At 46.1% G+C, this 71,799-nt stretch overlaps 4 protein-coding genes and 1 pseudogene across 4 annotated transcripts; 2 read left to right on the top strand and 3 right to left on the bottom strand.

Annotated features, from left to right (window-relative positions):
• Positions 1 to 17,272: 17,272 nt before the first annotated feature.
• Positions 17,273 to 18,032, bottom strand: LOC136461338 (tryptophan--tRNA ligase, chloroplastic/mitochondrial-like). The gene is made up of 5 exons (XM_066460677.1): positions 17,967 to 18,032; positions 17,739 to 17,851; positions 17,629 to 17,650; positions 17,469 to 17,534; positions 17,273 to 17,341 (listed from the first exon to the last, which is right to left on the bottom strand). The coding sequence occupies exons 1-5, from the start codon at positions 17,991 to 17,993 to the stop codon at positions 17,273 to 17,275; spliced, it is 297 nt and encodes a 98-aa protein (XP_066316774.1). The 5' UTR covers positions 17,994 to 18,032.
• A 5,213-nt stretch (positions 18,033 to 23,245) lies between these two features.
• On the bottom strand, positions 23,246 to 24,749 carry LOC136461331 (uncharacterized). Its single transcript, XM_066460673.1, has 2 exons — positions 23,829 to 24,749; positions 23,246 to 23,440 (listed from the first exon to the last, which is right to left on the bottom strand). The coding sequence occupies exons 1-2, from the start codon at positions 24,747 to 24,749 to the stop codon at positions 23,246 to 23,248; spliced, it is 1,116 nt and encodes a 371-aa protein (XP_066316770.1).
• Positions 24,750 to 31,414: 6,665 nt separating this feature from the next.
• LOC136461324 (uncharacterized) lies at positions 31,415 to 39,057 on the top strand (the record flags this gene model as incomplete). The annotated part of the gene is made up of 4 exons (XM_066460667.1): positions 31,415 to 31,428; positions 32,162 to 32,720; positions 32,796 to 32,987; positions 39,046 to 39,057. Coding segments are annotated over exons 1-4 (777 nt in total), but the record flags the coding sequence as incomplete, so codon positions are not given.
• LOC136490992 (uncharacterized) lies at positions 35,319 to 36,516 on the bottom strand. Its single transcript, XM_066487206.1, has one exon. It carries the CDS (start codon positions 36,504 to 36,506, stop codon positions 35,451 to 35,453), a length of 1,056 nt encoding a protein of 351 aa, XP_066343303.1. The 5' UTR covers positions 36,507 to 36,516; the 3' UTR covers positions 35,319 to 35,450.
• Positions 39,058 to 66,639: 27,582 nt separating the features above from the next.
• LOC136461315 (putative disease resistance protein RGA4) overlaps positions 66,640 to 71,799 on the top strand; it is an 18,072-nt pseudogene continuing 12,912 nt past the window's right edge.

Genomic DNA, 71,799 nt, shown 5'->3' with positions numbered 1-71,799 from the left:
CTGGGGAGATCAGAACCACTCCAGCCCCTGAGCCGGGCACCAGTACGGACCCATCGAAGTACATTGTCCAGTACTCATGGGTGACGTCTAGGGTCGGTAGCTGGACCTCCGTCCATTCAACAACAAAATCTATGAGAGCCTAAGACTTAATAGTGGTATGGGGATATACCTGATGTTGTGGCCCATGAGTTTGAGTGCCCACTTGGAGATCCATCCTGCAGCGTCACGGTTGTGGACGATGTCTCCGAGCGGGTATGAAGTGACGACCGCGACTTCGTGGTCGGTGAAGTAGTGCAGGAGCTTTCGGGTCACCATCAACACGGCGTATAGGAGTTTCTGCACCTGGGGGTACCGTACCTTGGGGTCGGTGAGTACCTCCCCGACGAAGTATATGGGTCGTTGGACCTTAAGGTTGTGTTCTGGCTCCTCCCTTTCGACGACTAGGGTGGCACTCACCACATGGTTGCTCGCTACGACGTAGAGGAGGAGGGGTTCTCTCCGTTCTAGAGCGACAAGAATTGGGGCCGATGTTAGCGACGCTTTGAGGCTCTCTAGAGCCTGCTGAGCCTCCTCAGTCCAGACAAAGGCGTTCGTCTTTGAGGAGCTTGTATAGTGGCATCCCCCGCTCACCGAGCCAGGAGATGAATCGGCTCAGGGTGGCTAGACAGCCGGTGAGCCTTTGTACGACCTTGACGTTGCGTATAGGGCCCATGTTGGAGATGGCCTTGATTTTTTTAGGGTTGGTCTCGATGTCGCGCTCGGACACGATGTATCCAAACAGCTTCCCCTTCGGAACCCTGAAAACACATTTTTTGGGATTTAGTTTGATGTTGAACCTTTGGAGGTTCACGAACATTGTGGCCAAGTTTGCGATTAGGTCGTAAGCTTGAGCCATTTTGACCACTATGTCATCAACATAGACGGCGATGGTTGGTTTTGGCCGGTCGACCTGATCAGGTTGGTCGAGCGGGTTGATTTGGTCGGCAAAGCATTGTTGCATGCACCGTTGATAGGTGGCACCAGCGTTCTTCAGACCAAAAGGCATGGTTACGTAGCAGTACGAACCATACGGGGTGATGAATGAGGTTGCGAGCTGATCAGATTCTTTCATCGCAATCTGGTGATAACCTGAGTAGGCATCCAGAAAGGAGAGGATCTCGCAACCTGAGGTGGAGTCGATTATCTGGTCTATGCGTGGTAAAGGAAAGTGATCCTTCGGACACACTTTGTTGAGTCCAATATAATCAACGCACGTTCTCCATTTCCCGGTCTTCTTTTTAACAAGAACATGATTGGCAAGCCTGTCAGAGTGGTATACCTCCCTAATGAATCCGGCTGCCAGGAGTTTGGTGATCTCTTCGCCTATGGCCCTACACCTCTCGTCGTTGAAGTGACGCAGGCGTTGCTTGGTGGGCTTCAAGCCCAGGATGAGGCGCAGTGCATGCTCGGCAACGTCCCGCGGTATGCCCGACATGTCAGATGGCTTCCATGTGAAGACATTGTGATTGGCGCGTAGGAAGTCGACGAGCTCGCATTCCTATTTGGCCGGGAGCTAGGTCCCGATCCGCACTGTCTTGGCTAGGTCAGTGGAGTCGATCCCCACTACCTTAGTTTCCTCGAGTGGGTGGAAGGCCATCGAGGAGGTCGGTTTGTTGTAGTCTGAGAGTGCTGGGGTCGATGACTCCCCAAGCCATGAGAGCTCGAACGAGTTGATGACCGCAATGGTGAGCTCGAAATGCTCACGGTCGCACATGAAGGCATGCGAGAAGGCGCTACCCACAGTGATGACGCCGTTCGGTCCCGGCATCTTTAGCTTGAGGTAGGTGTAGTTGGGGATAGCCATGAACTTGGTGTAGCATGGTCGCCCCAGGATGGCGTGGTAGGACCCTAGGAAGTCCACCACTTTGAAGGTGAGAACCTCCAAGCGGAAGTTGGCTCTGTTGCCAAAAGTGACGGGCAGGTCGATCTGCCCGAGCAGGTATGCCTGCGCTCCCAGGATCACACCGTGGAAGGGAGAGCCTGCTGGGTGGAGCTTCGACCAGGGGATGTGCATGGCGTCGAGGATGTTGAGGCCGCTGCCTCCGTCCATCAGCACCTTGGTGAGGTGCTTCTTGCGGACGATGGGGTCAACGACGAGCGGGTAGCACCCTGGTCTAGCGACATGGGAGGGGTGGTCCCTCTGATCGAAGGTGATCGGAGATTCCAACCAGCTAAGGAAGGAGGGGACGACCATCTCGGTGGCGCATGCCTCTCTGTAGCATACCTTGTGCTGGCTCTTGGAGTAGGTAGCGTCAGATCCCCCGAAGATCATGATGCATTCCTCGTGGTCGGGGAAGCTGTCCCTGTCCTTGTCCGCCGTGCCTCCTTTCTTGGCTGCCGTTTCCTTCTTTTGGCCCACCAGCCTGTCGCAGGAAATGTTTGAGGAGCTCATAGTCCTTGTAGAGGTGTTCAATGGGGTAGGCGTGGTTGGTGCATGGGCTATCCATGAGCTTGTTGAAGTGGTCAGGCAGGCCCTGCTGGGGCTGCTTGCCCACGCGATCAGCTACGATGACCAACACGGTGTTGGTCGGTCAACATCGATCCTTTTTGTTCTTCTTGCCCCTCTATGTGGAGGGGCCCTCATCTTGGTCCTCGCGCTTGGCCTTGCCTTTGTCCCAGCCTCCGTTGAAGACCACACCGATCACCTCCTCGCTGGAGGCATGGTTCGTGGCAACGTCGAGCAGGTCGTGGGTGGTACGGGGCTTTAGGCAGCCAAGCTTGTGGATCAGGGACTCATAGGTTGTCCTAGAGAGGAATGCGCTGATGACGTCCGTATCGACAACATCAGAGAGGGAGTTGCATCATTGGGAGAATGTACGGATGTAATCCCGTAGGGACTCACTGGGCTCCTGCTGGCAGCTCTTGAGGTCCTAGGAGTAACTAGGGCGGACATATGTCCCCTAGAAATTTCTAACAAAGATCCTCTTGAGGTCCGCCTAGTCGTGGATGCTGTGGGAACGACGCTCTTTGGCTTGGCAGGCGAGCCAAAAATCTTCGAGCCATATACCGGGGTTTGTCTCCCCGGTGTACTTGGCGATGTTGGGGGACAATTAGAAGCGCTGTGGGAATGATGCTCTCTAGATGCGTCAGCCAAAGGCCTATGGTCTTGGGCCATCCGTGCCAGGACTCCGGTCATTTGGCCGGCGACCATGCCTGGGGCACGTTTCACCACTCCCCTCGATGGTCTGGCTGGGGCCCATGTCGCCTACCCTCACCACCGCCCGATAGACGTCATCATTATGCCGGGCCTGATGCTGGTTGTTGATGACGCTGCGAGCGTTTTGGATTGGACCGAGCCGTTCGCGTATCGGCAGTCAGTGTGGAGCAGTCGCCGGGCTGGACAGCGGCGTAACTACGGCCTCCTGTGTCGCGCTTGGCGGCTGTAGCGGTGAGTGGATGGAGTGATCCGTCTGGTGCGTCCCCACTCCCTCGGTGGGGAGAGAGGCCATGAGTCGGAGTCACGATGCGGAGCTCTCCGCCTATTGAATGGTGGCGGCTTCCACTAGCGCCCAGAGGTTTGGGTGGACCGCCCGCTCCTGGGGGTTGATGGGCTCGGGAACACCATGTAGAAGCATTGCAGCAGCGGCGATGTTCTGGCTAGCCCGAGCAAACTATGGGGGATCATTCCCCTCATCCATAATGTCGCGCTAGACCTAGCGGGCGTGATCCCGGGCGCCGCTCGTCGGGTTACGCGCATGGGGCGCAACGTGCTGCACCGAGCACGCCGACGCAGGTAGCGGCTGGTTCTGCCGCCATCGTCGTAGCTCCTCGTCATGCTCTTGTGCGAGCACGAGGGCCCCCGCATGAGGGTCCGAAGGGGTGTGAGTCTACAAGGACTCTGCCACCACCGACGGCTATCCCAGAGTGTCCGCCATAGCACACTCCCGGGATAGACGGTGGCTAGGTGCCACGTCGCCGATGCTGGAGCCGTCGCTCTCAACCGCATCATCCAGGAGTTCGCGAAAAGTGGTGGGAGCATAGCTCGCCACTCCCACGAATTCAGATGTGAGAGGGGGCGACGCCAGCATCCTTCGGAGCCCCCAAGTGTATGCATCCGCAGGGGATGCGAGGCCGTAGGGGAACCAGTCGCATGGCAGTTGCGGTGCAGACAACGGGGTCCCCCCGGATAATTGGCGAAAGATAGCAAACAGCGAGTAAATAATAGCATGTACATTACTCACAACGGGGTTGATATGGCAGAGGCTGATCCTGATCTTTTGATGAGAGGATGGGGTAACTTCGATTTGGGGAAGGATTCGACGTTGGCTGTCCGACTACAACATCCAGCAGGGTTGCTGCGCCTTAGCAACAGGTACACCAACTCTGATTTGTTATTGTTCTTGCCGTGCCAAGAACAACCCTGAACTTGCAAGCAATCAAGAACAAGCACGAACAAGATAAACAAGAAACAACTCACAGATCTGAATCAGGACATGAATTTGGGGTTCTAAATCAAGTAAATCGGGTGGTCTAGCCGACACACGCGTTTACAAGGAAGTAGCTGAAGCTAAACTTGCATCTAAACAAAACCCACCCTCAAATGGCGGCTGCTACATGTCTTTTATAGTGGGAAACAGCTAGGAGGCATGGGAGGGTGGAAACCCTAAATTAGAATGGCCCCTAGTGGGCTTTACTTGATAAGTGGTTTTCAGCCCATGACTAGAGGTCCGAACGTCTTTTCGTTGATTATGCTCGTCTCCGGTGGAGTCTGGCCATGATGTTGGATCCATGTGAAAATAGACATCAAGATCTTTCCAATGAGTACTCATGGGCCTTCAACAACATCCGGAGTCGAGAGTTATGATCAAATCAATCTGGCGCTACTACGATGTCCAAACGTGCACTTCGAATGTTTAGTATGGTCTTGTTGTTTACATTAGCATCCGCTTGATGGTTATCTTGATGACCTTGCACCCAGGTAGTTCTTTCCATCTTCCTAAGCATAAGGAAATCATCACAAGGATTAGTAGTACCCCATCCGGAGAAGAAATTGTTTGGACAGCGAGGAACAACTTTACCTGATAATTAAGTTCTCGTGCTTTAGCTCAAGTCATTGGCCCTTGCTGTGCAATAGGTATGGTTGTATCCAAGGAAGAGATGTCCTCATCATCCTCCCCTTCTTGCATTTGAGTCATCCTCGACTCACATCCATTCTCTTCTCCCAAGTACGGCTTCAAATCTGCAATGTTAAATGTGGGGCTAACCCCAAAATCTGCAGGTAACTCAAGTTTGTATGCATTATCATTAATCCGTTCTAACACTTTGAAAGGTCCATCTGCTCTAGGAAGCAACTTAGACTTCCTCAAATTAGGGAACCTATCTTTTCTCAAATGTAACCAAACTAGATCACCAGGTTCAAAAGTGATATGTTTCTTTCCTTTACTACCAGCAAGTTTATATTTTGCATTCATGCACTCTATATTCTCCTTAGTGGTCTCATGTAGTTTTAAAATCAGTTCAACACGTTTATTTGCATCAACATTGACCCTCTCCGAGGTTGGAAGGGGTAAAAGATCAATAGAAGCACGAGGCAAAAACCCATAAACAATCTCAAAAGGGCATTTCTTAGTAGTAGAATGCTGTGAACGATTATAAGCAAACTCAACATGAGGTAAGCACTCTTCCAACAATTTTATGTTCTTCTTCAAAACAGCCCTAAGCATTGTTGATAAAGTTCTATTTACAACCCCAGTTTGCCCATCCGTTTGGGGGTGACAAGTGGTGGAAAATAAAAGCTTAGTCCCCAACTTAGCCCACAAAGTCCTCCAAAAATGGCTAAGAAACTTTGCATCTCAGAAACAATGGTGTTTGGTACACCATGCAAGTGGATGATCTCACGAAAGAACAAGTCAGCCATATGTGTAGCATCATCACTCTTATGGCATGGTATGAAATGAGCCATCTTAGAAAATCTATCCACCACAACAAAGACACTATCTCTCCCCTTCTTTGTTCTAGGCAGCCCTAAAACAAAGTCCATAGAAATATCCTCCCAAGGCGCACAAGGAACAGGTAGAGGCATATACAAACCATGAGGACTAAGGCATGACTTAGCTTTTTGGCATGTTGTGCAGCGAGCAATGAACCTTTCCACGTCTCTCCTCATCTTGGGCCAAAAGAAATGATCAGCAAGGATGTCCTCCGTTTTCTTCACACCAAAATGTCCCATCAGCCATCCTCCATGCGCTTCCTGCAACAATAACAAACGCACAGAGCTAGCTGGAATGCATAGCTTGTTAGCTCTAAAGACAAACCCATTAGTGAGGACAAATCTGTTCCATGTTTTCCCCTCTTGGCAATTCAGCAATACATCTTTGAAATCATTGTCATGTGCATATTGTTCCTTAATAGTTTCCAAACCAAAGATTTTAAAGTCAAGTTGTGAAAGCATGGTGTAACATCTAGACAAAGCATCAACAATTATATTTTCCTTCCCCTTTTTGTGTTTGATGACATAAGGAAAGGACTCAATGAATTCAACCCACTTAGCATGTCTACGGTTTAGTTTTGCTTGACTACGGATGTGTTTCAAAGATTCATGATCAGAATGTATGACAAACTCTTTGGGCCATAAATAATGCTGCCATGTTTCCAAAGTCCAAACTAGAGCAAGCAATTCCTTATCATAAGTAGAATAGTTCAAACTAGGGCCACTCAACTTTTCACTGAAATACGCCACAGGTTTTCCCTCTTGTAACAGCACACCACCCAACCCAATTCCACTAGCATCACATTCAAGCTCAAAGGTTTTATTGAAATCAGGAAGTTGGAGCAAAGGTGCGCGTGTTAACTTATCTTTTAGCATGTCGAATGCATTCCTGTGTGCTGTAGCCCAAGTGAATGCCACACCCTTCTTGGCGAGCTCTTGTAGCGGGGCTGCAATGGTGCCAAAGACCCTCACAAAGCGGCGATAGAACCCAGCAAGTCCTAGAAAACTTCTTATTTGTGTGATCGTAGTGGGAACTGGCCAACTATGAATTGCCTCGACCTTGGCTTGATAAACTTCAATACCATGCGGGGTCACAACATAGCCAAGGAAAGAGACTCGATTTGTGCAAAACGTGCACTTCTCAAGGTTACCAAATAATTGAGCATTACATAAAGCATAAAAAACAGCACATAAATGATCAAGATGTTCCTCCAAAGTTTTGCTATATATCAGAATGTCATCAAAGTATACCACCACAAATCTACCAATGAAAGCACGTAAAACTTCATTCATTAATCTCATGAAAGTGCTGGGTGCATTAGTGAGGCCAAAAGGCATGACTAACCACTCATATAGACCGAACATGGTTTTACATGTTGTTTCCATTCATCTCCTAACTTCATGCGAATCTGGTGGTAACCACTACGCAAAATCAATTTTAGAGAACACAATTGAGCCGCTCAATTCATCAAGCATATCATCTAGTCTAGGAATCAGATGACGATATCTAATTGTGATATTATTAATCGCTCTACAATCCACACACATGTGCTAGGATCCATCTTTCTTAGGAACTAAAAGTACAGGAACAGTGCATGGGCTAAGAGACTCATGCACATAACCTTTGTCAAGCAATTCTTGCACTTGGCGTTGTATCTCTTTAGTTTCCTCCGGGTTGGTCCTATAAGGAGCACGATTTGGCAAGGAGGCCCTAGGAATGAGGTCAATCTGGTGCTCAATTCCTCAAATTGGTGGCAGTCCCGGTGGTACCTCCTTTGGGAAAACATCGGCGTACTCCTGCAAAAGGTTAGTGATAGCAGGAGGCAAAGAAATAGGAATATCCTCAAGTGAAAACAAAGTTTCTTTGCAAACCAAAGCATAGCATATAGTAGTGCAAGTATCAATCTCTTCCAGATCAGATTTGGTAGCAAGAAAACAGGAACCCTTCAACTTAATCTCATTTTTCTTATCATGAACAGATTTAGTGTTTCTCTTTTTATGTTGCTCAAGTTCCTTAGCCACAATCTGATTTTCACTCTTAACATGCTCCTTAGTGTTCAACTTTCTAGCTCTAGCAATTTCATTCATAATATCCTGAGGAGACATAGGATGTAACACAAGCTTCTTTCCATTATGCACAAAAGAATATTGATTGGTTCTACCATGATGCATAGAGTCTGTATCAAACTGCCATGGTCTACCTAACAACATAGAACATGCTTGCATAGGTACAACATCGCAGTCAATGGAATCATGATAAGAGCCGATTGCAAAATTGACTCGTACCAACCGTGTTACCTTTACATTGCCGCTGTTGTTGAACCACTGAATGTTGTAAGGTTGGGGGTGCGGTCAGGTATCCAAAGCCAGCTTCTCCACCATCTCTAAGCTTGCCAAGTAGTTGTAGCTCCCTCCATCAATGATCACATGACATGAACGCTCCTGTACCACACACTTTGTTTGGAACAAGGTGTGGCGCTGATTCTGTTCAGCCTTCTCCATTTGTGCACTCAACACTCATTGCACAATGAGGCACTCATAACAATCTGCATGTTCAGCTCCAATGTGTTCTTCAACTGGATTCTCATCTCCACCTACATGGTCAGCGGCAAGCAAAGCATATGTTTCGTCATCCAAATCACTAGCAGAGGAATATTCACCATCATGTCGCACAATCAGAACACGCTTGCTTGGGCAGTCCCGTCTCACATGTCCATAACCCTTGCATTGCAAGCACTGAATATCTCTTGTTCTTCCCGTAGAAGCAATGGAAGAAGAACTCTTGGCTATTGGAGCTGCTGTTCCATTTGTTGGTTTAGCCAGGCACGCTGATGAATTTGATGGAGAAGGGCGTTGTTTGTTGTTTGAAGGAGATGGAGCAACTACTCGTGTCGACGGTGCAGTAGCAGGTTTTGGTGTCCAAGAGTTGGCACGACCTGCAGAAAAGTTAGTCCTCGTGCTAGCTCGACGTCCCTGCACTTCCCGCTCAGCCTTACAAGCAAGATGAAATAAATGATCGATTGAATTATATTCCTTGTAAGCTAAAATGTCCTAAATTTCTCGGTTCAAACCACCTACAAATCTAGCCATTGCTGCATCCTCGGTTTCTACCAAACCACAACGAAGCATACCAGTTTGCAATTCCTGATAATATTCCTCTATAGATTTATTCCCTTGCCTAAATTGCTGCAACCTATGTAACAAATCACGTGCATGATATGAAGGAACAGATCTTGCTCTCATGACCCTTTTCAAAGCATCCCAGGTCTGAGGAGTATTGTTTGGATTAGTGCAGCAATACTCACTCCACCAAATAGAAGCAAAATCAGTAAACTCACTAGTTGCAGCCCTAACCCATTTATTTCCAGGGAAATCATGACAAGCAAACTTCTATTCAGCAGCTAGTTCCCATGTAAGGTATGCATTAGGATCATATTTCCCATCAAAAGATGGCATGGTGAACTTAATTTTACCCAAAGAATCATCATTGTCACGTACCTCTCGGTGTGGCGGCCTAGCACCCATTCCACGGTGATTACGGTGCAGTTGACTACGGGGTTGAGCATCCACCTCATCATCATGCTCGGTGTCTCCTACATAGACATCATCATTCTCGGCTAAAACACTGCCCACACTACCATCATTGCGGTGGTGTTGATGTGCACGGTTACGTCCTCCGTCTTGCATTCTCTCAAGTCTGGCCAAAATAGCAGCAAGAGAAGTGTTCACTTCTCCAATGGAAACCTCCATCGCAGCAAGCCTTTGGTTGGTGCCAATTTGAGTTGCCTCTAATTGCCCAAGGCGCTCATTGGTAACACGAACATCCTCTTCGAGGCCTTCAGCGCGTAACCTCATACGGCGCTCGAAGTCATGTATGATGCCCCTTGTGCGTGGTGAGTGTGCATGTTGCCCCTGCTCATCCTCACCATTTTCTGACATGGTTAGTGAACAGCAGCAATAACACAAGAAGGTGCTCGAATAACAAAAGAAAACTAAGTAATGGCTGATTCCATTCCTCTCAAACTTGCTTAACCAAGTTCTTACTTGTTCTTACCACACTTGCAGGAGGTGTTGTCAGCGGGCAAGAACAACAACAATTGTGGCAGCGAATGTAAACCTGTGATGTTGTAGATAAATTTGTGGAGCTATAGGTGGCTGGAAACAAATTCAAGGGACAACTAGAACCACATTAGCCAAAACAAATTGAATAATCGTTCAATGATGATATTGTGCCGGTCCTAGGTTGAACCGTTCTAAAGACGCGAGCCTAGACACAAACATAGCCACCGGACACCAACAACACAACACAAGCGAAGTGGAAAATAATAACTGCTGAAACCCTTTCTTCTATCTTTCTTGCTTCATTTCTTTTTCTGATTCTTTTACCCCTTTTTCTATTTTTTCACCTGCAATACAACTCTTAAGTTTTGCAACCAGAAATTGAGAGCAAACAATTCACAACATATAATTTATTTTTTTGACTAGGGGTACAGAAATTGAACTTGCACAAGAGAACAAGCACACACACTCTTTTTCTTTGAATCGAGGAACTCAGATATGCTAATCAAATCACAACAGGGTTCTGCCGCCACCGTTGTCGTAGCTCCTCGCCGTGCTCTTGTGCGAGAGTGAGGGCCCCCGCACGAGGGTCCGGAGGGGTGTGAGTCTGCAAGGACTCTGCCACCACCGGTGGCTGTCCCGGAGCGTCCGCCATAGCGCACTCCCGGGACGGACAGTGGCTAGGTGCCATTCGCCGATGCTGGAGCTGTCGCTCTCAACCTCATCATCCAGGAGTTCGCGGAAAGTGGTGGGAGCATAGCTCGCCATTCCCACGAATTTGGTTGTGAGAGGGGGCGGCGCCAGCGTCCTTCAGAGCCCCCGAGCGTACGCGTCCGCAGGGGACGCGAGGCTATAGGGGAACTGGTCGCATGGCAGTTGCAGTGCGGACAACGGGGTCCCTCCGAGGCGGAAGATAGCAAACAGCGAGTAAATAACAGCATGTACATTACTCACAGCGGGGTTGATATGGCAGAGGCTGATCCTGATCTTTCGATGAGAGGATGGGGTAACTTCGATTTGGGGAAGGATTCGACATTGGTTGTCCGACTACAACATCCAGCAGGGTTGCTGCGCCTTAGCAACAGGTACACCGACTCTGATTTGTTGTTGTTCTTGCCGTGCTAAGAACAACCCTAAACCTACAAGCAATCAAGAACAAGCAAGAACAAGATAAACAAGAAACAACTCACGGATCTGAATCAGGACACAAATTTGGGGTTCTAAATCAAGTAAATCGGGTGGTCTAGCTGACACACGCGTTTACAAGGAAGTAGCTGAAGCTAAACTTGCATCTAAACAAAACCCATCCTCAAATGGTAGCTGCTACATGTCTTTTATAGTGGTAAACAGCCAGGAAGCATGGGAGGGTGGAAACCCTAAATTAGAATGGCCCCTAGTGGGCTTTACTTGATAAGTGGTTCTCAGCCCATGACTAGAGGTCCGAACATCTTTTCATTGATTATGCTCGTCTCCGGTGGAGTTTGGCCATGATGTTGGATCCATGTGAAAATAGACATCAAGATCTTTCCAATGAGTACTCATGGGCCTTCAACAACATCCGGAGTCGAGAGTTATGATCAAATCAATCTGGCGCTGCTGCGATGTCCAAACGTGCACTTCGAATGTTTAGTATGGTCTTCTTGTTGTTTACACCAGCATCTGCTTGATGGTTATCTTGATGACCTTGCACCCAGCTAGTTCCTTCCATCTTCCTAAGCATAAGGAAATCATCACAAGGATTTAGTAGTACCCCATCCGGAGAAGAAATTGTTTGGACAATGAGGAACGACTTTACCTGATAATTAAGTTCTCGTGCTTTAGCTCGAGTCATTGGCCCTTGCTGTGCAATAGGTATGGTTGTATCCAAGGAAGAGATGTCCTCATCAGGGGTTTGAGTAGAGTGTTTGCTCGGAATGAAGCGTAGGCGCCTCGTCGTTGAAGTCGTCGGGTGTCCCGGAGCCGATGGAGGGTGCCCCTCCGATGGGCGCCGAAACAAGTGCCTCCTCGCGGAGGTGTAGTATGCCGAGCCAGTCGGCGATGAAGTCTAGGCTTTTGAAGAAGGCCTGGGATGGCTCGAAGACGGCTGGAACCCACATCCCAACAGGTGGGAGTGCGGGAAACTCCAGCGAGCCAAAGCGAGTCATGTCGCTTGAGCCTGCCATGGCAAAGATGGCGGAAAAGTGGGCCATCCGATGACCAAAAGCGTGAACATACAGCATCTTCCCCACGGATGGCGCCAACTATCGGTGTAGAAAGTGACCAACACGTAAATATTTGTAGTTTTGCTGTATGTTATGATCGGATGTGGCCTAGCACTCAATGACATAGGGTTTATACTGGTTTAGGCAATGTGCCCTACGTCCAGTTTGAGTTGGTCGGTGACTTTATTCCTAAGCCTAGGTGCTCAAAGTTTGCAGTGGGGTTACAAACGAGAAGGAGAAAGATGGGGGTGAAAGAGGTCCGGTCGGACTTTGGTCCAAAGAGCTGAGAGTGATGGGAGCTCCTACGTGCGCTAAGTATTTGAGTGAGTGCTCAAGGTTTGAACCTGGAGGTTCTATTGTTGTGTCTTGAATTAGATGTAGAGTTGATCGATCGTCCTCTATTGAGAGAGAGCGCATCCCCTTTTATAGATGAAGGGGACGGCCTTACAAGCAAGAGAGAGAGAGAGTGCGTATGCCGGTAAGTCTTGTTGCCCACGCCATCGGTACAAGATGATTTGTAGGCGCCTACAGCACTGTTGATGTCAGACACATGTGGGAGGTTTTACTGGATTCACCATGTATGGTAAATGGCGGCGCCCGCAACACTGTTGATGCCCAGAGGCATGTGGGGGATTTTTATCGTGTTTTGCCTGGTACAGGAATTGATGGCGCCCATAACACTGTAGGGCAAAATGTCGGTGCCCACAATACTGCTTGGGTTCTGACATGCCTAGAAGGTTGCAGGGCACCCTTCTGACACGTCCTTTTGGTACTGTCCCACAGGTGCATAGGATACGGTCCTCGGTATTGCGAATTGACTTTGAGTGCCCAGTCTTACTCGCTCCGCTCGTTGCCTGGGTCTTTACCGAGCGGTCGTCCCCGGTCAGTTGGTCCTAGTCGGCTCCGACTACACCAGTCGGAGAAGATAAGTAAGCAGAGGTTCGGTGTATCCTCGATCAGAGAAGCGGGTCGGAGTCGGAAGCGAGCGCTGTTCCTCATCGACCAGGCCTTCCGGTCGGAGAGGTGGGCCAGAGTCAGAAGCGAGGCCTTCCAGTCGGAGAGGTGGGTCTGAGTCGGAAGCGGGCGCCGTTCCTTTTTGGTCAGGCCTTCCGGTCGGAGATTGGATCGCCCTTTTGGCCTGTCGTTAGGTTTTTGGGCTGGCCCAGGAGTTGCGTGTTGTTCGCAACGTTGTCTGCTGGGCTGAGCCTTAGTTGGGAAGCCGGTCCATAAGGGACCCCGAGTTTATGAACCCGACACACATGTTGCAAGAGTAAGTTCCAATAGTTTTTAGTTGTTTCAGTCTTATGTTGCAGTAAGTGTTTTCATGTTGCAAGTTACAAATGTTTTATCTACATGTTGTATATGTTTCACACACATGTTTCAAATATTTCATCTATTTCAGACGTATGTTTCAGAGGTGTATTCAGAGAGTCATGGGCTTTGAGGGATCGGGCGCGGCGAGCCGGGTGCCGGCGGTCGTGGTGCATGGCGCGTCTGGGTCCGCGCGGAGAGAGAGAAGCAGGGTCGCTGGGAAGGAGTCGTGTGGGCACAGCGACAGGGCAGGGTGCGCGTGCGGGGGCCGACAGAGGTGGGCTACGCGGATGCACGCGTTCGACGGGATGTCCGAGCACTAGCCACGTCCTTTATATTTTGAAGGTTGAGAGTTTATAAAGTAGAAACGTTCCGGCACAAGGAATGACAACTTTTTAAAATTAACCGTGTTTGTTCGGTCCATCCGTCCAAGCTACTTACCGAGAAAAATGAAAAAAAATTGGTTTGTTTTTTAGCTGAGCTACATTGAGAATTAACCCACAGTCAAATTGTTTTTTTCTCTTTGTCCTATATACATATGCATTTTCTCTTGAAAAAAAGGAATAGCCATTTTTATCCTAATGTTATCATGTGAGGTTCAATTTTATTCAAGAATTTTTAATGGCCGTTTAGTTCTAAAATTTTATTTTAAGGCTTAGTTTTATCATAGAACTATTAAAGTGACCATTTTGGTTCTCAACATGGTACTTTGGACTCGATTTCATTCATGAACTATCAAGTGCATTTCATTCCGGTCCCGAAATGTTCAAAGTTGATCGATAAAATTAAGCTAAAATGCAAAGTTTAAGGATTGAAATGATCAATTTAATGGTTCTAGGATGAAACCAAACTTAAAAAATAAAGTTTGAGGGCTGACATAAAGTTTGAGAGCTGAAATGACCATTTTAAAAGTTTAAAGACGAAATTAAGATTCGGCCATATAACTGAGGGACCAAAATAGCTATTTAAAAAATAGTACATTTTACTGTTGGTCCTCAAATTTGTATTTCTTAAGGTCCCGGTACTTTAAAATTGCACATTTAGCTCTCTGAACTTATCTCGGGTTTTCATATCGGTTCGGGCACATGCAAATTGCACCTTTGGCTCCTTAAACTTGTTCCGAGTTCTCATCTAGGTCCCATTATTTATAAATTGCATACTAAAAGTTCTTAAAGTTATATTATTGTATCATTATGGTGCATCCATCCAAACACCCCCGTCCTCACCATGCATGCATCGTTGGTGTGGTGTGCACACACGTTGCCACGCTAGGCTATGTCATGTCTGCCTATGCCGCCATGTTGCACGCTGCACTCAACCTACTGCGTTGTAGCAATAACCCTGTTGTTGCAGAGGGAGGTGATAAAGGCTAGGAGAGTGTATGGGGAACTGGATGCGAGGAGATGATGAGAATGAGCATGAGCTCCCGCGCGACCGGGAAGAGGAAGGAGTGCGGCGGTGGTGTTGATTGCAACCGCCGTGAAGGCTCGGCTGGGATCTGTAGTAAGGCAAGCGCAGAAAGGGCTGCCAAGCGATGTAGCAGGTCCTAAAAATCTAGGCCTGCACATCCCTCCTGAGCCCGCCGCGCTTCTCGGCCCTGGTGCGCTACACCATTTGGGTGAATGAACACGGTGCCACGCGAGATGGGGATGGACTGTAATCATATAACAATACAAGTTTAGAGAGTTGAGTGTGTATTTTGAAAGTGCTAGGATCCAAATGAAAACTTAGGATAAGTTTAAGGAACTAAACGTGCAATTTAAAAGTACCGGGACATGAACAAGAACTTCGAATAAATTTACACTAGTAAAAGTGCAATTTGAAAATATCGAGAAGAACTCGACCAAGTCCGAGGACACTCAGTAAAAAATTCCCATTTAAAAATGCAGATAGTGCTCTCGGTATGAGCACTGCCTGTCGCCGGTGCCTCGTGAGGAAGTATGTACGCGCACATGGAAGACCACGACGCCATTCCACCCGGGCGGCGAGGTCGTCGGCTTCCCACTTGTCAATTGGCAGCATCCACCATCCACGAATCTCTGGAGCCGCGTCTTCACGACCAATCTGCTGTCTTGACTCTCGACCAGACAGTGTCCCAAATCACAACTTGCAACATCCGAGCGACTCTGATGGTAGATACATTACCGGAATTCTCAAATTTGCGAGTGTTTTTATGTTTGCCGAGTGTATTCCCTCGGGCACTCGGCGAATAAGTTCTTTGCCGAGTGCTGCGCTAAAAACACTCGGCAAAAAAACACTCGACAAAGAGGCGGTTTGCCGAGTGTCAAAAAAACACTTGGCAAAGAGGATGTTTGCCGAGTTTTTTCTTTTTTGCACTTGGCCAAGAAATAAAATCTTTTTTTCTAGGAAAGAAGAAGAAAAAAAATGAAAAAAACTTTGCCGAGTGGCCAGATCTACGACATTCGGCAAAGGACAAAATCCTACTTAATTAACTGGCCCCAGCGCCCCTCCCAAGCACCCCGCCCTTCTTCCCCCTTCTTCTTCTCCGGCGGGCACCCCTCCCCCTTCTTCTTCCCCCGCTGGCACCCCTCCCATCCCCCTTCTTATTTCCCCATGGGTGCCCCTCCCCTCCCCTTCTTCACCTGGCCAGATCCGGCCCTCCCTCTCCCGGATTTGGCGGCGGGCCCTTCCCTCCCCTTCTTCTCCCAGTCGGATCTGGCCCTCCCTCTCCCGGATCCGGCCGGTGGCGGCCAGATCTGGCGACGGGCCCTCCCCTCCCCTTCTTCTCCTGGTCGGATCCGGCCCTCCCTCTCCTGGATCCGGCCAGTGGCGGCCGGATCTGGCAGCGAGTGGCGTGGTGGTGGTGGTGGTGGCGGCGACTTTGGTGGTGGTGGTGGTGGTGGCGGCGGCTTTGGTTGTGGTGGTGCACTACCGGAGACGGCTTCTTTGGCGAGTGTCCCAGGCACTCGGCAAAGGCCGATATACACTCGGCAAAGCCTTTGCCTAGTGTTTCACTCGGCAAAGGGCGCTCGGTAAACAGTTGATCGGCAAAGACCTCTTTGCCGAGTGCACTTTATCGGGCACTCGGCAAAGCCTTTGCCGAGTGCTAATCTGACACTCGGCAAAGAAAAGTCGCCGTGACGGCGAGCGCCACTGTGACGACGGCTTTGCCGAGTGTCAAGGTCAAGCACTCGGCAAAGGTCGCCTCTTTGCCGAGCGCCGTTGACTCAGACACTCAGCAAAGGTGGCCACTGCGCCGAGTGCCACCAGCAAGACACTCGGCAAACAGGCGACCTTTGCCGAGTGCCTGGCCCGTGGCACTCGGCAAATCTATGATGTTTGCCGAGTGCAATGGCCTTTGCACTCGGCAAAGCATGTTCCCAGGCATGTTCTCAGGTCGTCACTTTGCCGAGTGTCATGACCATTGCACTCGGCAAAGTGACTAAAACAACCTTTTTATTTGTTTTTTACATCCCATCCAAACAAACAGAAGATATATATAACAAACATCACCAACATCACATATATATCATCAACAACACATATATATCACCAACACTATATATATATCACAAACGTCACATATATATCACAAACGTCACATGTCTCACAATATATCACAAATAAGTTCACAAGTAATCCAAGTGCTCCATCATCTACAACCACAATTGCAAATAGCGAAGGTGGCGGAACTACACCCGTAGCGGCGCCAAGACTTTGCATGTACTGAAGAATCTCCGCCATCCTCCGCTGCTCGGCTAACGCACTATCCTTAGATCCTTACATCTTTTGGGTCAAGAAGGTTAATACGAGACTGATCTGAAGGAGCAGACTTGGACATCTGTCACCAAAACAGAAGTCAGCACAGTACATGTATAGAGCACAGTAATCAGGTAAGTAGAAAAATATGAACCAGCTCAGAACATAATTCAAAAATTAAATGCATATCTAGCAGTATTGTTAATCACCTTGGAGAGACCATCAGTTAGGGACATAACACGAGCCCCTGCTGGAGGAATAAGAGCTTCAGGAACCTAAACAATCAAACCAGAAGGTACTCTAATCTAAGTATAGCATAGATAACTTAGAAGGATGTGAAATTGTGTATATGCATGACATTTTGCACACCTTAAATAGCAAACCCCCTCTCCTGCCAAGCAAAAAATATAAATGAGTTGTCATGAAAAGACAAACTACTACTGGAACTGCAAAAGGCGGGACAAAAAAATTTATCTCACCCTCCCAATTTCTTCCACTTTCTTCCACCATAAAGATTATTTACACGCTCAGCTATTTCACGAGTTAATTCCAAATGTTGTGTTTGATCTTCACCAACAGGTACCAGATCGGACTGCGATCATTCAAGTAAGCCATTGTTCATATTGAGGTGAGAAAAACAAGGGAATAAATACAGCTGAATTGAAATGTTGCATTCATGCTACCTAAATGAGCTGTTAATAATTCACCTGGTACAAAAGGATGTCAGAAGCCATTAGAACAGATTAAGTCAAAAGTGCAACCCCAACATTTTCATCACCCTGATAAAAAAAAGCATCAGTAGTACTATTATAGTCAACCTTAAAAAATCTGGAATATTTTTAACACCATAATGTAAGGCATTGAGGGATTTTGCAAGAATGGAATCTGACTCCACCTTATCACTACATATGGAATTAATGCTTCAGTAAAATAGTAGGGCTAGAACTAACAGCTTTAAAGTTTAAAGCAGCACTGAAGCTGTATAAAGTGACAAGGCATCACAGTTGTGATCTGATGATAAAATTAGACATGACATGATGTGAACTAAGCACTCATGTTGATCAAACAGAAATCCACAATGAAGAGTGATTATTAGGCCAAAAGTATTAAAATACAAGGAAGATATTGCAAGATCATTTATCTGCACCTTTGACTCAACATAGTTTGAATATACAATATGGAAAACACTTAGCTAACATCATAAGGTTGAAAGAATATCATGTATTACACAAATATCATGCAGCATATGTGAAATACATATTTAAGAAAGCAAGTTAATAGGAAGGCTGTAATTTGTCTAAGGACACCAGAACAGGGTAGAGAAATTCATTAATAACAATTATGTGAATACCAATTTATCAAGCTGTTAAACTAATACAATTATTATGCTTCTGTTGTAAGATGGACATATCCACGATGAAAAAGAATGTATCGTATAAATCCTGCAATGAAGTGACATATAAGAAGATATAACGATGCAAACCACCCTGAACAAGGGATGAATTAACACTGATAAGTTCACTACTTTGTAGTTACCTCTTGAATATAGTTCAATATAGATGAAACAATATCATAACTGAAAAGGCCTTGGTACTGAACAAACTGTTTCTTGATTAATACTTCTGATTGTTTTCATTCCTTTCAAGTTCTTTTTAGTTCTCTACCACTTAAGCAAATCTCCTTTCTCTCGTAAAATCTCTCTCTCTCTCTCTCTCTCTCTCTCTCTCTCTCTCTTAGCCAAACTAAAATACAGGTCCACGAGGGATTCCCAAAGGCGACGTGCTAAATATAGTTGGCCAACCGGGCCGCCCGGCCCGGCACGGGCACGGGCCCGGTCAGGCACGGCCCGGCAAGGCACGGCACTAAGCGGCACGGTGGCCCGCCGTGCCGTGCCTGACGTGCCACCGTGCTGAGACAGCAGCCCAGGCACGGCCCTATCAGGGCTGAAGCGTGCCGTGCCGTGCCTCCAGGCACGGTGGCACGTCAGTGCCGTGCCAGCCCAGGCACTATGAACATTTTCTGTCACAAGCAATTTGACAGCATCATATTTAACTTCACAAGCACATTTTCAAATCAACAACTCCAGAAATTGAAGTGGAGAAGCAAAATCAGATCAAACACACAGAGAGTTAAGAAAATAGTAATAGATAGGGAGCTTGTGCAATGGCTGCCTCATTAAAAACCCACCTAGGTAAAACTCACCCTTGTGAGAAACCCTAGGCAGGAAAAGAGTACAGCCAAGCTCCAGATAAGTTCATTGTTCTTAATCTTACATCATTGTCCAAGTTTCAAATTACAATCCCATTACAGAAATAATAACTAAGAGAGAAACTAATTGTCCAAGGTCTTCAAAAGCTTCTTCAATAATCATTGTCCAGTTGTCCTTGTCCTTGTCCTTGTCCTCCAAATTGTGCTGCAGAGAGAACAGAGTTAGCATTAGGATAATGATGTAGATTTACTGATGTCCTCCACATTGAGTTAGGTTATGGTTTAGTGATGTACCTTGGCATCAATAAGCACTAATCGAGATAGAGTTCTTCAAATGCTTCTTCAAGCTCCTTGTCCTCCACATTGTGTTGCAGCCTTGCCTCCGCCAACTCCCAGTCTTTGATGCAGGTGAGCATCTCCACCGTCTCCGGCTTCAGCCTCCTCCGCCGCTCCTCGATGATCCTGCCAGTCATGCTAAAAGTGGATTCTGAAGATATGGTAGACACAGGAACAGTTAAAACATCCTTAGCCATGATGGACAGCACTGGATATGTCAGTTTGTGCTCATGCCACCATCTCAAGATGTCAAATGAATCATCCAACTGGCTAACAGTGTCACAGTCCAAGTAGTTAACAAGTTCAGATGCATTAGAACCTGTAGAAGTAGCAGCATGCAGCAAAGCAGTAGCAGATGTATCTCTAGACAGATTAAGAGTAGAATGCAGCATAGAAGTAGAAGATGTACCCCCACCAGAAGAATTAGAATCATCATCATATATTTCATCCCAAGCAGACCTTTTCTTACCAGACAGGTTTTGAGGGACAGTCCTCCTCAACCTAACAGCTCCAAACTTCTCCTCATACTTATTGTAAACATCTGTCAGTCTAGCTCTAGTGCCAACCTGGTAAGCACTGTAATCTGTACTGGTAAGGTTCATCAACTTTCTCAGCACTTTTGAGAAACCTTTCATTTTAGCTCTAGGGTCCAAGATGAATGCAAAAGAATAGAGCAAAGGTATGTCCCTCCAATACTTATTATATTTGTCTACCATAGGTTGAATCACATCTCTAAGGTGAATGTCATTAGCATAATTATTCAGGTGTATAGCAATTTTAACAAGATAATGAAGCATAAGTGGAGATGTAGGATAATAAACACCAGACAATGCAACTGTAGCATCATAGAACAGTTCAAGAAACTTGAATACTTTTTCAGCAACAGTCCAATGCTCCTCAGTTAGAAGCAACTCACCATCTTCAACTCTAGGATAGTTGGCATGAATGAAAGTAGTGAAAGGATCTTTATGAGGAAACAAAGTCTTAAGCATGAGATATGTAGAGTTCCACCTCACATCCATGTCCAACTGAAACTTTCTTGGCCTAAAACCAGCTGCAATGCAGTAGTTTTTGTATGCTGCAATTCTCTGGTTAGATGAGTTCAAAAATGATATTGCAGTTCTAAAAACTTCAATCAAAGGTTTAAGAAAGTCAAGTGCCTCCTTAACAATCAGGTTGATTATATGACATGCACAACGCTGATGCAAGAACATAGTAGTAACAGCAGATTCAGGATGTCTTGGATCCTCTGCAGGAACCTCAAGACCAAGATATTTAGACAAAATAGGTCTAAGCATACGCATGGCAGAAACATTAGATGAAGCATTGTCCAAAGTAACAGCAAACACTTTTTCAAGCACACCATATTCACTAAGTACAGATGCAACTCTATCAGCAATGTTCTGTCCATTATGGGAACAATCAATAAGCACAAGACCAAGCACCCTCTTCTCTAGTTGCCAATCAGGATTTATGTAATGAGCAACAACACTAAGATAATCCTCTTTGGCATTGCCAGACCATATATCGGAGGTAAGGCAAACACAGTTAACAGAATCAGAAGCAAGTCGTTCAACAAGCTTAACCTTTCTTTCATCAAACATTTTGGTCAAGTCTCTAGTGGTGGTTTGTCTAGAGACAGCAACAAACTTAGGATTATGAGCATTTTTTATGTACTCCTCAAAAGCATTAGATTCACCAAAGCTGATAGGAACATCTACCCTAGCAAGCAATCGACACAATTCAGTACGAGCACGCATAGGACAGTACTCCCAATTACGCATAGAACCATCAGGATTAAAAGAGATTTGAGACTGAGTATAGTTCCTAGTTTTCTCTAGCCTCTTAGCACATTTAGCACGGTGACGACGAAGATGTCCAGTGCCACCACTAGATCTACCGGAGTACTCCTTGTGGCAATGGATGCAGACAGCGCCAGACCTGATTTTCTTACCTTTGGGACCGATTTTGAAGAGCTTCTTGAAGTCGTTCCAGACATCAGAGGTAGATGGGCGTGATACCTTGTCATCGTCGTCGTTCTCACCGTCTTCTTCTCCACCACCCCCTTCTGGAGCATCAAGGTCGATGGGGTCCCCCTCTGCGCCAGCTCGAGCTCCACGGCCGAAGAGCTCTTCTAGGTCGTCTTCGCCCATGTCGTCGTCTTCGTCATCACCAGGGAGGCTCCGCAGCCTCTCATCTTCGTCTTCATCTTCCATGGCCGTGGCACTAGCCTCCACCGTGTCTTCAGAGACAGCGGGGGGCCGGGCCACGGCCGGCATTCTCACTGGCGCTGGCCTCAAACGGCTACCAAAACACAAAAGAGAAGAAGAAGAAGTTAGATCGGGAACGGAGAAGAAGTGAGACCAGATCTAGGGTTAGGGTTTCTTACCTCCCAGTCGCCGGCGACGTAGAAGGAGCTCCGACTCCTCCGAGCAGCAGCGGATCAGCGGATCTGTAGAACAAAACACACAAGTTAGAAGAAGTTAGATCGGGAACGGAGAAGAAGAAGTGAGACCAGATCTAGGGTTAGGGTTTCTTACCTCCCAGTCGCCGGCGACGTAGAAGGAGCTCCGACTCCTCCGAGCAGCAGCGGATCAGCGGATCTGTAGAACAAAACACACAAGTTAGAGAAGAACTGAAGACGAAGAAGCAAGATGAACGGGGAGCTGCGGGATGGCGAGAAGAAGTAGAGGTGGGTATCCTACCTGGATCTTCGTAGCTCCGGCTCAGGAGCCGCCGGAGGGCGAGACGTAGAGGAGGGGACGACGGCGAGCCGCCGTCGCCCTCGCCCCTGGGAGTCGCCGTTCGCCACGGCTGACGGCGCGCAAGCGAGGAGACCGGCGCGGGGGAGTGGGAAATGAAGTAGGGTTTCGGGTGGGAGAGGGGAGTGAGGCCGGCGCGGCTTATATACACCGCGTTCCAACGGTCGGATCCAACGGTTAGAATCATTTAGGGTTCCTGATCCAACGGCTGGCGTTCATCAGGCCGTGCCGATGCCGGGCCAGGCCGCTTTTCCGTGCCGTGCCCGTGCTGGCCCATGGGCCGAACTCAAGGCCCAGGCACGGGCACGGGTGCGGGCCGGGCCGTGCTTGGGCCGTGCTTTATCGGGCCGTGCCCGTGTCAGCCCAGCGGGCCTGGCCCATCTGGAAAACTTTAGTGCTAAAAGCCAAACTGCCACACAAACCCGAAAATACGCAACAAAGCATTACGTCGAACACCACCCTGATAGGGAGGCGCTGGACTTACTTCCTTGCCGAGGAGCAGACGCTTCCTCGGTGGGGCCGGGAACGGCTTCAACCGCGCTGCAATTGAGACGACGGAGTGGGTGGATGCCAGAAGCGACCACTCCTCCTCGGGCACCAACGCCATTCCTTAAGCTACGACACCAAACGGCGGGAAAAAAAACAGAAGTTGCAGCGTCAACGGCGAGTAATAAAAAGGGTTAGGGTTTGAGCAGAGCGTACCAGGTGTACGCGAAGTGCGGCGGGTGGTGGAGGACGTGAGAGAGGAGCGCGCCGGGGACGTGGCAACGGCGGCCGGGGTGCCTCCTCCTCCTTTCTCCTTCTTTTCTTCCTCCTTCTTCCTCCTTCTTCCTCTCTTTCTCCTCCTCCGGCGGCGCGGGCGTATCGGTTCTTGTCTTGTCGCGATGGATCGTTTAATTTGAAGCTGATGGCAATGAAATGGATCAAGCAATCCGAGGGGGGTAATTACCGGCAAATTCCTCTAACTCGACTTGACTTGTTCTCAGTCAATGTGACACGTATGCTGCTTATAATTTCATAATCCTCTTAGATGAACTGAGGATTCGAGATCGTTGACATTGACACAAAATAAATTACCTTGTCTGTCGAAAAGTAAATTGCAAACGCGAAACAACACTTTCTTTTCAAGACTAGTAGACATAAACATGCAATACACACGCCTCTATAAAAAATATATCATTGCAATGAGCAATAATTATAAAAATTTTAAGAAATAACAATACACATACAACACATACCTTTCAAAAAAAAAAATACACATACAACACACATGTCTTGAAAAAAAAACATATATAATAGGGGCCATGACAACAGGCCCCTTCGACGAATTATTCTGATGGGATCAAGATCAACGGAGTCGAAGTACCACGAGCGCGGCCTGAACAACAAGGGATAATAGGGACGCCGCCTGGCCTCCACGTACATGTCCTTCCAGCTCGATCCGACACTGAGAGTCTCCTGCTCCTCGTCGGAGCTCTCGGCGTCGTCGTGGAAGAACCACAAGCACCACAGACGCCACCGGCCCCGGCGCTGGCGCGCAGGCAGGGCCTTGTACAAGGTCTTCCACAGCTTGTGGTCACGCTCCGCCACGAGCAGCCTCAGCTGGGAGCTAACGCACTCCACCCTCGCGAGGTCCTTGCCGTCGGTGAGCTTCTCCAAGACGGCTGCCTTGAGGTCGGCGGGCAGGGACTCGAAGCCGCTCAGCGGCAGACCGTTCCTGCGGCACAGCTCGTGGAGGAGGCCCCAGCACACGCCGTCGGCGAGCGACTTGCAGATCCGCGACGCCCAGGGCTCCACGCCACAGAGGCTGCGGGAGAGGAGCGGCCTGACGGTGCCGAGATCCAGCCGCTCCAGGTACGCGTTCTCCGGCGTGTCGTCGCCGTCGGTGGTGACGAGGAACACGAGGAGCGCGACGTCGCTCCCCTGCACACACAGCATCAGCACGGCAGCGTCCGCGCCGTCGCGGTGCGCAAGGTCCGGCGCGGTGTACTGTCCGGAGAGGCACAGCGAGCTTCCCTTCTTGCGTGATTGCTTCTTCAGGAGGTGTCCCGACCGTGGCAGGGCGCCGTAGGGCTGGAAGCCGGCGAAGAGGAAGGCGGCGTGCAAGACCGTGCCCAGCCGCCCGGCGATGTCCTCGGCGTCCCACTGCTCAGCGTCTACGATTTTCTTGAGGAGGCTCGCCATAGTACTAGTATCGGTTCTTGTCTTGTCGCGATGGATCGTTTAATTTGAAGCTGATGGCAATGAAATGGATCAAGCAATCCGAGGGGGGTAATTACCGGCAAATTCCTCTAACTCGACTTGACTTGTTCTCAGTCAATGTGACACGTATGCTGCTTATAATTTCATAATCCTCTTAGATGAACTGAGGATTCGAGATCGTTGACATTGACACAAAATAAATTACCTTGTCTGTCGAAAAGTAAATTGCAAACGCGAAACAACACTTTCTTTTCAAGACTAGTAGACATAAACATGCAATACACACGCCTCTATAAAAAATATATCATTGCAATGCGCAATAATTATAAAAATTTTAAGAAATAACAATACACATACAACACATACCTTTAAAAAAAACGCATACAACACATATGTCTTGAAAAAAAACATATATAATCAGCGAATAACAATTAACTTCCTTGCAATTAACTCACATGCCCACCATTAACTAATATGCCTGAAAATTATCATATACTCCCCCGATTCCAAATTATAAGTCAGTTTGACTTTTTTATTCATCCATTTTGCTATGTATCTAAATATATTATTATATCTAGATACATAGCAAAATAGATGTATAAAAAAAGTCAAAGTGACTTATAATTTGGAATAGAGGGAGTAGATTATAATGATGGGCATTTCAATTTGAGGTCATTGATGTTAATTTTCTAATAATATAGGTTGCCACAGGGTAAAACTAACCATGCTATGAATTACTTGGACCACTTAGGCCTCGTTTAGATGTATGTGTATCTACTTCAATCCATATGTATTGGAGTGGATTGGAATAGAACTTAATTTAATTTCACTCAAATCAACTTCAACACATGTGGATTTAGATGAATACATACACATCCAAACAAAGCCTTAATAGTGAGGATTGTGGTGGTGAATTAGTTTCACCACCCAATACACCATCTCTGATTCGATACATAACACTAAATGAACTCAAAAGCACACCAAGTTAAACCTTAATAAAGATCACTAAATTAGTACGAGCATCAATCTAATTTAAAATAATACTAACCAGAATGTGAAAGCCTGTTCGGTTGGCTGCTTCGTATGTTTGCTGGTTCATGAAGAAGTACTGCTGGCTGGTTTGTGTGAGAGAAAAATACTGTTCCGGCTGGAAATTTACGATCGTTTACGACAAGCCACAGCCAAATGAACAGGCTTTGACCACCACTTTTTTTCTTGTTGATGGCATCGCTATACATATAAGATAAATAGGAGGAACAACCGCACAACTAATAACTACATTATTTTAGATCATGTTGCATAATCAAACCAGGTCAAGAGTACCTATTACAATAAGAGTTAGAAATACAGAGTTTAGATTATAATAATTCGTTGTCATGCTTTTTTTTAATTGAGTTCACTGCCATGCTTCATTCCCATAGCAATAAATCGTCAAAAATATTTTCAAATTACCGGACGTACCAATGTACCATAGTGTCATGTCTATATGAATCAGCTCTACTACAGGAATCAGCTCTACTGAGTCGGCTCTATTGCCAATCAGGACTTTGAAATAATTTATTTTATTTGTTTGTCTTACATCATTTTTATGTTAGTTCTTTAATTTATTTGTTTCTTAATAAATATTTTTATAGAGACATCAGACATCAGTCAATCCCATGTTTGCGACGACTTAGGCCCTTTGGATCCATTAGCTGACAGTAGTTATCTAGCTAACAGCATATAGCTAATATTAGCTGGCTAATAATTGACTAGTTATCTATTAATTGGCTAATAATTGCTCTTATCTGCGTTTGGACACTAATTTGGAATATTAAATATAGACTAATTATAAAACTAATTTCACAGATGGAGACTAATTTGCGAGACGAATCTATTAAACCTAATTAGTTCATGATTTGACAATGTAGTGCTACAATAAACATATGTTAATGATAAATTAATTATGCTTAGTAGATTCGTCTCCTAAATTAGTCTCCACTCTATGTAAATAGTTTTATAATTAGCTCATGTTTAGTCTTCCTAATTAGCATCCAAACATTCGATGTGACAGAGACTAAACTTTAGTCCTAGCATTTGAACATCCAATCAAGCACAAGCACGAGGTTCGCCTGCGGATCGTTGTCTGCAATGCTCTTCGTTCTGTGCTTGGCCGGCTGTTTTGCGCAGAAGAGGGAGTCATCCGGTCATCAAATATATGCCGACGATGTCATCGTGTTCATTCACCTAGACGCGGCAGAGGCAGCAGCGGTCAAGGCGATCCTCGTGATCTTCGGTGACGCCTCTCTAGACTGAGAACAAACCTTGGCAAGTGCTCCATCACACCAATCTTCGCCGACGATGACATGTTACCGGACTTACAACATATTATTGCTGCCAGTTAGCGGAGTTCTCCATCACGTAGTTGGGACTTACAACATATTCATGATAATGTAGCGATGAGGTGTCATAGCTTTGCGGTACTGTAGCATTAGCGTAGTATTCCTAGTTTAGTCCCATGCCAGAAATGAACCAACACTAGACCAGCTTAAAAGCTTGGACCTGAGAGGCTGTTAACTTTGGATTAATCCTTTTACGCGAAGTGAGGACGAAAGCGCAAGAGAGTTAATTAAGCAGCTGTGGTTCATTTAACGTGTACAGTGGGCCTTAGCCGTCTTTCCGGGTCGGGGCGTTACATGAGTCTGCTCTTCGACTACAGGTTCAACTGGATCAGGGATCTGGGGAACGATTAGATGTAGCAACTGCCGCCACCACCTTCTTCGCTGCATGCTTTTGAAAAAGAGATGTAATATCCGTGTTTCTTTTCATTACTGCACAAATATTAAAAATCACGATGCTAAATAATTAAATAATTTATTAATTGTGATGTTATCAAATAGCACAAGAGATTAGACCAGGGGAACTGGGAAAGTGTGGTGTACTCACCGCGTCTCAGGCGTTAGGCTATCAGGGTGTCCGGCGGCGCCGTGACCGTCCCCTCGCTCCGGCCGTCCGTCGCCTCCGATCGAGATTAGATTAGGGAAAAGCAGTTTAGGCCCACTCGCTCCGTCCATCGTGTGGTCAGTGTGGCCGTGTGGGCCTGCGTGTGCCTGTGTTGCGTTTCGTGGCGTGATCTATTCGTGGGTGACCAGCGCCTTCTTTGCTGCCTGGGCCACCTCAAGTGGGACATTCGTGGTGGCGTGATCCATTTTAGGTAAGTTTTTTTTTTCTTTTTCTTATAAATACAAATGCTTATATGTATATATAATAGCATATTCATCGATGCCGCAGGGTATGGCAGTGCATACCTGGCATACCGTTTGCCTCCGCCACTGTGAGGCTGCCGCTACAAGGAAGATACCCAAGAGCTGAGTACAAGCCACAGTAGAAGCCGTTGCAAGGAAACTGCCGGCTTGTCACGGGCCGCTCATGGCAAGGAGCGGACGACTAGTATGGATAAAATCCGTCCTCGCGGCAGTGCCCATTTACTACATGCTCGCGGATGGGCTGCCGCCATGGGCGCGCCACGAGATCGACGCCATCTGCCGTCGGTTCCTCTGGGCTGGGAAGGATGAGTCGATTCGAGGAAAATGCATGGTTGCCTAGCCAACCATTTGTCGACCCAAGGAACTGGGAGGGCTCGGCATACCAGACCTTAAGCTCACAACCATCACGCTACAACCTAAGTGGTTATGGCTCTAGCACACTCACGTGGAGCGAGCATGGTCGCAGCTGCCCATCAAGGCCTTCCATAGAAGTACAGGCGTTCTTGAAGGCTTCTACCTTCACCATACTCGGCAACGGCAGGAGGACTTGCTTCTGGACAGGGAGGTATGGCTGCAAGGGCGTTCCATCCAGGACCTAGCACCAACCCTGTCCAGCATCGTGGATCGTCGTTTCTTCCATTCGGCCACGGTAGCTGCAGCTCTGCTAAACCGAAGCTGGCTCAGGCACATCACTGGCGGGCTCATCGCACCCGCGATACAAGCGTATCTGGCTATTTGGGACCGCGTGCGAGACATTCACCTCAGCGACGCAGAAGACACCTTGATATGGAGATGGTCCGCGGACATGAAGTACTCTTCATGATCCGCGTACAGAGCGCTACACCTGGGCTCGCACCCACGCCTCGGTTGCAAGAGAATCTAGGAAACTTGGGCACCGCACCGTGTCAAAGTGATTCCTCTGGCTTGCGGTGCGACGAAGGCGTTGGACAGCAAACAGGCGATTGCGCCATGGGCTCGATGCTCCAAAACACTGCTGCCTGTGCGACCAAGAGCCGGAAACCATTGATCATATCATAGCCTCGTGCTCCTGCTCCAGTAAAATTTGGTGGCACATCCTAACGACACTCGGTGCAGATGTTTCCCAGGTGGGCAGGGACAGCCTGCTAACATGGTGGAATGCATGGCGTGCACGATAGACTGGAGACAAAAGGAAAGGAGCGGACTCTCTCTTCGCCCTAGTGGCTTGGGAACTGTAGAAGGAGAGAAACATGAGATGCTTTCGTCAAGCCTCGTCCATGGTGCTGCAGATCCTCGCGCACATCAAGCACATCGCAGATCAATGGATCGACGCCGGCACGGCGAACTTACCCTGTCTCTTGCATAGGTAATGGGCTTGTAACTAAGTTTGTTAGGAGGAGATAAGCTGTGTGTAAGATCATTTGCCCCTCATTGATGTAAAAATTCTATTTTTCGATTTTAATTATACAATGATGTATAAAGCTTTTACCTATTCCAGAAAAAGATTCGTTTTACCGAAGGCCGAAATATCAATTTCTCGTGGACTTTGAGCGGATAAAAGGCCAGCACCTGGACACCTGTCTCAAACTATCTCTAACAACATCACCAAAATACAAGATCCATTTCATATTTCGATAACGCTACAGGTAAATGGTTCAATATCTATTTTTGGTCTTCTCCAACAATAGGACCCAAAAGAGAACCATTTCTGCAAAGAACCCTTTCTGCAAATGAGTCTGCAGGAGAGATGATACTCATATTTAGGTTATGCCTGTAGTATCCGGTTTTAAAAGCAAAACCAGATACGCACCATATGTGAGCCTATGTAGTCAAATCTCACATATAGCTACAAATAAAGGTAATATCGAAAGGCAATGCTCAATATATAACATACTTAGTATAAAAGATATAACCTTAGACAACAGATAGCAAAAAACAACTCCGATTATCCGGTGAAAACTCCAATTTCACAGGGACAACTGACTGGTTGATCACAAGCCTAATTCCTCCAAACTCTAGCAATCTGGTATCAATTCGGAATTTTTATCCAAATAATTAAAAAAATAAAGCAAGAGTAAGTACATGTCGTACTCAATAAATAAAGTTTGAGAGCTGAAATGACCATTTTAATAGTTTAAAGACGAAATTAAGATTTGGCCGTATAACCGAGGCACCAAAATAGCTATTTAAAAAGAGTACATTTTACCATTGGTCCTCAAATTTGTATTTCTTAAGGTCGCGGTACTTTAAAATTGCATATTTAGGTCTCTGAACTTGTCTCGAGTTTTCATATCGGTTCGGGCACACACAAATTGCACCTTCGGCTCCTTAAACTTGTTCCGAGTTCTCATCTAGGTTCCGATATTTATAAATTGCATACTAAAAGTTCTTAAAGTTATATTATTGTATCATTATGGTCCATCCATCCAAACACCCCGTCCTCACCATGCATGCATCATTGGTGTGGTGTGCACGCACATTGCCACGCTAGGCTATGTCGTGTCTGCCTGTGCCGCCATGTTGAACGCTGCACTCAACCTACTGCGTTGTAGCGACAACCCTGTTGTTGCAGAGGGAGGTGATAAAGGCTAGGAGAGTGCATGGGGAATTGAATGCGAGGAGATGATGAGAATGAGCATGAGCTCCCGCGCGACCGTGAAGAGGAAGGAGTGCGGCGGTGGTGTTGAATGGAACCGCCGTGAAGGCTCGGCTGGGATCTATAGTAAGGCAAGCACAGAAAGGGCTGTCAAGCGATGTAGCAGGTCCTAAAAATCTAGGCCTACACATCCCTCTTGAGCCCGCCGCGCTTCTCGGCCCTGGTGCGCTACACCATTTGGGTGGATGAACACGGTGCCACACGATGCGGCCGCACAAGTAGCCTCAAGCAAAGCTATGTAGGAGATGGGGATCAACGACGGAGCTTCCCTAGGGGCGGGGTGGGGCAGCCGCCCTAGCTACCGATGCCGTAGCATCAGACCCCCGGACCCCCTCTTCTGCGTTCTTCTCCATCTCCGACGTCCGGCGACTGGCTGTCGAGGACGTGAGGCAGAGCGGTGACATACGACGCGAGGAGAGCGGCGATGAACGACGCGTTCCGGCTGCTTGCTTCCTTACTGGGCCTTGTTTTGGTAGTATAGGTAAGTTGTTTAGCCCACTAAGGGCCCAAATTTACTCCCCAATTCCCCAATCCCATTCTCTAGTTGGTATTCCGCATCCACATCGAGCGAGCGCGGCCGCTGCACGCTACGCCCGCACGCCGCACTTCCTCTCCGCCCGCCACGCGCCACCGGGTGCCTAGCTGCCTAGGCCAGCTCTAGGTGCGCTCGCTGCCCGCTGAGGCTCCGAGCAGGAGCTGGCTGCGCCCGGCGATGGAGGGAGGAGGAGAGGAGGGGCAGGAGCTGGCGCCTGGGACTGGGGCCGGCCATGGCCGCAGACAGGTTAGCGGAGCAAGGGCAGTAGCTCCACCTCCACCAATATCTGGATTCGGCCGAGGTCGAGGTTCAAGCAGAGGCCGATGTTCAAGCATTGGCAAGAACAACAAGAAAAATGGTATTGTTTTATGATTTCTCAGTTCACGAATCATTACTTCATTAGCATCTTAAATTATTAGCAAGTAATAGAGTATGCTAATTTGACAAGTAATTTTTGTGCAAACTTGAAGAATTATTTTACAACTTTGAGTGTTGGTTAAAGTTCAACTGACGGCCACCCAAGCACTAATGAAAGTGCCAACGCCACTACTTCAACGGCGGGAGAAGTTGTTCAAGAAAATGAAGCTATGCAGTCTGTAGCAACAGATTTAGCATACATTGATATTGGTGTTGATGATGCACAACCACCAGAACCACAACAATGACCATAGGAAGAAGAACAACAAGAAGATGAAGGTATCAGCCTTATCACAGAATTTGACCCGCATGTTCATATTGTAGCTGATCCAAATCTAGCTCTTAGAATGCCAATTAAAAGATTTCATCCTAATGTTCAATCAGATGTTAGAAGGGCTTATTTATTGAGAGGTCCGACACAACCCATTAGACATAATTTTCCTCGTAAGCGTGTTGGTAATGGTTGGAGACAATTTCTCCCAAAATGGTTTAAGGAACATGATTGGCTAGAGTATAGTGTGTCCAAGGATGCATCATTTTGCTTCTATTGTTATCTTTTTAGGCAAGAAGCCGACCATGAGAAATTTGGTCATGTGGTTTTCACAAAGACAGGGTTTAATGATTTTAAACATGCATATAGAGGATTTCCAGGTCATGTTGGAGTTTCTAGTTGCCACAATAAAGCTAGATTATGTGCCGAAGATTTTAAGAATCAAAGAGCAAGTATTACCCATAAGATTGATGCTAATACCAAAACAACAAAAATGCTCTATGAAGTTCACTTGACTACTGCTTTAGATGTTGCAAGCTTTCTCATTGCACAGGGTCATGCTTTTCGTGGCAATGACGAATCTGGCACCTCTCTAAACAAGGGCAATTTCCTAGAAATGATTGATTGGTACAAAAACAGGAATGATGATGTGAGGGTTGCATATGATGAGTTATGTCAAAATAATGCCCGCATGACTTCTCCTCAGATTCAGCAAGATATTACACGGAGTTATGCTGAAGAGGTCACTGAAGTAATAAAAGAAGAAATTGGGGATGGCTATTTCTCGGTTCTAATTGATGAATCCCGTGATATCTCAATAGCAGAACAAATGGCTGTGCTTGTGAGGTTAGTAATTTTTTTGAAGTGCTTTATGTTTCTAGGTGGCTTGTGAGGTTAGTAATTATTTTTTAAATGCATTATGTAGATTTATGAAAAAAAGGGAATGGTTGTGGAAAGATTTTTGGGTCTGCAACATGTCAAAGATACAACATCAAGTTCCCTAAAGAAAGCTTTGACTGAGATTCTTGCTGCCCATAGTTTACCTATTTCTAGACTAAGAGGCCAAGGATATGATGGTGCTTCAAACATGAAAGGTGAATTCAATGGTTTGCAAAAAACAGATCCGTGATGAGAACCCTTATGCATTCTTTGTTCATTGCTTTGCTCATCAATTACAGTTGGTTATTGTTTCCGTTGCAAGTTGTTGCTCCTCTTTTGATGATTTATTCAACTATGTGGGTTTAATTGTCACCAGTACTAGTGCATCTTGTAAGAGGAAGGATAAATTACAAGCACAACATCATGAAACCATTATAGCAAAGTTAGAGAGTGGTGAGATTCTAAGAGGGAGGGGAAGGAATCAAATGACAAACTTGCATAGACCAGGAGATACAAGATGGGGTTCTCATTATATAAAATTACTTCGTATTGAGTCAATGTGGGATTCTGTAGTCAAGGTGTTAGCCATGATTCATGAAGATGAACGTAATCCTAGCCGAGCCGGTGGTTTGGTGCACAAAATGGAAAGCTTTTCCTTTGTTTTAAATATGAAGTTGATGTTGAAAGTGTTCCGTATTACAAATGAGTTGTGTCTTCTTTTTCAAAGAAAAGACCAAAACATTGTTGAGGCCATGTCATTGCTTATTGATGTGAAAGCACGCTTGATCAGTTTAAGAAATGAAGGCTAGGAGCAATTATTGGAAGAGGTCAAATCATTTTGTGTTGCAAAAGAAATTCCAATACCAAATATGGAAGAGGCAATACCAAGATGGGGTAGATCAAGGCGTGATGGCAACTTAATCACTTAAGAGCATCATTACCGTGTTGATACTTTCCTTGCTGCACTTGATGCTATAATCATGGAGATGGATCATCGCTTCAATGAGGTATCATCTGAGTTGCTTGTTTCATTTGTTTGTCTTGATCCAAGAGAGAACTTTGCTAGGTTTGATGTTGAAAAGATTGCTCGGATAACTGAGATCTATGATCAAGATTTCTCTGTTCGTGATCGTGATAATATAAGGGAAGAACTTGAGACATTCCTTATTCATGTGAGTAGAGTTAATGATTTCAAATCTTGTCATGACCTTGGAAGCTTGGCTACAACAATGATTGCAAATAAGAAACGTATCCTTTTTCCATTGGTCTAACGCATCATTGAGTTAGCATTGATCCTACCTATGGCAACATCTTCAGTTGAAAGAGCCTTCTCAGCTATGCACTTCATCAAGACAGCTTTGCGGAACAAGATGGGTGATGAATGGCTCAATAACTTGTTAGTGTGCTACATTGAGAAAGGGATCTTCAAGGAACTTGATATTGGTAAAGTTAAGAAGAGGTTTCAATCTATGAAAACCCGAAGAGTGAGCTTGCCAAAGAGCCCTCGACGTCATCAACATTCTTAGTACTTCACCACTAGTAAGTATTTTCTCATGATGTCCATTATTGATTGAGGGCTACCATTATTTTATTGTTACTCGCTAAGACGCTAATTGATATTCATTCAATCTACAGGTTCATCCATTCTTAGTTATTTCACTTATTTGTAATTTGCAATGTATGGATCAACATCAACTAATCAAGAACTAGTTTATTCTTCAAATTTGAGGTAACAACTTTTGTTTCTCATCTACTTTTCGTCGTCATGTGTGATCGTAGCGTTTTTGCCATGATTTGTTTGATTATAGTATGTGAATACGGTATATTGTGAATACGATATCTTTTTGGTTTATTTTCTGGTTGAAATTCGCCCCACCTATAATTTTTTCCTGGCTCCGTCATTGATGGGGATGGACTGTAATCATATAACAATACAAGTTTAGAGAACTGAGCGTGCATTTTGAAAGTGCTAGGATCTAAATAAAAACTTAGGATAATTTAAAGAACTAAACGTGCAATTTAAAAATACCAGAACATGAACAAGAACTTCGAATAAATTTACACCGGTAAAAGTGCAATTTGAAAATATCGAGAAGAACTCGACCAAGTCCGAGGACCCTCAGTAAAAAATTCCCATTTAAAAATGCAGATAGTGCTCTCGGTATGAGCACTGCCTGTCGCCGGTGCCTCGTGAGGAAGTACGTACGCGCGCATGGAAGACCACGACGCCGTTCCACCCGGGCGGCGAGGTCGTCGGCTTCCCACTTGTCAGCATCCACCATCCACGAATCTCCGGAGCCGCGTCTTCACGATCAATCTGCTGTCTTGACTCTCGACCAGACAGTGTCCCAAATCACAACTTGCAACATCCGAGCGACTCTGATGGTAGATAGTACGTTCTAGCAACACCAATCAACAATATATACGACGTCCCTCAGTCATATATCAAGCAGAATTACCATGAGATCAACACACTGACTAAAAACACTGAATCCCAATAAACCATTCATATGTGTACATTATTGCTGCGGTGCGTGATAGTCACCAGTCAGGATTATGCAGAGCATAACAGCACTAATTACAATCTGACCAGTCCATTCCATTCGTTCCATGATCGAAATCTCGAAACAAATAAATCAGTCGTTGAGTCGAGTATATATGCAGGATTTCAGTTGCAAGCATATGAGGAGCGCATGATCAGCTAGCGATGCTTCCAGCGATAGCGAGACGACGGCGAGTGGATCGCGCCGCCACCATGCCACTTGTTGTAGTCGTTCCGTGCCAGCTTCCGGCGGCGGCGGCCGCTTCTGTCGACCCTTGGAGGAACTGTCTTCTCCTCCTCCGGCGGATCTTGGATGGACCAGTAGTCAACGGGCCATGACAACAGGCCCCTTCGACGAATTATTCTGATGGGATCAAGATCAACGGAGTCGAAGTACCACGAGCGCGGCCTGAACAACAAGGGATAATAGGGACGCCGCCTGGCCTCCACGTACATGTCCTTCCAGCTCGATCCGACACTGAGAGTCTCCTGCTCCTCGTCGGAGCTCTCGGCGTCGTCGTGGAAGAACCACAACCACGACAGACGCCACCGGCCCCGGCGCTGGCGCGCAGGCAGGGCCTTGTACAAGGTCTTCCACAGCTTGTGGTCACGCTCCGCCACGAGCAGCCTCAGCTGGGGGCTAACGCACTCCACCCTCGCGAGGTCCTTGCCGTCGGTGAGCTTCTCCAAGACGGCTCCCTTGAGGTCGTCGGGCAGGGACTCGAAGCCGCTCAGCGGCAGACCGTTCCTGCGGCACAGCTCGTGGAGGAGGCCCCAGCACACGCCGTCGGCGAGCGACTTGCAGATCCGCGACGCCCAGGGCTCCACGCCACAGAGGCTGCGGGAGAGGAGCGGCCTGACGGTGCCGAGATCCAGCCGCTCCAGGTACGCGTTCTCCGGCGTGTCGTCGCCGTCGGTGGTGACGAGGAACACGAGGAGCGCGACGTCGCTCCCCTGCACACACAGAATCAGCACGGCAGCGTCCTCGCCGTCGCGGTGCGCAAGGTCCGGCGCGGTGTACTGTCGGGAGAGGCACAGCGAGCTTCCCTTCTTGCGTGATTGCTTCTTCAGGAGGTGTCCCGACCGTGGCAGGGCGCCGTAGGGCTGGAAGCCGGCGAAGAGGAAGGCGGCGTGCAAGACCACGCCCAGCCGCCCGGCGATGTCCTCGGCGTCCCACTGCTCAGCGTCTACGATTTTCTTGAGGAGGCTCGCCATAGTACTAGTATCGGTTCTTGTCTTGTCGCGATGGATCGTTTAATTTGAAGCTGATGGCAATGAAATGGATCAAGCCATCCGAGGGGGGTAATTACCGGCAAATTCCTCTAACACGGGCTAAGCGATTGACTGAGGATTCGAGAGATCGTTGATGTGACACGTATGCTGTTTATAATAGCCACGTTCGCTTGTCTTATAATCCATATTTTTCAGCTTGTTTTTTAGTTGAAATAGTGTTTTTCTCTCACAATAAATCAGTCCAAACAATGTTTAGGCTAAGTTTTTCAGCGAAGCGAACAGGGCCATTCGTAATTCTCTTAGATTAAGTGAGGATTCGAGATCGTTGACATTGACACAAAGTAAATTACCTTGTCTGTCTAAAAGTAAATTGCAAACGCGAAACAACACTCTCTTCTCAAGACTAGTAGACATAAACATGCAATACACACGCCTCTATAAAAAAATATATCATTGCAATGAGCAATAATTATTAAAATTTTAAGAAATAACAATACACATACAACACATACCTTTCAAAAAAAATTACACATACAACACACATGTCTCGAAAAAAAGCATATATAATCAGCTAACAATTAACTTCCTTGCAAATAACTCACATGCTCACCATTAACTAATATGCCTGAAAATTATCATATACTCTCCCCATTCCAAATTATAAGTCAGTTTGACTTTTTTGATTTTTTTATTTTGCTATGTATCTAAATATATTATTATATCTAGATACATAGCAAAATGTATGTATAAAAAAAGTCAAAGCGACTAATAATTTGGAATGGAGGGAGTAGATTACAATGATGGGTATTTCAATTTGAGGTCATTGATGTTAATTTTCTAATAATATAGGTTGCCATAAAGTAAAACTCATCATGCTATGAATTACTTGGACCACTTAGGCCTCGTTTAGATGCATATGTATCTACTTCAATCCACGTGTGTTGGAGTGATTGTAATAGAACTTAATTATTTACACCAAAATTTGGGAGAAGGATCAAAGGGATTTGAGAGCTCCCGGAATCATGTCATCAAGGAATCAATCGCGTGCAGGTCGGTATTAGCTGATTCGAATGCAACACTGGAATCGGCTTTCTTCAGATAGCATCAGCAGATAATGACAAAGGCTACGATCGACGCCGGGACAAGACATGTTGAACTCTAAAAAAGAGAAAGATTAGAGTCCAAGTTATCTTAAATTAGAAAGGTTTTCTCGAAGGTCAAAGATTGTGATGAGTCGTGCTTAGATACAAATCATACGTAGGTCCCGGGTATAAATATCAAACCCCGGCTATTGTAAGAGACACAATCAATCCAATATACAAGTTATTTACTTTTTTCGGCTCCGGCCACCCCCTAGGAGTAGGAGTAGAGTAGATCTCGGCGAGTTCTTCAGCAAGTACGGCTGCATCGATCCGGTCGACCTCCACTGCTTGTCTATAAGTACCGTCATGGCTTATATCTCTATTCGTACAGCTACATCGATCTGGTCGACCTCCACTGCGACTCTGGTATAAGTTAGTTATCGATTCTTGTCTAGTTCACGTATGGCCGCATCGACCCGGTCGACCCCCACCGCATGAACTAGATCAAGGTCAAGTTATCAGCTCTACCTTAGAATGACAGTCGTTGGCAGATTCATTAAGTTATCGATATTGCTTATTGCTTTCATTATTTATCTAATTACAGCAATATCACTCTGCCTGATAGAGATTGATCTAGATCGGCCTTATATCTTGTTTAACCCATCATTTGTTAATCTGAAGCTGATCTAATCTACACTTTAAACGATGAGTTATGTTTTATCGGTTGTTTTATGTCAATCTTGATCGTGCATAGCGTGCGGTTAAGGCATGTTGCGTTTTGAGTAGATCTATTGGCTAGCGAAAACCGTTCTATGGCCCGTTATCACGGCCTATGTGATTCTGCCTCACACCCCACTGTTAGCACTGTGGAGTAGGGATCGTTATTTGGTAAATCTATTCCTGATAAGGCATGGCTTTAACTATGCGCTATGCCTGAATCGGCTGTTTTAGCCAATATTGAGTGTTTTCACGAATAGTTCGCATCACGAGACCGTTGAAGTAAAGATAGGTTGAAAGATGTGTTAGCCCCATGATCTTATTATTGTATTACGGTCTACATGATTCTGTCTCATGCCCCACTGATATTAGTAATAAGTAAGGGTTGTCGAGTCTATTGTTGTTTCTACGACCTGCATGATTCTGCCTCATGCCCCACTGGTCATAGCGATAGATGAGATCTAATATGTTCATTAGATCTATCCTTATTAAATGGTTAAATGGTGTTGATTTATTTCTTTATATAAAAGGGGTTCGGTTACTTGTAATTATTGGCTTAGCATAAACCAATCATTATTGATATCTTATTGCCATTGATTAGTATTTGCTCAAATAATGATATTTATCCTGAATGACAACCGATTACTCTTACACAACCCCATGAGCTTTAACTGATTCATTCTTATGAATATGCTGGAATCGACTATTTAGTCGATCTTCTTTTATATCGGCTCTTAGTGCCACACATTCGGGACTGTCTAGCAACACCAGCACATTCCGCCCTTAATTACTGATAAACTTTATCTCCTTGTCAATTGCAGGGTCAAATTGACTGGCACGTCTTGGGAGGAGTGCACAGGATCGACCACCCCGTGCTGAAGCTAGGCGGATCTACGGCTCCATCGAGCAGACCCTTCCGGCTTGCTACATGTGTCCCCGGCACGGATACGAAATTTCGTGCCGACACATGTTTCTGGCATGCCCGGTGGGACCCCACAATCGTCATGGCGGTTTACAACAATGACGACATCCTCCTGGTACATTGCGAAGATCTACCTGATGGAGATAAAGATGTCATCAATAAAGCTATAGAAAAATTTGAAAACAATTGTTTGTTATCCTACACCAAAATACGTGACAACACAATTGTTCAGAAATTTCTACTACCAAGAGTTCTATTACCCCCGGGCAGACATATACAGTTGAAGCTGAAGAAAGACGTTTCTTTATAGAAGTTATAGACAAATCTGTTCGTAATGCCATATCAAGCCATAATGAAGCTTTCGTCGACACATTTCATAACGCCATGAAAGAGACGATTCATGGGATTCCAGTTGGTCAAGTTGGACCGACTTATTACAACATTCCACATCCGTCGACTTTAGGGACTAATCAAGTTAGTACCAGCCATCAAGAAGCAGCACCAGCTGGTAATGATGATATCTAGGCAGTTCAGGGTTCCTCTGAACAAGTTCAAGGTGCTACTACAAATCAGACGCAGTATAATCCTAGACCGTCAGTACAGCATGTGCAACAGCCGATGGGGCAAGGTCAGAACCAAGTGATTAATTTTGGCACATTAGAGCACACATACCGTCGTCGGCTCAAAAAATAGCACCCTCAATTCAAAGGATCCATAGAGATATAGATCCTTATGTCTACAATCAGAGACTTCAAGCAGCAAGCCAGCAAAGGATCCAACAGATAGAGATTCCACAAGAGTATCATTATGGCATAGATTATAACACCCTTCACATGATTCCAAATCCAGAATATCAAGGCACACGGGATTTCAATCCACAGATGGGTCAGCAGGTGCAGAGGAATCCAAATTCAAATACTGATGAGTTGTTGCTGAAGGTGACCGAGATGATGAAGAATCAGTTCGGTCTGAAGCCAAAAGGGCTGACCTTTTCGTATAAATGCTCATATCTAGAATGGTATGATTTGGTCGCTCTTCCCACAAATTACAGGCTACCAGAGTTCGCTAAGTTCACTAGCCAAGACAGTAGAAGCACGATAGAACATGTCAGTTGGTATCATACACAATTAGGCGAAGCGTTAGTTGAGGATGCCCATCAAGTTCATTTCTTCTCCTTATCCCTATCGGGGCCAGCCTTCACTTGGTTTTCATCACTACCAGTCAATTCAATTGCCAATTGGGCTGACCTAGAGAAGAAGTTTCATACATATTTTTACACTGGGACCGGAGAAAAGAAGATAACCGATTTGACAAGCATAAGACAGAAGACTAATGAATCAGGCACTGAGTTTCTTTAGAGGTTCCGAGAAACTAGAAATTTGTGCTTCTTATTAAACTTGGCTGATGATCAGTTAGCTGCTTTAGCCATTCAAGGAATGCTGCCGATGTTGAATGAAAAGCTGCTGGGACAAGAATTTGACAATTTGGGTCAATTGGCTCAACGAGTAGCGATGCTCAATAGCCAATTCCAGAGTATGCGCAGAGATACCCGATTTCAGAAGAGTACCACAGTGGCTGAAGCTTATAATCCATACTCAACCGATGACGGCTATGAAGATGAAGAAGAAGAGGTTGCTGATGCTAACTGGAATTGGGGCAAAAAGACAGTGATGGTGCTGAATCCTTGGGGAAGAGAAGTCGAGGAGAGTTATGACTTTGATGTCACCAAATCAGACAAGCTCTTCGATTTCTTGGTTGAGAAGGGGCAGATCAATTTGCCCGATAATCATGTTATGCTGCCCCCTAATCAGTTGAAGAATAAGAAGTTCTGCAAGTTCCATAACGTTACTTCTCATTCCATTAATGAATGTAGCATTTTCCAGCAGCATATACAGAGGACTAATTAGCAAGGAAGACTCAAATTTGATACGCCTTGGAAAATAAAAGTTGATGATAATCCTTTCCCAGGAGACCAAAACATAGTTGATGCTGGGCTACTCAAAGGAAAGACTAAGGTCCTAATATCGACCAAATCAAGAGAGGCTGGAAGAGTCGATTCAAGATGCAAATATCGGCTGACGAGTACAGAGAAATTAGAAGACGTCACGACAAGTAAAAGAGCCGATATGAATAGGGGAAAACGTCAAAAGATGGAGCAACAAAGCCGCGAGTTACATCTCAGATTCTGTTGAATAAGTAACAGTGGCAGAAGGAAAAGGATTATTAGCAATGGTTAGAGGATCAAGAATACCAGCGTCAACTGAAAGAAGAGAGGTATGAAAGGAAACAAGCCGAATCACATTGGAATTGTCCTTTCTTCAGATATTGCTGGAATAAAGGTTTGAAGTTGCCTACCAGACATGACTGTCCAGAATGCAACAATCAGTATTTAGAGTCTAGGCAATCTCAAACCAACCACCGGTCCATCCATACTCAAGATACATATCATCATAATAATATGGATTGGCGCTTAAAAAATAAAAGTATTCATGATCGGCTTAGAAAAAGAGTTGTTGATCAAGACTGGGCTGATTATAAAGAAAAAAGCAATGAGAGAGAATATGTTTGGCAGGAAGGCCAATGGTGTCCAGGAGGTTTGACGGGAAGCCAGAAGAGAAGGGTGCAACGCCTAAGGAATAAAGAGTTAGAACAAGCTCATCCGGTAAACCTCAAGTATGGTGTACTAAGCAAACAACCGATAGAAAACAACCATCGGCTAATATTCAGATGGCTTTTCTGTTGCCATCAGAGTTCAGAGCTCTGGCAGATCAAGCAGTTTATTTAGATTTCGATGAATCAGAGTATGAAGAGATAGCTGTAACACCTCGGGTGTTAGCCTTGCATAACTTGACTTGCATAACATGAGCATGGGCATCAAGCATTCATAAATCATCATTTACAATTGAAACATTTGATTGAAACCTATGAAACATTGCTTGTTATCTCGTGTTTCTTGGAACATATGCATATGATCTTGTACAAATGAATGCAAGTGGGTAATGCTAGTCACTAAAACACCTTAGCTACACTTAGGTTAACAAAAGGAACCTTGTTCATGAAGGCCACATTTCATGATCAAGCACTTAAGTGATATTTCATGTGTTGACCTGGATAGCTCTATGAGTGACCACTGCATAAAATGATTGGATGGCCTTGCAAGTTGCTCAAACATGCTTAGGATATCATCATGAACAACTGTGGTATTTAAGGCTAAGGCTAGTTTGGTCATTTAGCCATGGTTTGAGTATATATCATGATTTCAAAGTGACATGTTTGACTAAAGTTGAACTAGATGTTAGAGACCTTGCATGGAGGAGTTCACTAAAGCAAAGTTGTAGTATTTGACATAAGGAACAACTTTTATTTTTGGGTCATGGACTGATTTAGCTTCTAACATGCTTGAATGGGTCCCACAAAAACCAGCAAAACCCAGCTTTCAACACTTAACAAATTTTCTAAGTGGTGGATTGACTGACAGCCTGACAAGCCAACATTGATCATGATATTACGTTGTTTCGGTTGCGATTTAGCACAAGTTCACTGAAAGAGAGTTGTAGATGGTATATCGGTCTACAAGTTCTATTTTTATGGTTTATGCAATAGAGCTATGGATTAGCAGCTAAATGAACATCAAAACGCGCTGTCAGGCATCGCGCTGCTTGTCTGAATCGACTGAATCGCAAACGTTCAGTGGCCGACCGTCCACAGGCGCTGGCCGCCGCGTGGTGGCCGGTGATGGCCGTGCGCACCATCTGGAGGCCATACGCCGGCGCAGGGCCCATTCGTCAGGCATTGACGGCCAGCAAGCCACCAGCGACGCGCTTAAGTCACCAACGGGCTGGCCGTTCACTCTCACTCGCCTCCCCGCGCTCCTCTGCTCAGTGCGCTCGCCATCGCCGTTGCAGCCACTCCGCCGAGCTCACCGACGCTCACCGTCGTTCCATTCACCAATCAGTCGCGCCCGTAGCTCTGTCTCCACCTTCCCCACCGTTTCCACCTTGCAACGCCCCCATCTGTGCCCTAGGTGAGCCGTGTTTAGCTTTGTGCCGTCGCGGGAACACCCTCGCCGGAGTGCCGCCATGGCCGCTGCAGTGGCCGTGCTTCTCCGGAGCAGCTTCCGCCATCTAGGTTGCTTAGTCACCGTCGCAGCGTTGCCGTAGTTCTGTAGAGCACATCGCTTGGCTTCACCGTGGTCTCCACCGACATAGCGCCGTCGGCCAGCACCACTGCGCCGCCATGAGCGCCACCGCCGTCGCTGGCACCGACGAGCAGTCCCACCAAGTAGCTGGAAGTGTGCACAATGTCGAGTAGAACACCTGGTGATGATGTCACCGCCAGCAAGCTCACCGCCGTCGAGTTCTAGCCGCGTCAGTCGAGCAGCACCGCCGTGCTCTGCTGTGTCTCGCTGACCAGTGGGTCCCACTTGTCAGCGACACAAGAAGAAAAAGCTAGTTCAATCTTTTACAGATTTAAACCCTAATTTCATGTGTTTTGTTATTTTTGTATCTTCAGATTGGTAGCTCCTAAAATTGTAAAATAAATATAGTTGTGTTCCTTAGGAAGTGTAGTATTTAGGAAAAATATGTTCTTGGCTTCAACAGTAGAAATTTCTGAAGATTTAAATAAGGATTTGAGATGTGCTTTTGAATACATTCAAATTTGTTTATTTTATATCTAGAGTTCCTGTGCTCCAAAAATTATGAAATTTTTGTGGTAAGCTAGTCTTAGCATATGTGAACTCTGGTCAAAATTTGAGGACTAGGGCATGTGTAGATCTATAGTTATATATTTTTCTTTTATAAATAGTTAATCCTTGCATGAATTTTTATAAATTAATTATGAGTCCAAAATTCATGAAATTTATTGGAGGTAATACTAGTACCATATGGATGTTAAGAAAAATAAGAAATCTGTTGCTTGACACTTTTCAATAGGATTTTCCATTTATGCTATTTCAAGCCTTGCTTCCTTACCATTTTTGTATAGGATGTTCTACTTAGTAAAATGACATGAAATTTTTATGGTAGTCCTTTGATAGAATTAGTAAGGCACTGTAAATTTTTGAGAATTTATGAAGTACATCTGATATATGTTTATTATTTAACCTAGATATCTAAATAAAATAATAAAGGCATTTAAATAAATAGTTTGGACTTCACCATTATATTATCTTAAATGTATTTGGTATGTTTAAACTGTTGGTAGATTCTATGTTGTCAAATTTTGAATGATTACATGAAGTAGAAGTATTATTACTTTATATTGCATGTTAAATAGTTTCCGGACTGATTCTAGAATGTGATGAGTTGCATGTTGAAACTGATGTGTACTGTAAAAATAGTTAATAATAAAGTTGTAGAGGATTTGATAAGCTTTCCAGAAAGTCCAGGATCACTGATTTTGGATTTGTAGAACTCCAGTTATGAGTGAAGCAAGTAGCTACTATTTGTGGCATAGTCGATGCATTGTAGAAGTAGTCAAGTAATAATCGAGAAGAGATATGCACCTACTCAAACAACGTGATGCACTTGTTAACATATATGCATTCGTAATACTCATACCATACTCATGCATCTAGGATCGGAGGAAGAGATCACGTTGCTAGAATTCGAAGAAGCAGAGGAAGGGAACCCGCAGGAGGATCCGCAAGCCGCAGCTCCCGAAGGCGTGGAGCAGAACCCTGAAGAGCTTCTGGAGTGTCCTGACCATCGCCCTACTTCCTTTCTGCGAGGCAAGCCCCGGAGCATTATAAGTCTCCCAGTAATTTACAAATGTTTACTTATGTATTTATGATTGATGCATTAGGTTATAAGAGTTGAATGAAACCACTTGATGCATGTACATTCCTTGTCCAGATATTAACCCTTTAACCGGTATAGGTCCAGGATCGAAAATATATGCTTAGCCATGCTTAGACCGGTAGAAGTCGGGTGATGTCCTGTCATCTGTGAGATATAGGTGGATACTAGAGCACGGTTGGCTATATCTGCTATCGTGGAACAGAACCATGTGGTAAAAGTAAATCGAGACCGGACGGGAAGTCGATAGAGAAGCAACAAGACATAGAGGTCTTGGGTATGGATTTATCTCCGTCTGTGTCGATTAAGGACCGTACCGTTGTTGGCGCTTCTGACAAGATTGAATGCATGCCTCTCACTTAGCTGGCCGGATAACTCGTTCCGACTGCGAAGCCGAGTAATTCAACTCAGGCCAGGAATCGTTCTGTTGTGCGCTCCTTCCGGGGAACGATCAGACTGAGCCCAAGGGCAGGCTTGGCCTGAGCATCCTGGCATCTGGTGTTCCAGATTGTGCGGCGCAGTATGGACCCGCGAAATGTGTACCGGAGTTGTACCAAAGGTGACCTAAGACTATCGTGGCTGGTAGATCTGGGTTTGTGTTAGGAATAAATTTCCAGCTGGTTGAAATCGATTCGAATCGCCGTCTCTCTCGGATAGTGAGAAACTTGGCTAGTCCCAACATCGTAGTAACTATATTATGAAACATGATGGTTTAGATGAATATGGAATTACAATACCTGCTATGGTTACTATTGTATGCTTCTAAATGATATACCACATGTTTGGCACAGGATAGTTGCTAATCTAGAAATGGATAGTCATAATTAACTTGATAAAGGAATCATAATGGTACAATGGGTAAATTGCTTTTACGCAAAATGTTGTCAAGTTACGTCCACTTATACAGCCTTGCATAATCCTTGGAGTCATTTTATTTCTGGTTCATGACGGGTAAGTCTAGCTGAGTACCTTCTCGTACTCAGGGTTTATTTTCCCATTATTGCAGATGGCACTGTGTATCATGGTTATTGCAAGAGTTTCTTCTATCCCGCTGTGGATGAGGAGTAAGCCTTGGGCAGGCTTCTTTAGTAATTCCTATCTTTGCTTTTGTGGACCGTGATCTGGCTTGGCACTGTATCAAACTATGTTAGAAACTTTATCTTCGAACTTATTTGCTTCCGCTTTATTTATCAAACTTGGTTTGTAATAACTTTTATTCGTACTTTGATGATGAAAAGTATCTGTGAACTTTATGTAATATGTGGCATGTATGTTGAATCCTGTACGATCTTGGTTGTTGTAAATCGTTTATCGAGACCCGTCGTGGTACTCGACGGACTACCGGGTTTATATGGGTTCAAGTATGATAGTGCGACCGCTTGCGGATTGCCATTGTACTTGTATTCTTATAAATTGGTCGGTTCTGCGACAGCTGGTATCGGAGCAAGATTCAACGTTAATTGTCACAAGTGTATTTAAAACAAAAGTTTTTGTGTTCCAAAAACCCTTCTCTAGCAACTAATAGTTATTTAATAGGTATTTGAAATCTAAAGTGTGCCAATGATCACTTTCCTTATGCCCAAAGTAAGGACTATTAGGTGGCTATTTAAGTACTAACATGGGGGTTTTTACTTCGTCGTCCATACGGCGTGCTATAGTATGGATGCCATTCACTTGAGTGGTAATGTATGGATCAAATGCCTCTACGCCAAGGTAAGATGAGTGTATGACCGCAAGATGTGAGCGTGCGGTCGGGAAGAGTTAGCTTTGGTACGGCTATGTATGCATGCTTGCATGTGTATATGGTACGTATTTAATTGTGGGTTTAAATTCTGGTCGGGTAGATTGATACGGAAGTATATGTATGGGTATACATATATGAAAGTATTTACAATTACATTCTGCATATTTCATTATGGGTTTAGGGCTGAAATGAAATTTTATGTAGGTACACTAACAACGAAACATGTAGCTCGACTAGTTACGATATATATGAGAGAACGTATGTATGCCACCGTGTCTACCGTTAGAAACAAATTTTTCCTAAGTTTGTGAGGACGTACGGAATGAGCATGCATCATGTAAAATTACCATACACATAACTACATTGTTCCTCCCCTTATAAAATTCTTACTCGGTTATGTAACTCTTATCCATTATGGCTTTGTCTCACCAAAGGGTACATGTTAATGGTGCAGATGGCACGCACCAAGCAGACTGCTCGCAAGTCCACCGGAGGCAGAGCTCCTAGCCGCCAGCTTGCTCCACGTACCCGTCAACATCACACGTTCCTTGGAGAGTTTGGGATGCCTACACTCTTGTGGAGAGTGCTCAGCTATGTAGGTTATCCTGATGGAATGGAACCCCGCTACTTCTGGGCGAATGAGCAGTTGGGAGAAGGTCTCTTAGTTACTGTGGAGGCCGTTGTTCGTCCCCAAGGTGATGATTCTGAGTGGACAGGTTGGTGTTATGAGTCGACTGGTAGGACTGCTGAAGAAGCAACTGGTAGGGCAGCCTTTGGGATCCTGAGGGATATCATGGATCATTTTCCTCAGGAGCTGGCAGCCGCTTTGGTTGGAGTCTTTCCAAGAGGTAATCCCTCTACTGACTCATGGCAGCAGGCAAGAGGAAGATCTTTGGAGATTGGTGCTGCGGAAGGGCAGAACAGCGATAACCCTGCCATGAGCGCCATGTTCGCAATGATGAGAGTGTTAGATGGAGTAGAAGGTAGCCTCAGATGTGTGTCTGGTGCTCTTGGTCATGCCCGCGAGGACCGACGTTAGCTTCAGAGGGAGCATGATGCCGAGATTGAGAGGCTCACTGAAGAGATGACTCGGTTAACTCACCAGCGAAATGCAGCTTGGTCCAGGGAAGATGTCCTGAGGGCTCGACAGTTTGAGCTGGGACAGCAGCTGGCCAATACGGAAGAATACAACGATAATCTGCATGAAGAGGTTCATCTACTGCACAATCAGCTCCACCCTTATGTACCACCTGGAGCCGCAGAAATGGATCTAGAAGGGTACGAGGAAGAAGAAGTGGAGCCTGAAGAAGAAGTAGAACCTGAGGAAGGAGATGATTCTGCGTCTGACCTCGATAGTGATCATGATGAGGATTAGATCGCTTAGCATGTAGTGGGAAGCCTAATGTATCACCTTTACTCATGTAATGGACCTGTAGTTCCAAGTTGGCATTAGTAACCAGACTATCATGTAATGTTAATCGCACGTTTGGATGAACGTCAATGCAATTCCAGTACTTTGTCGGTAATCACGCTTTAAAATTGCATGCGTTATGAGCACGATAAGTGGTCAAATTGGCGATGTCATATTGCGAGAATGAATTGTTATGCCTCTATTTTTATTGTGCTTTTGAGAATTTTCTCCAGTAATTTCAGTTTGGCATGAGTAACTAATTCATCTGCAATCTCTTGGCATCAACCAATAATCGCTTATTGTTGCAACTTCGCAGATGACGCGCACCCGTGCTGGAGCTGGTGGCAGCTAGGATGGCAACCAGGATGACTTGCCACCCCCACTGCCACCGTCTGCTCAGGAATTCTTTACCCAGTTCCTAGGGAGCCAAAGGACAATGGAGGAAGCTTTGCGCCTCATCACGTAAAACACTGCTCGTGGCCACCCACAGCAACCAGGGGCCGAGCCAAATCAGCACAGTTCATTTAAGGAGTTTCTGGACACGAAGCCTCCGATCTTCAAGGTGGCTGAGGAACCACTGCAGGCCGATGAGTGGCTAAATACCATCGAGCAGAAATTTCATCTGCTAAGGGTCACAGAGCACCTGAAAGCAGAATATGCTTCTCATCAATTGCAAGGACCAGCAGGAATCTGGTGGACACACTTCCTGTCGTCTCTGCCTGCTAATGCGAGAGTGACCTAGGATCAGTTCAAGCTAGCTTTTAGGGGACACCATATTCCCCCGGGCCTGATGCGCATGAAAGCAGCCGAATTTATGAGGCTCACTCAGGGAACAAAGTCACTTACAGAATATATGCACGCATTCAACAACTTGTCAAGGTATGCTCCAAGTTTCGTGGATACTGAAGAGAAAAAGATTGAGAGTTTCAAGCGAGGTCTAGGTACCAAATTAATGAAGACTATGGCAAATTCTAGATGTGCCACGTACAATGAGTTTATTAGTGATGCCTTGACCCAAGAAAACCACTACAACATGCATGCAGTTGCTAAAGGTCGCAAGAGAGCATATGAGGCCGGTGCATCCGGATCTTTCAGTCAAAAGCGCCTGTCACAGCTAGGCCACAATTCCGTCCACCTGCACCCAAGTTCAGGCCTCCACCACCGAAAGCTTAGAATAACAGGCCACAGAAACCGTTTCGTAAGGCGTTCACTATTGCCTTACCAAAAGGAAATGGTAATCAGGACAGCTCCGCCGGATTCAGAAGTAATCAACCTTGTTTCAACTGCAACCAACTAGGTCATTGGTCCAAGGAGTGCCCCCAAACCAAGAGGAATAGCAACCCAAATAAGAACAATCAGAGGCAGGTGAATGCCAGGGCACATCAGGGACAAGTGCATTATACCGCTGTGGAGGAAGTGCCCACCGGGGAAGTTGTCACGGCTGGTATGTTTCTCGTCAACAAGCATCCCGCTGTTGTTTTATTTGACTCCGGAGCTTCTCATTCATTTATGAGTCAAGCATTTGCATCTAGACATGATCAAGAAATTATAGAAGTAAGTAAAGGGGGTTTTAACATAAGTTCAGCAGGGGGAACTGTTGCTACCAAAAAGATAGTCAAAAATGTACTCATCTTGATACAAGGGAGGGAGTACACAACAGATTTGATAATATTGCCGGGGTTGTCAATAAGTGTAATCTTAGGCATGAATTGGATGAAGTATCATGGTGCTCTTATTGACACTAGCACCCGCACTATTATGTTGAGAGAACCCATGGGAGGGAATGCTTTTCTAGTTCCACTCTCCCACGATTTCAAACCCCAACATTTAGCCTGTGCTATCCAAGCCACCACCATATGTGATATTCCAGTGGTTTATGAGTTTTCGGATGTATTTCCAGAGGAATTACCAGGTCTACCACCGGATAGGGACGTGGAATTTAAGATTGAATTAGTGTCAGGTACCGCACCCATATCCAGAAGGCCCTATAGAATGCCACCCAATGAGTTAGCAGAACTTAAGGTTCAATTGCAAGACCTATTGGACAAAGGTCTTATCCAACCTAGCTCATCTCCGTGGGGATGCCCAGCATTGTTTGTGAAAAAGAAGGATAAGTCACTGAGAATGTGTGTGGATTATAGACCACTCAATGCTGTGACCATCAAGAACAAATATCCATTGCCCCGCATTGACATCTTGTTTGATCAGCTAGCGAAGGCAAAGGTATTCTCCAAAATTGACTTGAGATTAGGGTACCATCAGATAAAGATCAGACCAGAGGATATACCTAAAACTGCTTTCTCTACTAGGTACGGCTTATACGAGTATTTGGTTATGTCTTTCGGACTAACAAATGCCCCAGCCTATTTCATGTACCTAATGAACTCGGTATTCATGCTCGAACTTGATAAGTTCGTGGTCGTGTTTATCGATGACATATTGATTTATTCAGAAAATGAGTCAGATCATGAAGAGCATCTGAGGATTGTCCTATCCAGATTGAGGGAGCATAAGCCATATGCCAAGTTTAGCAAATGTGAATTTTGGATGAGCAAAGTACCTTTCTTAGGTCACATTTTATCAAGAGATGGAATCTCAGTAGACCCATCAAAAGTACAAGAGGTCATGGATTGGAAAGCCCCAACTTTGGTCCATGAAGTTTGGAGTTTCCTGGGGTTAGCAGGATACTATCGTCGGTTTATTCCAGATTTCTCAAAAATAGCTAAGCCTATGACCAGACTACTTCAGAAAGATGAGAAATACAATGGACACAAGAATGTGAAATAGCTTTTCACACCCTCAGAACTTTGTTGACTACAGCACCTGTGCTAGCACAACCAGACATTAAAAAGCCTTTTGATGTATTTTGTGATGCATCGGGAATGGGTTTGGGATGTGTGCTTATGCAAGAAGGGAGAGTAATTGCATATGCCTCTCGGCAATTGAGGAAACACGAAGTCAACTACCCTACACATGATTTGGAACTGGCAGCCGTTGTCCATGCATTAAAGATATGGAGACATTACTTGTTGGGCAATGTATGTCATATCTATACTGATCATAAAAGCCTCAAGTATATCTTTACCCAGCCAGAGCTGAACATGAGACAACGTAGATGGTTGGAATTGATTAAGGACTATAATTTGGAAGTGCATTACCATCCGGGTAAAGCTAATGTGGTAGCCGATGCACTTAGTCGGAAGTCCCATTGCAACACTATGGAAGCACTATTGGAAGATGGATTCAACTTGCTACATCCTGCTGTACTACACAATATCACAATCAGTTGTTCGCTTGAGGGCAAAATCATAGAACTACAGCAGACAGATGTAGGAATAAGTCACATCAAGAGAAAAATGCAAGAGCAAGAAACCAAACATTTTAGATTGGACAAAAGAGGTGTATTATGGTTTGAGGACCGACTAGTGGTACCAAAAGACCATGAGCTAAGGAAACAAATTTTAGAAGAAGCTCACTCGTCCAAATTGTCTATCCACCCGGGTAGTAGTAAGATGTATCAAGATCTAAGAACCCGTTTTTGGTGGACTAAGATGAAGAAAGAGATCATAGCCTATGTTGCTAGGTGTGATAACTGCAGTAGAGTGAAAGCTGTCCATATGAAAACTGCTGGATTACTTCAGCCACTGCCTATTCCAGGATGGAAATGGGAGGAAATCAGCATGGACTTTATCACAGGCCTTCCAACAATGCCACAAGGTCATGATTCAATCTGGGTTATTGTTGATCGTCTCACCAAGTCAGCACACTTTATACCCGTGAACACGCGGTATATAGTTGGGAAATATGCTGAGATATATGTATCCCAGATCGTGAGATTGCATGGAGTACCCAGGACCATAATCTCAGATAGAGGGCCACAGTTCATAGCTCGTTTCTGGGAACACTTACACCAAGCTTTGGGAACCAAGCTAATCAGAAGTTCAGCTTATCATCTGCAAACTTCAGGACAGACAGAGAGAGTAAACCAAATCCTAGAAGATTTACTTAGAGCTTGTGTTATATCTTCAAAAGGGTCATGGGAGAAATGGTTACCTTTAGCTGAATTCTCCTATAACAATAGTTATCAAGCGAGTATCAAAATGGCTCCATTTGAAGCCTTGTATGGCAGAAAGTGCAGAACTCCATTGAATTGGATTGAGCCCGGTGAAAGGAGATACTTTGGTATTGATTTTGTCAATGAAGCCGAAGAACAAGTACGTATCATCCAACAGCACATGAAGGCAGCTCAATCAAGACAGAAGAGTTATGCCGACAGGAGAAGAAGACCACTAACTTTTGAAGTGGGTGACTATGTATACTTGAGAGTATCACCCATGAAAGGTGTGAAAAGATTTGGGATGAAAAAGAAGCTTTCACCAAGATATGTAGGGCCATACAAAATTTTGGAACGAAAAGGAAATGTTGCGTATAAGCTACAACTACCACCAGAGATGAGTGCAATCTTTGATGTGTTCCATGTTTCTCAGCTAAAGAAATGTCTTCGAGTACCGGAAGAAGCGATTGCACCCACCCACGTGCAACTTCAATCGGATTTGACCTATGAAGAAAAGCCAATGCGAGTATTAGAAGAGATGGAGAGAGTGACAAGGAGTAAGATCATTAAGTTCTATAAGGTGGTGTGGAACAATCATAGTGAACAAGATGCTACGTGGGAAAGAGAAGATTATCTACGAGAAGTTTATCCCGCCTTTTTCCGAGAATGGTAGGTCTTGCAAATCTCGGGACGAGATTTTTATAAGGGGGAGGGGCTGTAACACCTCGGGTGTTAGCCTTGCATAACTTGACTTGCATAACATGAGCATGGGCATCAAGCATTCATAAATCATCATTTACAATTGAAACATTTGATTGAAACATATGAAACATTGCTTGTTATCTCGTGTTTCTTGGAACATATGCATATGATCTTGTACAAATGAATGCAAGTGGGTAATGCTAGTCACTAAAACACCTTAGCTACACTTAGGTTAACAAAAGGAACCTTGTTCATGAAGGCCACATTTCATGATCAAGCACTTAAGTGATATTTCATGTGTTGACCTGGATAGCTCTATGAGTGACCACTGCATAAAATGATTGGATGGCCTTGCAAGTTGCTCAAACATGCTTAGGATATCATCATGAACAACTTTGGTATTTAAGGCTAGGGCTAGTTTGGTCATTTAGCCATGGTTTGAGTATATATCATGATTTCAAAGTGACATGTTTGACTAAAGTTGAACTAGATGTTAGAGACCTTGCATGGAGGAGTTCACTAAAGCAAAGTTGTAGTATTTGACATAAGGAACAACTTTTATTTTTGGGTCATGGACTGATTTAGCTTCTAACATGCTTGAATGGGTCCCACAAAAACCAGCAAAACCCAGCTTTCAACACTTAACAAATTTTCTAAGTGGTGGATTGACTGACAGCCTGACAAGCCAACATTGATCATGATATTACGTTGTTTCGGTTGCGATTTAGCACAAGTTCACTGAAAGAGAGTTGTAGATGGTATATCGGTCTACAAGTTCTATTTTTATGGTTTACGCAATAGAGCTATGGATTAGCAGCTAAATGAACATCAAAACGCGCTGTCAGGCATCGCGCTGCTTGTCTGAATCGACTGAATCGCAAACGTTCAGTGGCCGACCGTCCACAGGCGCTGGCCGCCGCGTGGTGGCCGGTGATGGCCGCGCGCACCATCTGGAGGCCGTACGCCGGCGCAGGGCCCATTCGTCAGGCATTGACGGCCAGCAAGCCACCAGCGACGCGCTTAAGTCACCAACGGGTTGGCCGTTCACTCTCACTCGCCTCCCCGCGCTCCTCTGCTCAGTGCGCTCGCCATCACCGTCGCGGCCACTCCGCCGAGCTCACCAGCGCTCACCGTCGTTCCATTCACCAATCAGTCGCGCCCGTAGCTCCGTCTCCACCTTCCCCACCGTTTCCACCTTGCAACGCCCCCATCTGTGCCCTAGGTGAGCCGTGTTTAGCTTTGTGCCGTCGCGGGAACACCCTCGCCGGAGTGCCGCCATGGCCGCTGCAGTGGCCGTGCTTCTCCGGAGCAGCTTCCGCCATCTAGGTTGCTTAGTCACCGTCGCAGCGTTGCCGTAGTTCTGTAGAGCACGTCGCTTGGCTTCGCCGTGGTCTCCACCGGCATAGCGCCGTCGGCCAGCACCACTGCTCCGCCATGAGCGCCGCCGCCGTCGCTGGCACCGACGAGCAGTCCCACCAAGTAGCTGGAAGTGTGCACAATGTCGAGTAGAACACCTGGTGATGATGTCACCGCCAGCAAGCTCACCGCCGTCGAGTTCTAACCGCGTCAGTCGAGCAGCACCGCCGTGCTCTGCTATGTCTCGCTGACCAGTGGGTCCCACTTGTCAGCGACACAAGAAGAAAAAGCTAGTTCAATCTTTTATAGATTTAAACCCTAATTTCATGTGTTTTGTTATTTTTGAATCTTCAGTTTGGTAGCTCCTAAAATTGTGAAATAAATATAGTTGTGTTCCTTAGGAAGTGTAGTATTTAGGAAAAATATGTTCTTGGCTTCAACAGTAGAAATTTCTGAAGATTTAAATAAGGATTTGAGATGTGCTTTTGAATACATTCAAATTTGTTTATTTTATATCTAGAGTTCCTGTGCTCCAAAAATTATGAAATTTTTGTGGTAAGCTAGTCTTAGCATATGTGAACTCTGGTAAAAATTTGAGGACCAGTGCATGTGCAGATCTATAGTTATAGATTTTTCTTTTATAAATAGTTAATCCTTGCATGAATTTTTATAAATTAATTATGAGTCCAAAATTCATGAAATTTATTGGAGGTAATACTAGTACTATATGGATGTTAAGAAAAATAAGAAATCTATTGCTTGACACTTTTCAATAGGATTTTCCATTTATGCTATTTCAAGCCTTGCTTCCTTATCATTTTTGTATAGGATGTTCTACTTAGTAAAATGACATGAAAAATTTATGGTAGTCCTTTGATAGCATTAGTAAGGCACTGTAAATTTTTGAGAATTTATGAAGTACATCTGATATATGTTTATTATTTAACCTAGATATCTAAATAAAATAATAAAGGCATTTAAATAAATAGTTTGGACTTCACCATTATATTATCTTAAATGTATTTGGTATGTTTAAACTGTTGGTAGATTCTATGTTGTCAAATTTCGAATGATTACATGAAGTAGAAGTATTATTACTTTATATTGCATGTTAAATAGTTTCTGGACTGATTCTAGAATGTGATGAGTTGCATGTTGAAACTGATGTGTACTGTAAAAATGGTTAATAACAAAGTTGTAGAGGATTTGATAAGCTTTCCAGAAAGTCCAGGATCACTGATTTTGGATTTGTAGAACTCCAGTTATGAGCGAAGCAAGTAGCTACTATTTGTGGCATAGTCGATGCATTGTAGAAGTAGTCAAGTAATAATCGAGAAGAGATATGCACCTACTCAAACAACGTGATGCACTTGTTAACATATATGCATTCGTAATACTCATACCATACTCATGCATCTAGGATTGGAGGAAGAGATCACGTTGCTGGAATTCGAAGAAGCAGAGGAAGGGAACCCGCAGGAGGATCTGCAAGCCGCAGCTCCCGAAGGCGTGGAGCAGAACCCTGAAGAGCTTCCGGAGTGTCCTGACCATCGCCCTACTTCCTTTCTGCGAGGCAAGCCCCGGAGCATTATAAGTCTCCCAGTAATTTACAAATGTTTACTTACGTATTTATGATTGATGCATTAGGTTATAAGAGTTGAATGAAACCACTTGATGCATGTACATTCCTTGTCCAGATATTAACCCTTTAACCGGTATAGGTCCAGGATCGAAAATATATGCTTAGCCATGCTTAGACCGGTAGAAGTCGGGTGATGTCCTCTCCCTGTGAGATATAGGTGGATACTAGAGCACGGTTGGCTATATCTGCTATCGTGGAACAGAACCATGTGGTAAAAGTAAATCGAGACCGGACGGGAAGTCGATAGAGAAGCAACAAGACATGGAGATCTTGGGTGTGGATTTATCCCCGTCTGTGTCGATTAAGGACCGTACCGTTGTTGGCACTTCTGACAAGATTGAACGCATGCCTCTCACTTAGCTGGCCGGATAACTCGTTCCGACCGCGAAGCCGAGTAATTCAGCTGAGGCCGGGAATCGTTCTGTTGTGCGCTCCTTCCGGGGAATGATCAGACTGAGCCCAAGGGCAGGCTTGGCCTGAGCATCCTGGCATCTGGTGTTCCAGATTGTGCGGCGCAGTACGGACCCACGAAATGTGTACCGGAGTTGTACCAAAGGTGACCTAAGACTATCGTGGCTGGTAGATCTGGGTTTATGTTAGGAATAAATTTCCAGCTGGTTGAAATCGATTCGAATCGCCGTCTCTCCCGGATAGTGAGAAACTTGGCTAGTCCCAACATCGTAGTAACTATATTATGAAACATGATGGTTCAGATGAATATGGAATTACAATACCTGCTATGGTTACTATTGTATGCTTCTAAATGATATACCACATGTTTGGCACAGGATAGTTGCTAATCTAGAAATGGATAGTCATAATTAACTTGATAAAGGAATCATAATGGTACAACGGGTAAATTGCTTTTACGCAAAATGTTGTCAAGTTACGTCCACTTATACAGCCTTGCATAATCCTTGGAGTCATTTTATTTCTGGTTCATAACGGGTAAGTCTAGCTGAGTACCTTCTTGTACTCAGGGTTTATTTTCCCATTGTTGCAGATGGCACTGTGTATCATGGTTATTGCAAGAGTTGCTTCTATCCCGCTGTGGATGAGGAGTAAGCCTTGGGCAGGCTTCTTTAGTAATTCCTATCTTTGCTTTTGTGACCATGATCTGGCTTGGCACTGTATCAAACTATGTTGGAAACTTTATCTTCGAACTTATTTGCTTCCGCTTTATTTATCAAACTCGGTTTGTAATAACTTTTATTCGTACTCTGATGATGAAAAGTATCTGTGAACTTTATGTAATATGTGGCATGTATGTTGAATCCTGTACGATCTTGGTTGTTGTAAATCGTTTATCGAGACCCGTCGTGGTACTCGACGGACTACCGGGTTTATATGGGTTCAAGTATGATAGTGCGACCGCTTGCGGATTGCCATTGTACTTGTATTCTTATAAATTGGTCGGTTTTGCAACAATAGTTGCCAAGTTGACGGTTATACAACAAACAATATTTGACAAACCAGTCAAGCATCGACACTTAAAGGCTTTATATATGAAAGGTTTTGTTGATGGGAAGCCGATGAATAAGATGTTGGTGGACGGAGGTGCTTCTGTCAATCTCATGCCTTACACCACTTTCCGTAAGCTTGGCAAGGGACTAGGAGATTTGCTCAAGATGACATGATGCTCAAGGACTTTGGAGGTAATACGTCCAAGACCCGGGGGCAATAAACATTGAACTAACAATCGAAAGTAAGACTCTGCTCACCACGTTCTTTGTTATCGATGGAAAAGGGCCATACAGTTTGCTCCTTGGTTGTGATTGGATTCATGCAAACTACTGTGTACCATCGACCATACATCAGTGTTTGATTCAATGGCACGGATGATGTCGAACTGGTTCGCGCTGATGAGTCTGTGAGCATCGCAATAGTCGATCCAGTCTTCTAGGAACTAGGAGACTTCGAATGCCTTTCTGGCAAGATATGGGAAGGAGGCTTCATTAGGATTAATAATGAAGGCCAACAACCGGTTCAAGCAATCGGCTCTAAGAGTTTGTTTTGATGAATAATCGTGGCTTCGCGTCGGCCGTTGGATTAAGGGAAATAAGTATTGATTATGGAGGTAGGCTTGGGCCGACGTGTGTGAATACTAAGTCAAATCATAAGCGCAATTTAGGAGTCAATAGATCGGTTGGAGGAGATTTTGTTTCACTTAATAAGAGGCTTGGCATAGATTGATCGATTGCTTAACCTTTGGTTTGAAAAGTTCTGGTGCAACCTATCAATAGCAATCGGTGAAAATGTTTAAAAGGATGTTATTCTGGCATTCAATCAATACTTGATAGCCGATTTGTTTAGTCATCGGCTCTAATAGCCTGTATCAGAAGGGTATCGCCTCTAGTTTAAAAAATGAAGAGACTTAAAAGATATGAAAGCTGATATGATATGTATCGCCTCTAGAGCAGAGAATAAAAACAAATGGAGCAAAAACATTCATGACGCATACTGGGGCATCGCACTGAGACACATTCATAAGAGGACAAGAAGGTTTCATTCAGTTCGCCCTAAGTACAATCTAATCGAAGACTTTGTTCACCACATCCTGAGTGGATGTGATATCCATAATGGCCACTGTCGTGCGATGAATTCTTCTATCAAGTCTTCATGTTCCTCAGGACTGTCGCCCATTGGGAAACTGGTCTCCATGGCGTGGAGCTCGTACCCTGTCTGAACTTGCGTCGCGGTCAGCGCCACCGACGCGCCATGACGAACGCCGTGGAGGGCAATCTCCTGAACATGGACCGGGATGTCTTGGAGACGAGCGTCAATAAGGGAACCCCAAGCATTGATAGCGTCCGTGGCCGCGTTCATCGCCAGTTGGAGAGATTCCAACTGCACCATCTGGGTTGGCGATCACAGAAAACTATCAAGATAAAGACGGTGGAAATCAGAATAGAAGCATTCATGGAACTCGTCTTACCTGCCACCACGGCGTCAGACTCAGCCAGCTGCGCTTGAACGGCACTAGCCTCCTCCTCAGCTGCATTAAGGGCCGCTTGGAAGACCCCTAGATGGATCTCAAGCTGGCCGTTGTTCCGAATTGCTTCAGAATAGCGGTCCTCGGTCGCCCTCCATTCTCAAAAGAAGCGCCGGGCATCATCACTGTTGTTTGAGTTGGAAGAATCCGACGATGAAGCCGACGCAGAAGATGCAGCGTCAGAAGGTTTGCGGGCCCTGGGAAGAGGACAAAGACTATCATTCACAACAAACCTGTAGGTGAGTCAGAATAGTTCATCATCATAAACAGGAAATGTCAATCTTACCTCATGCGTCGGAGACACTGGTTCATCGGCATGTTCTCCTCTAGGATTTCCTTCGCCGCGCTTGCATCGGTTGTCCTCGCCGGCCATAAAGGATGATTGGATCTACGGAAGGGAGAAAGAAAACCACTATAGGGTTTCGGCAGGCGAAGAAAGGCAAAGGAACAGTTGCGTGTGGAGATGTGTTTGAGGCCGAAGCCATCGGTTGGTATTTGAAGACATGAAGCGAAGAGGTGGACACCTCGGGGCACGCAAAAGGCAACCGCAATTAATAGAAGGTGAAGCGCCACTTCACTAATGCCAATAAGAATACGGTGTTAGGCGACTAAGGGCAGAAGAATCGAAGGGCTCGCTTAATGAAGGCCATGTTTTTAGACTTATTTGGATTAAGATTTGAAGTCTAGAATCGGTTGTATCAAATCGACTCTTTAGCCGAAACAAGAAGTACAATTAAATAACAGAGAGCATGATCAATTCTACACAAGATATGCGCTAACATGCAGATTTCAAGTCTGGAACATCCCGGATCGCTCTCAACACTTCTAGCCGAATAGCATCAGCTTCTGCGATCTGTTGTTTGTCTTCTTCTGCTGATCTAGGAATGCTCTCGAGGCTGCTTCGAATGGCTCCACCCTCTCTGACTTTAGTCAACGGTTCCTGTTTCTTTTGTCAAATGGCATAAGGTATTTAAGCCGGGATGAGCTTATGACGATCAATGGCAATAAGATTCTGGAGAAGGCCGGGGATGGATTACCCTTGATGGCCGAGAGCAAAAGAGCCGAATGATTTGTCAACCGAAGTCTACAAGAATCTTGTGATAGATGACTAAGAAGACTTGAGTTGCCTTCGGTTGCGTGCTCTCAAAAAACATTGAAGCCAATAAACTAAGGATTGTAAGATATTACGATTAAAAGGTCAAGATTAAGCAATTTTCTGAAAGAGGCTTAGTCTAGAAAGTAAAATTACTGATCGGGTCAGAGAACAGCAGGTTCGGCTAATGGTCACCTAACTGGGAAGGACCTTATCAGATCAAATGTTGTGCGCCTGGTAATACTTATATTTTGGAGACACTGAGAGGAGAAGAAGAATTCGACAGAGCAATCAAATGGGGAATATTTAAAGGAATATTACCCTAGCGTTTGGATTAATACTTGACAACCAATTTACTCGGTTGTCGACTCTAATAGCCAATACCAGAAAGGTATCGCCTCTAGTGCGAAAATAAACCCGAAGGGATAAAAGCCGGTACAATGTGTATCGCCTACGGGAGCAAAGCAAACATGGACAAAGTGATGCATATAGTATGAAGTGCGAGATAAAAGAAAAAATCACTCAAGATGGAGAAATTATTTGCTAATATCACCTATTACAAACTACGGGCCGAAAAACACTTTGGCTACTATATCATCAGCCTGGGAGATAAAGGCTATGGAGTTGGCAGCGCTGGAGAAATCCTCAATCAAGCGTTCATAATCCCTAGGGTGCACCGCTGCTGGAAAACCATGGGGAAGGAACCGAAGTTCGCGGCCAGAATGGGCTTGCGCAGAAGCCAACGCCATGGCGGCACCATGGCGAACGCCATGCAAAGCGAGCAACCTGACACGGTTCGGGACGTCGTGTAGGCGAACCACCGGGACGGCGCCCCTGGCATTGATAAATCCTACCACGTATTCCATAGCCAATCGGAGGCTTTCCAGTTGGGCAGACAAATATGAAAGATTCAAAGGGGAGATGATCAAAATATTGAAGATGAAATTGAAGAGGAAGCAAAGGTTATGATAGATATCTCACCCGCGATTCTGGCCTCGGCCTTGGCCAACCTATTCTCCACCAAATCGGCCTCGGGAGGCGACCGACATCGAACCATGGCCAGAGCCGAGTCTGCGAGGGAGAGACATTCAGTGAGACCCTAACCATGCTGATCAATGGAGGCAAGCAGATCGTTATTGTCAATTTGCCTCCTCTGATAGCAAGGGAGCTGGCGATGAATTGGTGCTACAGGTAACCCCAAAGGCTGAGCAGAGTCAGCCCCTGCTCTAGAACGGTAGGAGCATCCCGACTTGCACCCTCTTGGCGGTGAAGGCACTGGCGCGATGATGCAGATCTGTTGAGGGCCTCCTCAGTAGACCTCTTGCTATTCTCCATGATCTCAAACATACGAAAAAGGCATGAGCTATACTAAGGATGCAGAAGGTTTGAGACAAAGCGGGTTACGTTTTATCGGCTGTTTTATGTCAATCTTGATCGTGCATAGCGTGTGGTTAAGACATGTTGCGTCTTGAGTAGATCTATTGGCTAGCGAAAACCATTCCATGGCCCGTTATCACAGCTTGTGTGATTCTGCCTCACACTCTACTGTTAGCACTGTGGAGTGGGGATCGTTATTTGGTAGATCTATTCCTGATAAGGCATGACTTTAACTGTGCACTATGTCTGAATCGACTGTTTTAGCCGATATCGAGTGTTTTCACGAATAGTTCGCATCATGAGACCGTTGAAGTAAAGATAGGTTGAAAGATGAGTTAGCCCCATGATCTTATTATTGTATTACGACCTACATGATTCTGCCTCATGCCCCACTGATTTTAGTAATGAGTTAGAGTCGTCGAGTCTATTGTTGTTTCTACGGCCTGCATGATTCTGCCTCATGCCCCACTGGTCATAGCGATAGATGAGATCTAATATGTTCATTAGATGTATCTTTATTAAATGGTTAAATGGTGTTGATTTGTTTCTTTATATAAAAGGGGTTCGGTTACTTGTAATCATTGGCTTAACATAAACCAATCATTATTGATATCTTATTGCCATTGATTAGTATTTGCTCAAATAATGATATTTATCCTGAATGACAATCGATTCCTCTTATACAACCTCATGAGCTTTAACTGATTCATTCTTATGAATATGATGGAATCGACTATTTAGTCGATCTCCTTTTATATCGGCTCTCAGAGCCGCACATTCGGGACTGTCTGGCAACACCGGCACGTTCCACCCTTAATTACTGATAAACTTTCTCTCCTTGTCAATTGCAGGGTCAAATTGACTGGCATGTCCTGGGAGGAGTGCACAGGATCGACCATCCCCGCGCTGAAGCTAGGTGGATCTATGGCTCCATCGAGCAGACCCTTCCGGCTTGCTACGTGTGTCCCCGGCATGGAGACGAAATTTCGTGCCGATATTAATTTAATTCCACTCAAATCCACTTCAATACATATGGATTGAGATGAATACATGCGCATCTATACAAAAACTTAATAGTGAGGATTGTGGTGGTGAATTAGTTTCACCATCCAATACACCATCTCTGAGTCGATACATAACACTAAATGAGCTCAAAAAGCACCAAGTTATACCTTAATTAGTACGAGCATCAATTAAATTTAAAATAATACTAACCAGGCTGTGAATTAGATTGACCACCACTTTTTTTTCTTGTTGATGACATCGCTATACATATAAGATAAATAGGAGGAACAACCGCAACTAATAACTACATTATTTTAGATCATGTTGCATAATCAAACCAGGTCAAGAGTACCTATTACAATAAGAGTTAGAAATACAGAGTTTAGATTATAATAATTCGTTGTCATGCTTTTTTTAATTGAGTTCATTGTCATGCTTCATTCCCATAGCAATAGATCATCAAAAATATTTTCAAATTACCGGACGTACCAATGTACCATAGTGTCATGTCTATATGAATCAGCTCTACTACAGGAATCAGCTCTACTGAGTCGGGTCTAATGCCAAGCAGGACTTTGAAACAATTTATTTTATTTGTTTGTCTTACATCATTTTTATGTTCTCTAATTTATTTGTTTCTTGATAAATATTTTTATAGAGACATCAGACATCAGTCAATCCCATGTTTGCGACGACTTAGGCCCTTTGGATCCATTAGCTGATAGTAGTTATCTAGCTAACAGCATATAGCTAATGTTAGCTGGCTAATAATTGACTAGTTATCTATTAATTGGCTAATAATTGCTCTCATCTGCGTTGGACACTAATTTGAAATATTAAACACAGATTAATTATAAAACTAATTTCACAGATGGAAACTAATTGGAGAGACGAATCTATTAAACCTAATTAGTCCATGATTTGACAGCGTGGTGCTACAGTAAACATATGCTAATGATGGATTAATTATGCTTAGTAGTTTCGTCTCCCAAATTAGTCTCCACTCTGTATAATTAGTTTTATAATCAGTTCATGTTTAGTCCTTCTAATTAGCATCCAAACATCCGATATGATAGGAACTAAACTTTAGCATCAAACATCCAATCAAGCACAAGCACGGGGTTCGCCAGCGGACGCTGGACTCGTTGTCTGCAATGCTCTTCATTCTAGTAATGGAGGCGCTTGGCCGGCTGTTTTGCGCAGCAAGAGAAGAGGGAGTCATCCGGTCATCAAATACCACTGTAGCATATATGCCGACGATGTCATCGTGTTCATTCACTGGACGCGGCAGAGGCAGCAGCGGTCAAGGCGATCCTCGTGATCTTCGGTGACGCCTCTCTAGACTGAGAACAAACCTTGGCAAGTGCTCCATCACACCAATCTTCGCCGACGATGACATGTTACCGGAGTTACAACATATTATTGCTGCCAGTTAGCGGAGTTCCCCATCACATACTTGGGTCTGCCGCTAAGTACATACAACGAAGATACCCAAGAGCTGAGTACAAGCCACGGTGGAAGCCGTTGCAAGGAAACTGCCGGCTTGTCACGGGCCGCTCATGGCAAGGAGCGGGCGACTAGTATGGATAAAATCCGTCCTCGCGGCAGTGCCCATTTACTACATGCTCGCAGATGGGCTGCCGCCATGGGCGCGCCACGAGATCGACGCCATCTGCCGTCGGTTCCTCTGGGCTGGGAAGGATGAGTCGATTCGAGGAAAATACATGGTTGCCTAGCCAACCATTTGTCGACCCAAGGAACTGGGAGGGCTCGGCATACCAGACCTTAAGCTCACAACCATCGCGCTACAACCTAAGTGGTTATGGCTCCAGCACACTCACGTGGAGCGAGCATGGTCGCAGCTGCCCATCAAGGCCTCCATAGAAGTACAGGCGTTCTTGAAGGCTTCTACCTTCACCATACTCGGCAACGGTAGGAGGACTTGCTTTTGGACAGGGAGGTATGGCTGCAAGGGCGTTCCATCCAGGACCTAGCACCGACCCTCTCCAGCATCGTGGATCGTCGTTTCTTCCATTCAGCCACAGTAGCTGCAGCTCTGCTAAACCGAAGTTGGCTCAGGCACATCACTGGCGGGCTCATCGCACCCGCGATACGAGCGTATCTGTCTATTTGGGACTGCGTGCGAGACATTCACCTCAACGACGCAGAGAAGACACCTTGATATGGAGATGGTCCGCGGACATGAAGTACTCTTCACGATCCGCGTACAGAGCGCTACACCTGGGCTCGCACCCACGCCTCGGTTGCAAGAGAATCTAGGAAACTTGGGCACCGCACCGTGTCAACTGATTCCTTTGGCTTGCGGTGCGACGAAGGCATTGGACAGCAGACAGGCGATTGCGCCATGGGCTCGATGCTCCAAAACACTGCTGCCTGTGCGACCGAGAGCTGGAAACCATTGATCATATCATAGCCTCATGCTCCTGCTCCAGACAAATTTGGTGGCACATCCTAACGGCACTCGGTGCAGATGCTTCCCAGGTGGGCAGGGACAGCCTGCTGTCATGGTGGAATGCATGACGTGCACGATAGACTGGAGACAACAGGAAAGGAGCGGACTCTCTCTTCACGCTAGTGGCTTGGGAACTGTGGAAGGAGAGAAACATGAGATGCTTTTGTCAAGCCTCGTCCACGGTGCTGCAGATCCTCGTGCACATCAAGCACATCGCAGATCAATGGATCGACGCCGGTGCGGCGAAGTTACGTTGTCTCTTGCGTAGGTAATCCGCTTGTAACTAAGTTTGTTAGGAGGAGATAAGCTGTGTGTAAGATCATTTGCCCCTCGTTGATGTAAAAATTCTATTTTTCGATTTTAATAATACAATGATGTATAAAGCTTTTACCTATTCCAGAAAAAGATTCGTTTTACCGAAGGCCGAAATATCAATTTCTCGTGGGCCGACTTTGAGCGGATAAAAGGCCAGCACCTGGACACCAACATCACCCAAAATACAAGATCCATTCCATGTTTGGGTAGCGCTACAGGTAAAGGGTTCAATACCCATTTTTTGTCTTCTCCAACAACAGGACTCAAAAGAGAACCCTTTCTGCAAATGAGTCTCTAGGAGAGAGGATAATCCTATTTAGGTTGTGTCTCTGCTGTAACCCAAAATGGGTCTCGCATATAGGTATTCTGTTGGAGGCTGATACATTACCATCCATGACCTATTTTGGGTTTGAATCTCTATACGGGCCATCCATTGGAGACAACCTCAGGGCTGTCGGGCATCCCAATCTTGGTCGTTTTCGTGTCAATCTCCGTCACGGCGTCCAGCAGGGGGAGGCCGCTGCCCGGTCGGGAGACGGGGAGGGCGGCGTTGTGGCGCAGCGGGCACAGCGCCGAGGCCGTAGGGCGCCGCGCAGGGGGCGGTGGTGCTTCGTTGCGGGTGGAACACTGCTCAGGTATTTTTTTTCCAAAAAAAAAAGATTTGATTTTCTATTTTTTGATAGCATAGAAAACCATCGTTCATTGGTAGAACGAATTTGGCAATATCGTTTGTCCACTAGATGATTTCTTCGAATTTGGGACGGTTCATTGGTAGAATTTGGCAATGTCGTCGGTCCATTTGCAATTTCCGAAGTTAAATTCGTTTTGCGGGAAAACAATTTCTTCGAATTTCATCCTACGGTGGGACGATTTCTCCTAATTTTGGGTACTGGTAGGACGACTTCACAAAGTCGTTTTATTGGAAAACGATTATACAATATTTCTGTAATTTCACTGATCCATGGTATATTTTTGTAAATTCCGTAAAAAATATGTTAAAAATAAAAATTTCTGTCTAGTGATGAAAACGGGATGTATATTTCTCAGTATATATCTCCAATAGATATTCAAATACTAATAAATGGATAATCCATATATAAATCTATACACTTGTATATTCGAGGAATCAAGGGCCTGTTTGATATCATAGCCCAAGAGTCTGGCTGCGCCTGTGGGCTACAACGCCCGTCTTTGATGTTCTGAGCCCAGTCGCGAGCCTGGCCCATACGGTGCAAAACTCACTCTCTCTCATGGCTCTCAGAGAACGAAACTAAGGTCTGTTTTTTCTGGGCCTGGCTGAGTTGAGCGTCGATGGACTCCACGCTGAGGGAATATTTGGTAAATATGTAAATGCCCCCATGCTGAGGATAGCGTTACCCTTTCTCACCCACCGCCCCTTTGACCGACCTGCTGGTGAGCTGCGAGAGCAACAATGGCTGAGTTGGTGGTCGGGGCGTTGGTCAAATCGCTGAAGGAGAAGGCGTCCAGCTACCTTCTGGATTAGTACAAGGTGACGCAAGGCATGGAGGAGCAGCACGAGATCCTGGCTCGCAGGCTCCCGACCATCCTTGACGTCATTGAAGATGCGGAGAAGGGGGCTAGCCTGTTAGTTACAGCCTTGGTCATAGGATACTTTATTTAGCTTTGCATGTTTCTGTTACTAGCACTACATGCGCGCGGGCTCCGATCTGTGGTGGCCGCGCGAGTAGGAGGGCATGATGAGAATAGCTCGCGCATGACCCTGAAGGAACGGGTCTTCAGCAGCATCGTGGGCATGGGGATGGACTTGCTCAGTAGTGCGATGTGTGGCTGATCGCTGTAACTTCCTACATGTAATCCTGAGAATAAAAGGAGAGAAGCAAAAAACCAGAAAAGCTGCTCAGTTGTTCGCAGCACCAAAACCTTGTGTCCAAGCGATAGCGTTGTGTTTTGTGTTGTGTTTGAGTTCATCAGAGAACTCTGGTTCTTGCCTACGGTGTACATCACCTTGGCCGAAACTGACAATTGGCATTAGAGCTAGACTTAGGGAAACCTCGTCGTCGCCATGGTGTCTCCGACAAGACCCCGTGGCCATTCAGCCGGGAAGAAGATCACCGGCTCCGATGACTCCGGCATGAAGACGCCGCCACGCTCGCCTTCTCCATCTTGCTCCCCTCTTCGTCGTCCAAGCTCGCGCGAAGCACGTCGTTCGCGCACCTGCGACGCACGCCGTCCGCAGGAGGTCGTCGTCGAGCGAATCATACGGGAGGGTAGCAGTTTCGGCAACTGGCCGTAGCTGACGCGAACCAACTACCATGAGTGGTCCCTTCGCATGAAGCTGAAGCTGCAAGCTCGTCACCTCTGGGACACCGTCGAGTTCGACGACGTTGAGTTCGACGACGACCGCAGCGCCCTGGACGCCATCTGCACTGCCGTCCCGGCAGATATGGTCTCGGTGCTCGCCACCAAGGACACTGCCAAGGAGGCGTGGGAGGCGATCAAGACTCTCCGCATCGGCGACGACCGTGTGCGGAAGGCAACGGTGCAGAACCTCTGTGCCGAGTACGAGGCGCTCAAGCTCGGAGATAGCGAGGCGATCGAAGAATTCGCCTTGCGTCTCACCAGCATCGTCCAGAGGCTGGCAACACTCGGCGATCCTGAGCCAGACAAGAAGGTTGTGGTGAAGTACCTGCGGGTCGTGCGTCCGAGGTACAAACAACTTGTGATCTCCATTGAAACGCTCCTTGATATCTCTGAGCTGTCCATCGAAGAAGTCACCGGCCGGCTGAAGGCGGCGAACGATGTCGAAACCGCGCCATCTCAAGTCGTCGGTGGCAAGTTACTTCTCACGGAGGAGCAGTGGCTCGAGAGGTACAAGAAGAAGGAGTCCGGCCGTGGTGACATGAGCTCTAGCGGACGCGGCAAGGGCCACGGCAAGCCGCGCGGCCGTGGTGGTCGTGGCAACTCCGACGCCCGCAGCTGCAGTGGTAGTGGTGGCCACAACTCCGAAGGGCGCACCGGCTCTGGCACGAGTCGGGCCAATCCAGATGACATTTGTAAGCGTCGCGGCAAGAAAAGCCATCAGGCCGAACATTGTCGTGGGAAGCTGAAGACAGAGGAGCAGGCCCATGTGGCCCAAGATAGTGAGCCCACTCTACTCTTGGTTGTGGGCTGTGCGCAGGAGGAGGGGATTCATCCCCAAATCGAGCAGCAGCCACCATCATAGGGGTCGGAGCCGGCGACGCCGTGGGCGATTGCGCCCTCGATCCACGCCGACGGCTAGCTACATCTCGTCAAGAAGAAACTATTCGCCACCTTCGACGAGCCTGGTGATCGGGACCCGAAGCGATGGGTTTTGGACATGGGCGCGTCGAACCACATGTCCGGAGCGCAAGCAGCCTTCTCCTGCATCGACACCGGTGTCACAGGCTCGGTGCGGTTCGGTGATGGATCCGTCGCCCGCATTGAAGGGATCGGCACCATTATCTTCTCCTGCAAGACCGGGGAGCACCGCGCCATCACCAACGTCTACTACCTGCCCAACCTCACCGCCAACATTATCTCTGTCGGGTAGCTTGATGAGTCTGGCTACCAGGTGCTGGTTGAAGGTGGGGTGATGCGGGTGCGTGATGAGGAGCGGCGGCTGCTAGCCAAGATCCATCGAAATCCAGGACGACTTTATGTGCTCGACATCAACATTGCACAGCCTGTTTGCCTGGCAGCGCGTGGAGAAGAGGAAGCTTGGGTCTGGCACGCCCTGTTTGGACATCTCCACTTTGCTGCGCTGCGCAAGATGGGCAGGGACAGCCTTGTCCGGGGCATGCCTCTGTTGACCCAGGTGGAGCAGGTGTGTGACGCCTGCCTCGCCGGCAAGCACCGGCGGGCACCGTTCCCTCAGCAAGCACAAAGGCGTTCAACGGAGGTGCTGCAGTTGCTACATGGTGACATCTGCGGGCCCATCACACCCTCAACTCCAAGTGGTAATCGATACTTCTTGCTACTCGTTGATGACCATTCACGCTATATGTGGATTTGTCTACTGCCCACCAAGGACGCTGCAGCTACGGCGATCAAGCACGTATAGGCGGCTGCTGAATGCAAGAGTGGCAAGAAGATGCTGGCCCTGCGCACCGACCTTGGCGGGGAATTCACCGCGGCCAACTTCACCGAGTACTACGCCAAACTTGGGGTATAGCGTCAACTCACGGCGCCGTATTCACCGCAACAAAATGGCATCGTGGAGCGGCGGAATCAATCCGTCGTGGGGACCGCGCGCAGCATGCTCAAGGCAAAAGGGCTTCCCGGCGAGTTCTGGGGTGAGGCGGTCACCACGGCCGTCTACCTGCTGAACCGTTCCTCGTCCAAGAGCGTGGGTGGCAAGACCCCCTACGAGCTCTGGACCGGCAGCATCCCCGCTGTTTAGCACCTGCGCACGTTTGGCTCCATCGCGCACATGAAGGTGATGGCGCCGAACCAAAGGAAGCTGGACGATAGGAGCAAGAGTACCATCTTCGTTGGGTATGAACCGAGCTCCAAGGCATATCGGGTGTATGACCCGGTGACACGGCGCGTGCACGTCAGCCGAGATGTGGTGTTTGAAGAGGCGGTGCAGTGGTCCTGGACCGAGGGCCAGCAAGGCGGGGCGGCCAACTTTGTCATCAAAAACCTGACGCCGTCCGGGACGACCACCACTACAACAATGACGAGCACGAGTACACCAACTAGAACTGCTGCTGCGTCATTGGGCTCGCCAGCACCCTCTGCCCATGCTTCTCCAGTGCATGCCACTGGGAACGCAACGCTAAGGGGACACACGTAGCTGGACGCAGACTCAATTGAGTTCGTGTCGCCACCTAGAGCCGGTGCATCACAACACCTAGACGCTGACCACGACAGCAACGTACCACTGCGCTATCGTGCAGTGGACAACATCCTGGGGCCAGCCACACACCCTGGGCTGGCTGCACAGGAGTTGGAGGAGCAGCTGCTATTGGCTAGCGAAGCTGAACCGACGTCATTCAAGGAAGCAATGGAGCAGGAGAATTGGCGCCACGCCGTGCTTGACGAGTTCACCTCAATTGAGGCAAATGACACTTGGGAGCTCGTCGATCCTATCCTTGGTGTGCACCCCATAGGCCTCAAGTGGGTCTACAAGATGAAGCGAGATGAAGCCAGTCTGGTCACCAAGTTCAAAGCCCACCTTGTTGCAAAGGGCTATGTCCAGCGCCAGGGGATCGATTTTGATGAAGTGTTCACCCTAGTGGCCAGGCTTGAGTCTGTGAGATTACTGCTTGCACTTGCTGCCAGTGAGGGGTGGACTGTCCATCACATGGATGTGAAGTCTGCTTTCCTGAATGGGGAGCTTCTGGAGGACGTCTATGTCGAGCAGCCGCCCGGCTTCGTGATGAAGGGCCAAGAATGCAAGGTGCTTCACTTGATCAAGGCCCTCTATGGACTCCGCCAAGCCCCTCGTGCATGGTACTCCAAGCTGGATGCATCACTAATCAAGCTAGGGTTCATCCGGAGCACGTTCGAGCATGCTGTTTATCTCTGTGGTGCTGGTGCAAGGCGTCTCATCGTGGGGGTTTACGTGGATGATTTGGTGATCACCGGTGGCAGTTCACACGACATCAGTGCCTTCAAGGAGGAGATGAAGGCAACCTTCAAGATGAGTGATCTTGGTATGCTGTGCTATTACCTTGGTCTGGAGGTGACATAGATGGAGAATGGCATCACTGTCAGCCAGAGTGCCTATGCTGCAAAAATTCTTCAGAATGCCGGCTTGACTGGATGCAACCCAAGCCATACTCCTATGGAATCTCGTCTCAAGCTCAGTAAGTCAAGTACTGCTCCTGCTGTTGATGTCACACATTACAGGAGTATAGTTGGATCTCTTTGGTACCTGGTGAATTCAAGACTAGACCTGGCATTTGCTGTGGGATATGTCAGTCGCTTCATGGAGAACCTAACTACTGAGCATATGGTGGTAGTGAAAAGAGTGCTGAGGTATATTGCTGGGACTCTGCATTTCGGCTGCTACTATCAGAGGAAGAAAGAGGCACAACTCATTGGCTACTGTGATGCTGACCTGGCTGGTGACATTGATACAAGGAAAAGCACCACAGGAGTCCTCTACTTCCTCGGCTCTAGCATCATCACTTGGCAATCACAAAAGCAGAAGGTAGTAGCCCTATCCTCTTGTGAAGCAGAATATATAGCTGCTACTACTGCTGCCTGCCAAGGTGTTTGGTTGGCCCGTCTCCTTCCTGAACTCAGGGGAGAAAAGGTCAGGGCCATTACTCTGAAGATTGACAGCGAGTCTGCGATTCAGCTAAGTAAAAACCCAGTTTTTCATGACCGCAGCAAACATATAGATGTGAGATATCATTATATATAGGAATGTATCGAAGAGGATAGGGTGAAGCTGCAGTCCATCAGGACAGCTAAAGAGCTTGCAGACATGTTGACAAAGGCATTGGGGCCTCAGCAGTTCTGTGAGCTGCGTTCCAAGATCGGCGTCATTGATGTACAGTCCATGAACAAGGCGTAGGAGGAGATTTGTTAGTTACAGCCTTGGTCATAGGATACTCTATTTAGCTTTGCATGTTTCTGT

Source organism: Miscanthus floridulus, chromosome 1 (genome assembly GCF_019320115.1).
Source record: "Miscanthus floridulus cultivar M001 chromosome 1, ASM1932011v1, whole genome shotgun sequence".
NCBI classification, from domain to species: domain Eukaryota; kingdom Viridiplantae; phylum Streptophyta; class Magnoliopsida; order Poales; family Poaceae; genus Miscanthus; species Miscanthus floridulus.
This window is presented reverse-complemented; position numbering and strand designations above follow the sequence as displayed.

What these genes read in the sequence shown, in the direction of transcription:
- LOC136490992 (XM_066487206.1), bottom strand. Translation starts at nt 36,506, where the DNA reads ATGGCGAGCCTCCTCAAGAAAATCGTAGACGCTGAGCAGTGGGACGCC.
- LOC136461331 (XM_066460673.1), bottom strand. Translation starts at nt 24,749, where the DNA reads ATGGCGAGCCTCCTCAAGAAAATCGTAGACGCTGAGCAGTGGGACGCC. An exon ending in TTTTTCAAGACATGTGTGTT is followed by an intron (nt 23,441 to 23,828) that starts GTATGTGTATTT and finishes CATCGCGACAAG; the next exon opens with ACAAGAACCGATACGCCCGC.
- LOC136461338 (XM_066460677.1), bottom strand. Translation starts at nt 17,993, where the DNA reads ATGGCTTCTGACATCCTTTTGTACCAG. An exon ending in AAGTGGAAGAAATTGGGAGG is followed by an intron (nt 17,651 to 17,738) that starts GTGAGATAAATT and finishes TTTGCTTGGCAG; the next exon opens with GAGAGGGGGTTTGCTATTTA. An exon ending in TAACTGATGGTCTCTCCAAG is followed by an intron (nt 17,342 to 17,468) that starts GTGATTAACAAT and finishes TTTTGGTGACAG; the next exon opens with ATGTCCAAGTCTGCTCCTTC.